The sequence below is a fragment of the Oncorhynchus mykiss genome, chromosome 1 (genome assembly GCF_013265735.2).
Source record: "Oncorhynchus mykiss isolate Arlee chromosome 1, USDA_OmykA_1.1, whole genome shotgun sequence".
Taxonomy (NCBI): Eukaryota; Metazoa; Chordata; class Actinopteri; order Salmoniformes; family Salmonidae; genus Oncorhynchus; species Oncorhynchus mykiss.
This window is the reverse complement of record NC_048565.1, coordinates 18,003,162-18,074,255: the sequence shown is the minus strand read 5'-3', so window position 1 is coordinate 18,074,255 and position 71,094 is coordinate 18,003,162. Positions and strand designations below refer to the sequence as shown.

The 71,094-nt window shown below is 43.4% G+C and overlaps 1 protein-coding gene across 3 annotated transcripts; it reads left to right on the top strand.

The window, feature by feature from the left end:
• Positions 1-15,653: 15,653 nt before the first annotated feature.
• Positions 15,654-63,752, top strand: LOC110497425 (probable cation-transporting ATPase 13A3). 3 transcript variants are annotated; one of them, XM_036958845.1, is made up of 31 exons: positions 15,654-15,862; positions 45,161-45,245; positions 46,174-46,347; positions 46,933-47,112; positions 47,303-47,373; positions 47,515-47,598; positions 48,165-48,234; positions 48,949-49,083; positions 49,699-49,771; positions 50,089-50,220; positions 50,350-50,526; positions 50,677-50,834; positions 51,026-51,214; positions 51,366-51,578; positions 51,853-51,972; positions 52,243-52,260; positions 52,361-52,514; positions 55,568-55,813; positions 56,512-56,684; positions 57,113-57,235; positions 57,328-57,407; positions 57,527-57,569; positions 57,681-57,790; positions 57,966-58,062; positions 58,206-58,278; positions 58,428-58,605; positions 58,911-59,095; positions 59,277-59,365; positions 59,534-59,614; positions 61,523-61,615; positions 62,471-63,752. In XM_036958845.1, exons 2-31 carry the CDS (start codon positions 45,195-45,197, stop codon positions 62,681-62,683), a joined length of 3,783 nt encoding a protein of 1,260 aa, XP_036814740.1. In that variant the 5' UTR covers positions 15,654-15,862; positions 45,161-45,194; the 3' UTR covers positions 62,684-63,752. The 3 variants fall into 3 exon arrangements, with proteins under 3 accessions (XP_036814740.1, XP_036814777.1, XP_036814822.1); XM_036958882.1 differs by lacking the exon at positions 61,523-61,615; XM_036958927.1 differs by lacking the exons at positions 61,523-61,615; positions 62,471-63,752 and adding an exon at positions 61,725-62,458.
• Positions 63,753-71,094: the final 7,342 nt, after the last annotated feature.

The window sequence follows — 71,094 nt, the reverse complement described above, 5'->3', positions numbered from 1 at the left end:
TATAAGTGGAGTGCCTATCTGTAGTCATGTTGTTATAGATGTAACGATGGATATTGTAAATATACATTTAGCTGTTCTACAAAGATTTTAAAAAGTTGTTCAACTTTGATGGAGATTTTATGATGGATTTGCAGTTGCTCTAAAGTTTACACATGTGTGTGTGTGTGTGTGTGTGTGTGTGTCTGCAGAATAAACCGTGAAGGAGAACAGCACTGTCCTTTGTCATCCAAGCAAATGAGAACCGTTACACTGGCTCCACAGTGTCTTAATGTAACCATGATTGCGTTCTGACCCCAGTGCAGCTCGTAGGGTCAGTATCTTCCAGCAAATGTAGGTGCAGGAGCTCCATAATATTTTTAAAACTAATATTCAATAAGAGGTGCAGGAGCTTAAGCAGAACAACATTTGAGGTGCCGGTATTCAGCTCCAGTGATTCAGCTCCCAAGTCAAGCACTGTTATGTTTAGGCTACTTATAGTTGTTTTACTTAACTTTTACTTAACTTTTATTGGAAACACTTATTCTCGGCTGGTATGTCGGCGAGATGCAGAGTGTTGGGCAGGAAGTCAGGGGAGGAGGCAGCCTGTACCCTCTGTTTCCTTGGCCATTTGTGCAGCACCGTTGGGGCCTTTCTCTCCAGTCAGCAGGCTCTTCTGGTGACAAGACAACAATCTATGATGTACACAAATATATATGCAACAATTTCAAATATTTTACTGAGTTACAGTTCATATAAGGAAATCAGTCAATTGAAATAAATTCATTAGGTCCTAATCTATAGATTTCACATGACTGGGAATATAGATCTGTTGGTCACAGATGCCTTAAAAAAAAGGCAATGGCGTGGATTAGAAAAACAGTCAGTTTCTGGTGTGACCACCGTTTGCCTCATGCAGCATGACACATCTCCTTTCGCATAGAGTTGATCAAGCTGTTGATTGTGGCCTGTGGAATGTTGTCCCACTCTTCTTCAATGGCTGTGCGAAGTTGCTGGATATGGGCGGGAACTGGAACACGCTGTCGTTCACGTCAGTCCAAAGAATCCCAAACATGCTCAATGTGTGACATATCTGGTGAGTATGCAGGCCATGGAAGAACTGGGACATTTTCAGCTTCCAGGAATTGTGTACAGATCCTTTTGACATGGGGCTGTGCATTATCATGCTGAAACATGAGGTGATGGCAACGGATGAATGGCCTCAAGATCAATAGGCCTCAAGATCTTGTCACAGTTTCTCTGTGCTTTCAAATTGCCATTGATAAGATGCAATTGTGTTCATTGACTGTAGCTTATGCCTGCCCATACCATAACCCCACCGCCACCATGGGGCACTCTTCACAACGTTGACATCAGCAAACCGCGCACCCACACTACGCCATACACGTGTTCTGCGGTTGTGAGGCCAGTTGGACATACTGCCAAATTCTCTAAAATGACTTTGGAGGCAGCTTCTGGTAGAGAAATTAACATTAAATTCTCCGGCAACAGCTCTGTTGGACATTCTTGCAGTCAGCATGCCAATTGCACACTCCCTCAAAACTTGAGACATCTGTGGCATTGTGTGACAACTTCACATTTTAGAGTGGCCTTTTATTGTCCCCAGCATAAGATGCACCTGTGAAACAATCATGCTTTTTAATCAGCTTCTTGATATGCCACACATGTCAGGTGGATGAATTATCTTGGCAAATGAGAAATGCTCACTTTCCTTCTACACATTTCTCAATTATCCCTTTTTTGGCAGAGCTGCTCACAGTTACCCTTTAGGCAGAGCATGTTCGTTGTATCCGGTCCTACAATATGTTATCAACACAAACAATACGCTTGCACTGTATGTATAGGAATAACAATAAAGTTTGATCTATAAAGCCAAGAAATGCAAAAGAAATGAGGCTGAAGAGAGGTCCTTGTGAAATACTTTTTTTCAATGTTTCAATGGAAAACATTCAGTTAGCAGAACTGCAATTCTCAACCCTCACCCCTTTACCTTCTCCAGATAATAGACTGAGGATGATGAAGAGGAGGAGGAGGAGGCAGAACCCCATGGCTGTTTCTCTGCTGTTGGTGGAGGGAGCTACCTGACATCCAGGACCAGCCCAGGGCCTGTAGACAGGCCTCTAACTGGGAGGATAATGGGAGAAGAACTTCTCACAGACCTCCTCCATTTAAGTGGGAGATTCTCTTATGAAATCACCTCCACACTAGCACCCTGTTTTCAGTGGCTAACTGACTGCTATGCTGTGTCCTTGGGCAGGACAGCACTGATGTCCTGGGTTATGTTATTGGTTTGCTCTGGACCTACAAGTTCTGTGCTTTCTCCAGAGCAGTAAGTGACATCCCATTGTAGTTCACTTCTGTTCATGTCTGAGTTGCCGTACTTGGATGTATTGTCTCAACAGTCCCTCAAAGTCAAGTGTTATGTAGTGAAAACTTGCAATACAATATGACATAATAATGCTCTTAGCACTTGAACCTCTTCATCTTTTAACGTATACTCCTCGATCATATTGCTCTACGACACTCAGTATGAGTTTGTACTGAGAGCCATGCCATGACTACTGGCATCAACGTTCTGTGCAACCCTGCATCTTGCTGTATCCTTCTCCAGCTTATGAATATGTAGCTTCGTCCCCAGCCTCGAGAGAGCTAGCTGGTGGGCGAGATTTAATGAGTATGTGAATATAACTTCTAATTGAATTGAACCCTAACCGTGTTGTCATTACTATCTTGACTCTGTGGTCAGATTGTGTTCCTGTCCTGGTGCAGGAAGAGTACCTCTCCGCAGCAGCCTGGAAGGGGTTCTCCAGACACAGTCTCTTGGGGGGTTCCTCTCCCCCACTCAGCACAACCCCAGAGGGAAGACTAAGAAAAACACACAGTAAGCCCAGAGTCCTCTCTGGGTTAAGGAGATGGACTCAATGCCTGGCAGTGTTGTTTATGTAATTTTATAGCAAGCATTGGAATGAAAGAGCAAATAAAGATCTTTAAGATAGAGAATGAAAGACTAAATGGTAGATGTTTGAGAACTCCTTTTTAAGTTGCTCTTTCATTCCTGTCCTGGCTTTGCCTCATACAGTATTTGATAATCATCTTTAAACACAGCTCTCTTTCCTCATGTGCGTTGGGCTTGGATGGCACTCCTCTCTGTGTTCCCTCCAATAACACAAATCTCAACAAGATGGCTGATATGGGATATTACATGGATGTCAACATTCAACCAGACTCTGTCCAGGGAAGCAGGTGTGTCAGAGAGATCCCCCTCAGGAGGACCGTGAGAATGGACAAACCCTGCACCTTAGAAATGTTCTCTGACTCCTCATCCCTCAACTCTGATGTGGAGATCAGATCCCAACGGATCCTTACATTCTTTTTTAACAACCTTACTATTGTGTAAAATCATCTTCTACAGCAAGATTTTGCCCAATATGGTTCAGTTATTCTGAGTTTAGTATGTGATCGTAAAAAAATGTGAACTGTTAAACCATTTTCTGCCACAAGATGGTGATAGTATGTGAAGGATGGTTGAAAACTTGTTGCTTTGGATTCATCTGCGCATCAGGGAAACCTATTATTTTCAGTCTTAACACATTGTAGGCCCTGCCTATTACCAAGTAAGGAAGGTCAAATCAAGACCTTTACCCACAAGGTCTTCTGAAGTGCTTTGCTTGCTAACTAAGTATGTCTATTTAACGTTACTTCTCTATGCTCAGGCCTTTCCATGTCGACTGATTATTATAGTGCAGTGAAAGTCCACTCAAGGGCCATTTCATATGAATTCGATCACTTTCTGACTGCACCCCTTTTGATTTCAACGAAACCTTCCATACATTTTGCCATGGTAGGAGTGGTCAGAAAAGTGACCTTTTGGACCTGAATGCCAAAACATTCAGGAGATAGAGGTGCTCAAAGTTGATGTATTTTGCATACCTACCATTAGACGTCTGTGTCTTCATCACTGAAAAATATAATTCAAATCAAATCAAACTTTATTTGTCACATGCACCAAATACAACAAGTGTAGACCTTACCGTGAAATGCTTACTTACAAGCCCTTAACAGTGCAGTTCGAGAAGAGTTAAGAAAATATTTACCAAATAAACTAAAGTAAAAAATAATAAAAAAGTAACACAGTAACATAACGATAACGAGGCTATATACAAGGGGTACCGGTACCGAGTCAGTGTGCGGGGTTACAGGTTAGAGGTAATTTGTACATGTAGGTAGGGGTGAAGTGACTATGCATGGATAATAAACAGTGAGTAGGTGCAGTGTACAAAACAAATGGGGGGGTCAATGTAATAGTTTTTAACGTTAAAGGTTAAACCAAAAAAAAGCTGATTTTTGATATATAAAACTCGTTTATCTAAACGTGTAAAGTCAGATTTGTCTCATTTTCGCATAGGTTTTAACTTAGACACGGATTTATCTGAAGTTCCAGGCATAAGCGACATAAGCAGGTAGCTTAGGGCACCCGGCCCCAAAATCAGTCGGGGTCTTGTCACGTCCTGACCATAGAGGGCCCTTATTTTCTATGGTGGAGTAGGTCAAGGCGTGACTGGGGGTTTAGTTTAGTTTATTATTTCTATGTGGGGTTCTAGTTTTGTTTTTCTATGTTGGTGATTTTGTATGATTCCCAATTAAAGGCAGCTGGTAATGGTTGTCTCTAATTGGGGATCATATTTAAGTAGCATTTTTTTCCACCTGTGTTTTGTGGGATATTGTTTATGTGTAGTTGCATGTTAGCACTCCATTGTCGTCACATTTCGTTTAGTCTTTATTGTTTGTTGTGTGGTTCACTTATTTCTAATAAAAGATGTGGAACCCAGATCACGCTGCACGTTGGTCCGAGTATGCTTCCAATGATCGTGACAGAATATCCCACCACAACAGGACCAAGCAGCATTCCCAGGAGGAGAGTGTAACATGGACTTGGGAGAAGATTCTGGATGGGAAGGGATCCTGGACTTGGGAGGAAACCCTGGCAGGACAGGATCGCCTTCCTTGGCGGAAGACGCAAGGAGAGAAGGGAGGACAGTGACGACGCCGGGGTTCGTGGCCACAGAGAAAGCCCAAAAGGCAGCCCGGGGGAAAAAATGGGGAGGGGGCATATGGGGTGGTCGGCGGAACCGGGGAGTGAGCCAGAGCCTGTGTGGGAGTCGATAGAAGAAGGTAATGAGAGATACCGGAGAGAGGTTGTGGAAAGGAGTATGCTGCAGCGCATTGAAAAGCTCCTTCTCAGCCCGGCACCATCTGTGCCAGCTATACGCACCAGGTCTCCAGTGCGCCTTCACAGCCCAGTACGTCCTGTGCCAGCTCCTCGCACTTACCGTGCGAAGTGTGTTAAAGTTCCGGTACAATTGATGCCAGCTATACGCACTAGGTCTCCAGTGCGCCTTCACAGCCCAGTACGTCCTGTGCCAGCCCAGTTCGTCCTGTGCCAGGTGTGTCATCGAACCGGTACCATTGATGCCGGCTATACGCACCAGGTCTCCAGTACACCTCCACAGCCCAGTACATCCTGTGCCAGCTCCACGCACCAGGCCTCCAGTGCGCCTCCCCTGTCCGGCACGTCCTGTTCCTGCTCCACGCACTCGCCCTGAAGTGCGTGTCACCAGTCCGGTACCACCTGTGCCGGCTCCATGCACAGGCCTCCAGTGCGCCTCCCCAGTCCGGTACGTCCTGTGCCGGCTCCACGCACTCGCCCTGAAGTGTGTGTCACCAGTCCAGTACCACCTGTGCTGGCTCCACGCATCAGGCCTCCAGTGCGCCTCCCCAGTTCGGTACATCCTGTGCCAGCTCCACGCACTAGGCCTCCAGTGCACCTCCCCAGTCCAGAGCTTCCGGCAACGGTCCCCAGTCCAGAGCTTCCTGCGATGGTCCCCAGTCCAGAGCTTCCGGCGACGGTCCCCAGTCCAGAGCTTCCGGCGACGGTTCACAGCCCAGAGCTTCCGGCGACGTGTCACATTCCGGAACCTCCAACGACGGTCCACAGTCCGGAACCTCCTGAGACAGTCCACAGTCCAGAACCTTCAGCTCCAGGGCAGGAGCCTTCCTCTGCGCCGATGTCTAGTCCAATCACGGCGTCCAGTCCAGCTCCAGGGCAGGAGCCTTCCTCAGCGCCGATGTCTAGTCCAATCACGGCGTCCAGTCCAGCTCCAGGGCAGAAGATGTTCTGTGTTGGTTGTTGCTCAGACAGTTTTTGTAAATTATTTTGTAGCCGGTCCTGCGGAGGTATGTTTACATCAAAAGGACTGTTTTGATTATTGAAATTGTTTGTATTATTCTGTTTTTGTTCCCAGGGGGGGGGAAGGCATCTTGGGAGTGCTTAGGCCTGCAGGCATACATATACCCGTAGTATGTACTCTGTCTATGCACACTTAAGTAAGACCTGGGCGGACCATCCCCTGCATTTTGGTTAGTGCGGCAGGTGGTGCTAGTTAGGTAAGTTGTGGGTAGGTAGGAGAGGGGGCTCTTTAACTTTAACTTTCTTTGCCTTTGTCTGTCCAGACCCTTTTTCTCAAAATGATCGTGTGAAGGAATAAATTCCCTGTTAATGGTAAGATTCTCTGTCTCAGTCATCCTTACCCGCACCTACAGTCACATTACTCTTTCACTCCACGGGAGTTGAGTGTAGCAGGGTGTTGTGTTCCCTCCTCCAAGAGGTGTGCGTAACAGGTGTCATAACTGACTTCAGTGTGCAAATGATGGCCATTGGTACGCTGGGGAAGTGTGCTCTTCACGGCTGAATCCCGGTTTCAAATGTACCAGGCAGTCGTTGTGTATGGCATTGTGTGGACGAGCAGTTTGCTGATGTCAATGATGTTAACAGATTGCCCCATGTTGGCAGTGGGCTTATGGTATGGGCAGGCATAAGCAATGGACAATGAACACAATTGCATTTTATCTATGGCAATTTGAATGCACAGAGATACCATGATAATGCACGGCCCCATGTTGCAAGGATCTGTACACAATTGCTGGGAGCTGAAAATGTCCCAGTTCTTCCATGGCCTGCATACTCACCAGACATGTCACCCATTGAGCATGTTTCGGATCCTCTGGATTGACGTGTACGACAACATGTTCCAGTTCCTGCCAATATCTAGCAACTTCGCACAGCCATTGAAGAGGAGTGGGACAACATTCCACAGGCCCAAATCAACAGCCTGATCAACTCTATGCATGAGGCAAATGCTGGTCACACCAGATGCTGACTTGGTTTCTGATCCACTCCCCTACCTTTTTTTAAGTATCTATGACCAACCGATGCATATCTGTATTCCCAGTCGTGAAATCCATAGATTAAGGCCTAATTAATTTAATTTGTTTTCTTCAAGGACAACCTTGAGGGCTTGATTCATGCATCCTTCACAAAGACAAATCAACTCAGGATTGGTTTTTCCAGCAGGACAATGCTCCATGCCACACAGCCAGGTCAATCAAGGTGTGGATGGAGGACCACCAGATCAAGATTCTGTCATGGCCAGCCCAATCCCCAGACCTGAACCCCATTGAAAACCTCTGGAATGTGATCAAGAGGAAGATGGATGGTCACAAGCCATCAAACAAAGCGGAGCTGCTTGAATGTCTGTGCCAAGAGTGGCATAAAGTCACCCAACATCAATGTGAAAGACTGGTGGAGATCATGCCAAGACACATGAAATCTGCGATTGAAAATCAGGGTTATTCCACCAAATATTGATTTGTGAACTCTTCCTAAGTTAATTAAAACATTAGTATTGTGTTGTTTAAAAATGAATATGAACTTATTTTCTTTGCATTATTTGAGGTCTGACAACACTGCAGCTTTTTTGTTATTTTGACCAGTTGTCATTTTCTCCAAATAAATGCTCTAAATTACTATTTTTATTTGGAATTTAGGAGAAATGTTGTCAGTAGTTCATAGAATAAAACAAAAATGTTAATTTAACCCAAGCACATACCTATAAATAGTAAAACCAGAGAAACTGACAATTTTGCAGTGGTCTCTTAATTTTTTCCAGAGCTGTTTATATATATTTTAAATGTCAAGAGGGGGGCCCTTAAATGTTTTTCCACGAGGTGGGAGGGTCCCACAACCATATCTCGTTTGGAACCACAAAATGCTGGAGCCGGCCCTGGGACTTTGTGTTGTGCCAGACACAGCATACTTTTCAATACAGGGTGTCATTTCAATTATAGAAACATAATTCATAGAATGGACTTATCACTTGAGACAACTGCAATTTAGCTGGTACAACATTGACATTTAAAAAAATAATAATTCACATTTTACTTCCAATTACAACCAAAAATATGGCTGCTGGTCCACCCACAGTCGAATGTCAACTTTAATGGGAATGTCTATTCTAGTGTCTATATTTCTATGATTTCAATAGGTTTCCTGTTAAACATTTTCTGATGTGTGAATCTTCAACCATCTTTATGGTACCATTTGAAAGCTGAAGTTGAATTGTACTCACATTTTAGTACATTTATCAGCCAAAACATGACGTCCACCCTGTATTCAAGAGCACGCTTAGTGTCAACCGATGGTGGGCACAACAAACACCTCTGATGTAAAATAGGTCCTAAGTTCTAAGCTATGAACATGAGAAAAAGTGTATGCGTTTTTAGATATTGACATTAAAGGTAAAAATCTGTTTAAAAAAAAAAATGGAAATAGTTTAATCAACCCTAGTTTGACAAAGATTTCAAATTATACCAAACTCAACCGTTTCTGTTTTTCAGCGATGAAGACGGATGTCTAATGGTATGGTATGCAAAGTGGATCAATTTTGAGCACCTCGATCATGTGAATGTCTTGTCATTCATTCAGGTCAAAAAAGTCACTTTCTGATCACTTCTACCACGGGCAAACGTATGAAAGGGGTGCTGTCAGAAAGGGATTGAAATCATGTGGAACGACTCATAAGCAACCTGTCAACCTCATAATTAGTAAAATAGTTTAGAATTGTTAGGGTGGTGATTGTGTGATGTCTTTAGTGCCTTGTGGAAAATACATTTTCTATTGGCACCCTTTTGTCCCTCACATCTTTAGAATAATGGAGCTCTCTGAAAGTAAAGTCATGGAGGACGTCATTTAATCTGAAACAATTGCAAATGGTGTGAGCGAAAACAATTGGAACTTTATACTATTCACCAAACAGGAAAAAGCTAATGATGTGAACCTCCCCTGGTTAAGTGTGTCAAAGAGCAGTAGGGCCCAAACAGGGGTTCAGAATATATTGTAGTTAACATGGCTTTGAATTGAGTCGTTGTCATTTTGTCAGCAGTGGCATGCAAGTATTTGAGGTCTTTTTCATCCAATTACTTAACATTTCAAATGTTATTCTTTCCCTCTTGTTAGAATTTACCAAGGTCTGACAAAGGTCAGATGTCCAATTACTTAGTAATATGGCGGGGGAACGACTCCCGCTCAGTTCCGTCTACACATATTGCATAATCTTCAATCACTAACACTGACAAATCATCTATAAATGGGGAAGTGCTATTCTTATTGCAGTGCCAGCTACACCACCGTTCAACAGTTTAGGGTCACTTAGAAGTGTCCTTGTTTTCCATGAAAATATACATGAAATTAAGTTGTAAAATTAAGAGGAAATATAGTCAAGAAGTTGACAAGGTTATAAATAATGATTTTTTATTTAAATAATAATTAACTTTTCTTTCATCAAATAATCTTCAATTTGCAGCAATTACAGCCTTGCAGACCTTTGGCATTCTAGTTGTCAATTTGTTGAGGTAATCTGAAGAGATTTCACCCCATGCTTCCTGAAGCACCTCCCACAAGTTGGATTGGCTTGATGGGCACTTCTTACGCACCATACGGTCAAGCTGCTCCCACAACAGCTCAATAGGGTTGAGATCCGGTGACTGTGCTGGCCACTTCATTATAGACAGAATACCAGTTGACTGCTTCTTCCCTAAATAGTTCTTGCATAGTTTGGAGCTGTGCTGTGGGTAATTGTCCTGTTGTAGGAAGAATGTCTCCAATTAAACGCCATTCACAGGGTATGGCATGGTGTTGCAAAATGGAGTGATAGGCTTCCTTCTTCATTATCCCTTTTAACCTGTATAAATCTCCCACTTAACCAACACCAAAGCACCCCCAGACCATCACATTGTCTCCACAATGCTTGACAGATGGCGTCAAGCACTCCTCCAGCATCTTTTCATTTTTTCTGCGTCTCACGAATGACGTTCATTGCGATCCGAACACCTCAAATTTAGATTAGTCTGTCCATAACACTTTTCCCCAATCTTCCTCTGTCCAGTGTCTGTGTTCTTTTGCCCATCTTAATCTTTTATTTTTATTGACTAGTCTGAGATAGGGCTTTTTCTATGCAACTCTGCCTAGAAGGCCAGCATCTCGGAGTCGCCTCTTCACTGTTGACATTGATACTGATGTTTTGCGGGTACTATTTAATGAAGTTGCCAGTGTAACGGATGTGAAACGGCTAGCTTAGTTAGCGTTGCGCGCTAAATAGCGTTTCAATCGGTGACGTCACTTGCTCTGAGACCTTGAAGTAGTGGTTCCTCTTGCTCTGCATGGGCCACGGCTTTTGTGGAGCGATGGGTAACGATGCTTCGTGGGTGACTGTTGTTGATGTATGCAGAGGATCCCTGGTTCGCGCCCGGGTATGGGCGAGGGGACGGTCTTATTTCTTTCTGGCCATTTTGAGCCTGTAATCGAACTCACAAATGCTGATGCTCCAGATACTCAACTAGTCTAAATAAGGCCAGTTTTATTGCTTCTTTAATCAGAACAACAGTTTTCAGCTGTGCTAACATAATTGCAAAAGGGTTTTCTAATGATCAATTAGCCTTTTAAAATGATGAATCTAGATTAGCTAACACAATGTGCCATTGGAATACAGGAGTGATGTTTCCTGATAATGGGCATCTGTTCGCCTATGTTGATATTCCATAAAAAAATCTGCCGTTTAGGAGCTGGAAAGGGGGGTAAAAAATAAACAATGTCTACACTGTATTTCTGATAAATTTGATGTTATTTTAATGGAGCTTTTCTTTCAAAAACAAGAAAATGTACAGTTTCATTTACAGATGTCGGAAGTTTACATACAACTTAGCCAAATACATTTAAACTCAGTTTTTCACAATTCCTGTAATTTAACACGAGTAAAAATTCCCTGTCTTAGGTCAGTTAGGATCACCACTTCATTTTAATAATGAGTAATGTCAGAATAATAGTAGAGTGAATTAAATGTTTCAGCTTTTACTTCTTTCATCACATTCCCAGTAGGTCAGAAATGTACATACACTCAATTAATATTTGGTAGCATTGCCTTTAAATTGTTTAACTTGGGTCAAACGTTTTGGGTAGCCTTCCACAAGCTTCCCACAATAAGTTGGGTGACTTGTGTCACTGAGTCAGGTTGTAGGCCTCCTTGCTCGCACACACTTTTTCAGTTCTGCCAAACAATTTTCTATAGGATTGAGGTCAGGGCTTTGTTGCCCTTAAGCCATTTTGCCACAACTTTGGAAGTATGCTTGGGGTCATTGTCCATTTGGAAGACCCATTTGCGACCAAGCTTTAACTTCCTGACTGATGTCTTGAGATGTTGCTACAATATAGCCACATAATTTTCTCCTCATGATGTTATCTATTTTGTGAAGTGCACCAGTCCCTCCTGCAGCAAAGCACCCCCACAACATGATGCTGCCACACATGATGCTGCCACCCCCGTGCTTCATGGTTGGGAGGGTGTTCTTCGGCTTGCAAGCTTCCCCTTTTTCTCCAAATATAACGATGGTCATTATGGCCAAACAGTTCTATTTTGGTTTCATCAGACTAGAGGACAAAAAGTATGATCTTTGTCCCCATGTGCAGTTGCAAACCGTAGTCTGTCTTTTTATGGTGGTTTTGGAGCATTGGCTTCTTCCTTGCTGAGCGGCCTTTCAGGTTATGTCGATATAGGACTTGTTTTACTGTGGATATAGATACTTTTGTACCTGTTTCCTCCAGCATCTTCACAAGGTCCTTTGCTGTTGTTCTGGGATTGATTTTCACTTTTCGCACCAAAGTACGTTCATCTCTAGGAGACAAAGCGCGTGTCCTTCCTGAGCGGTATGACGGATGCATTGTCCCATGGTGTTTATACTTGCGTGCTATTGTTTGTACAGATGAACGTGGTACCTTCAGGCCTTTGGAAAATGCTCCCAAGAATGAACCATACTTTTGGAGGTCTACCATTTATTTTCTGAGGTCTTGGCTGTTTTCTTTTGATTTTCCCATGATGTCAAGCAAAGAGGCACAGAGTTTGAAGGTTGGCCTTGAAATACATCCACAGGTACAACTCCAATTGACTCAAATTATGTCAATTAGTCTATCAAAAGCTTCCAAAGCCATGACATCATTTTCTGGAATTTTCCTAGCAGTACAGTCAACTTAGTGTATGTAAACTTCTGACCCACTGGAATTGTAATACAGTGAATATAAATTAAATAATCTGCCTCTGATTGGGAACCACACTCGGCAAAAAACAAAGAAATAGAAAACATAGAAATAAAGAAACTAGAATGCCCACACTAGTCACACCCTGGCCTAACCAAAATAGAGAATAAAAGCCTCTCTATGTCCAGGACGTGACAGTCGTGCACAAAGTAGATGTCTTAACTGACTTGCCAAACTGTAGTTTGTTAACAAGAAATGTGTGGAGAGGTTGAAAAACGAGTTTTAATTTGTCAAACCTAAGTGTATGTAAACTTCCGACTTCAACTGTAAGTGACCCCGAACTTTGGAACGGTAGTGTACCTTTATATTTTATAAAACTAAACTCTAGGCTTAGGCCATAGAGCTGTAAAGTTGTTTGATCTTATTTGGAGAACAAATGGGCTAAGGATTTAAAGTATTTTGTTTTACAACTGAATGATATTAAAATAATTTGCATAAATCATGAGGTTAACTGAAATAATTTAGGTTGTTTTGCATTTCACTAATTGCTTTTGCATTGAAATCCCATGAGGAAATAAGGCCTTTTGCAATTTGCCAGCTGCATAATCTCACCACAGGACTCTGTTTCTTCATACTCTAAAAACAACCCCAGCCACAAGAAAGCTGTTTCGGAATTTTCTTTGTATTGTGTTTCTAACTCATTTCTGCTGAGTGCTCGTTCTAGCGGGGTAGGGGTGAGGCGGAGGGGTTGAATTGTTCAAGATTTGCATTGTGTTCTGCTGTTAAAGATCTTTGATTAAAGACTGAGGCAGGGCCAGTCTGCCTCGGAAGCAAGCAAAATGGTTGCCTAGTCTATAGGGGATTCGTCACTTGGCTCTGATATTTTGGGAGCTGTTTACAGTCTCCTGTGTGATGCCTGCTGGTCAGGGGCTTGGCTCAACATTTTGTAAACTGCTCTCCAAGGACTGAGGAGTTGATTGGTTGAACATGTGACATCATTGAGTATCACAGTTTGCAGGTTGGAGTGAAAAAATTAACATTGTTGTGTTTTATTGCAGTGTAGAATATTTCCATAGAGAACAAGAACACAATCATGTGATTAAGCTGTAGACATAAACAACATGTCATTCATAGTGAATATGCATAATAGATAAACAGTATCTCTACCTTATAACAAAACAACGGTGGGATTTTGAAAAAGCAACTGCACAGTGGAAAAAACTGCCAAAAGAGCAGTTTCCCCTGCAAGAATGACCAAAGAACCGAAGCCCAAAACCCACTGTCTGAATCTGTGGCATCATTGGACAGACTATAAAGAGCATATCAAGCAGAGTGGTGACTGGAGTGGCATGATCATTTCAAACACTGGTGAATGACCTGGTAATAGTTCCTCATTATATCACATTGTGTCAGATCTGTGTTTTGTATTGTGACTATATAAGGTAATAAAAGTGCAAATAATGTATCTGTCATCAAACTTTGTGTTTTTATTGTCATGTCTCATGCTTTCATTGGGTGTCATATATGTTATTGGTTTGCCATCATAAGTGTCCTGTGGAGTTTACATAACAATTTGGACCATGATCCAGCAGTTTGTTGTTTCATTAAATATTGAATGACTGGGTTAAATGGCTCATATACACATTATATGGCCGAGTATCTGTCTTGTTATTCTCTTTCTCAGTGTGTCGACTACAAATGCCGTTATCACTCCTCAGATGCTCAGGTGGCCTTGCAGACAGCTTGCCTGTTATGGGTTTGCACCGCTCATTAAACGGATGACACCCAAACTACTTATCAGCCTGGCTTTTGCATGGGCTGCACTAACTAACAAGACCCATTAGGGATGTGTCACCGTAGACCTCCCCTTATAAAACAGTGTCACTCCCTGGTCGCCTCGCAAGGTCAAGGGTTCACTTCCTGTATTTTACTAGTAAGGCCGGGTTATCAGGGCTGAACTGGAAAAGGCCCAGCAAACCTGATAAGGGCCAGACTAGACGGAATGGGCTTCTCCGTCCTTCCCAGTAGCTCCCACTCCCCTGCCTGTCTGGCCCGTTTCTCGAACTGCGGGCTGGGTAGTACAGTGCCAGAGTCACAGACTTGTTTTAACTGATGGGCATTCAAGTGACTTCCCTGGGTTCTGATAATAGGACAATACATAGATTAGAGCAAAGTTGTGAAGCACATTCTTCTCCACCCCATTACATTTCCTTTGGTGAAATGTCTGCTGAAGACATTGGTCTGTGATAAGAACGAGGGTTAGCCAAGCAATTGCTGATAAACAGTAGAAATTTGCCATTAATTTAAAACCTCTTGACTACATCAACATGAATTCTTGTGACAATGAATGCCAGTGTCCTCATTACATTTTATTTTATATTGCACATCTATAAAGGCTTATTACCATATTTGTCTCAAGCTCCTTTGACATGCTGAAAACAGAGACAGCATAGCACACATACAGAGTACATGCAGGTCCTGAAGCCCAGTCACTGCCAGTGCCTTGTGTTCTGATGTAGTCTGAATGCTGAGCTGGCATTGCCCAGCCTCTGGGCTGTGAGGTGCCAGGGCCTGAGGTTGATTATTTTCCCTTCCGAGACTGGGGAAAATTAAAACAAACTGTCCTTCCATATAAATAGTTGGAATTCTGTTTGCACAACTGACTGGGAGCAAAGATTAGAACATCTGAGGCACCAGTCCTGAATGGGCTTTCTTGTTTTTCTTTAGGATTGGTGAGTACGTCATTGGTCGCTCGCTCTGAGGGAAGAGAGACGTGGGATGTATTATAGCCGGTCTAAACTGTATGAGCTTTTGCTCGTCATATGCTATGACAGACTGTTCTCGGTAGTTTCAATAGATCTCATAATGTTCTGCCATCCAGAGTAAAATACAAGAAATTGCCGTGTTAAAGCAATTAAGCTATATTGTCTGGTCTTGAATGAATCCATGTTATTTATACAATAATATTTCATGCAAGAAGAACACACCTAGCCAGATGGAATCATGAATGGAAAACACCCTTCCATGCTGTGGGTATGCATGCCGGCGTACAAGTATGTATGACATGTAGATTGTAATGTTTAAATACAACAAATGTGACCCCAGCGAGGTGAATGAAGATATTGTGATGATAATATAAGGCAGAAATATGCGCGCTATTTGACCACGGAGTTTATAACCGCGTATGTTCTTTCGTGATCTCATATCCTGTGCCTCACGCCTTCACTTCCTCTTAGTAAGTGAGGAAGTTTCAGGCAGTTAATCCGACGCCTCATTCGTTCTTTCACTGAGCTGTCAACATTTAATTGTGAGGCGACTACATTCGATATAAAATATATATATAGCCAGCTATACTTCTCTGCAACAACGTTTTTCTTTTTGAAAACAGCTGCTCTCGTCTTACTATGACTCTCAGGTGATCGTCAAAGAGTCCAGGTGGTTCTGGTAAGTGTCTTTATTTAATTTGAGCTCTCCACATCACCCCATGTGTTGGAGATTGCTTGCTTGCTTGCTAGCGAGCTAAAAAAAACAGGCAGGCAGTCACTTCTGATATTTTGTCCACTGATTGTTCTTTTGACCAATCACATTCACATCAGCTCTTTTTCAGAACAGATCTTTTTAGTCTAAAGAGAAATTAGAGAGAAAAAAATCTGAATTGGGCTGCCTGTCTAAACGCAGCCTAAGAAAGCTAACGTTAGCAACTAGCCACAGTTCAGTCATGCTCAGCCATACCATAGTAGTGTAGCCAGCCAGTTCTTGTGTATCACGAAATGGGGATTCCTCCAGTCCGTTTGCTGTCTCTCATGTGTTTCACATTGACAGCTAAACTAGAACGAGTGTCTTAAACTAGCTATTTATCCAGCTAATTTAATTTCTATGAGCGAGCTAGCTTTCTTGCTCTGTCATATTGGTCCCCCTCTCCCTATTATCTGAGAACATTAGCTAGTTAAGGTTACTTGGTTAGCTAGCGAGAATGTTTTAGCTGCTATTGTATGCAGTTGATCACTGCGTTGTCTGTCTAAAGTCACTAAGATGACTAACATTAAATAACACAAGCATTTGCTTTTGTTACTAACTAGGTAGGTAGTGCATGGGTGCCTAACTTTGTCTGAAAGTGGGGGTGCAAAAGCTTGGGAGTGTGTGTGTGTGTCCCCCAGAAAATTTGAGTGTAAACATTTCAACACAGTTTCTTAACAGGGGGAATCCATATTTATGAACAGAACACAACTATTTTTCTTAGGTTTAGCCACAAATTATATTGGAAAATAGGCTTTGGTAAACCGTGTATATACTGTATACCGAGATATTTGGAAAAAGCCACAGGATGGTTTTTCAATACCATTGAAACTATTTACTATTTATTTTATACATTTGAATACTGGTATTTACCTTAAGTAAATACCTGCAGTCAACTTGCACAATACGTTAGGAGATAAAGAACATTACGTTCTAAATTTCACTTGTCACAATATTATGAAGCTTACGGTAGTCCCCAGTCACATGTCACGTGGTGTTTGTCCGGAGCCTTGTGAGTAACTCACTGTTGTGCAGCATGCTCCAGGTGATCTAATTACAGTAAGGAATTCACAGCTACATTTTTGCCAGCTAGATATCTTATAACTATTAAGTTACTGTCTAAAATGTGCTAAATGCTCTGCAGTTGTGCATTTTGGTGTGCTAATTTAGTAGCTAGTTAGCTATCTAGTTAAGTGGTTAGCTATGTCCTAAATCAATTATTTGCTTGGTAACAGCATAGAATCCCCTCATAGATGAAGAGCCTTGCTGCCTATTATTTGTTTTGGCGTGCAGCAAACTGTGAGTAGCATTTGAGTAATTTATTCTAATTTTTAAAATTTACATTTGGGCAAAACAGTTAAGAACATTCTTATTTACATATAGTTGTATAGTTTAGATCCGAAGCTCTACAAAATGTTCGCAATGCACTCATCAGCATTTAGTTAGCATTCTCTATGGAATTTTACATGTACACTGAACAAAAATATATAGGCAACATGGAAATGGTTGGTCTCATGAGCTGAAATAAAAGATTGCAGAAATGTTCCATACGAACAATGCTTATTTCTCTCAAATTTGGTGACTAAATGTGTTTCCATACCTGTTAATAAGCATTACTCCTTTGCTAAGATAATCCACCTACCTGACAGGTGTGGCATATCAAGGAGCTGATTATTACACAGGTGCACCTAAAAGGCCACTCTAAAATGTGCAGTTTTGTCACACAACACAATGCCATAGGTGTCTCCTGTTTTGAGGGAGTGTGAAATTGGCATGCTGACTCATGGAATGTCCAACAGAGCTGTTGCCAGAGAATTCAATGTTTATTTCTCTACCATAAGCTGCCTGAAATGTTGTTTTAGAGAATTTGTCAGTACATCCAACTTGCCCCACAACCGCAGACCATGTGTATGGCGTTTTGTGGGCGAGAGGTTTGCTGATGTCAATGTTGTGAACAGAGTGCCCCATGGTGGCTGTGAGGTTATGGTATGGGCAGGCATGAGCTTTGGACCACGAACAAAATTGCATTTTATCGGTGGCAATTTGAATGCACAAAAATACTGTGACGTGATCCCGAGGCCCATTTTGAAGACCATTTTGATCAGATCTGTATTCCCAATCATGTGAAATCTGTAGATTAGGGCCTAATGAATTTATTTCAATTGACTGATTTTCTCAGGAACTGTAACCCAGTAAAATCTTTGAAATTGTTTCATGTTGTTTGTTTTTGTTCAGTATACTTGTTAGCATTGCTAACCTTCGGATTACAGAATATTAGTGGGGTTTGATAACAGCGCCCCTTGTGTTCAGTGCCAGTATTACCAAATATCCCAGTATGACAGTCTCGTTACCGCCCAAGCCTATTCGGGGAAAAAGTGTTTAAATGACTAGATTACTAACCTATTCCCTTCCCCCGAAAATCCCACCCCCAATAATTAAATAACAGGTCTGAAATCCTAACAACCCTGGGACTCTCAAACATCCCTTCCCTGAAAATCCCACCGATAGTGATCGATTGATAGGTCTGAAATAGAGGTCGAGCGATTTAATCGGAATGGAAGATTTAATTAGGGCCGATTTTGAGTTTTCATAACAATCGGTGATCTGCATTTTCGGACACCGATTGTGGCCGATTTACATTGCACTCCACGAGAAGACTGCGTGGCAGGCTGGACGACCTGTTTCGCGAGAGCCGCAAGAAGCCAAGGTAAGTTGCTAGCTAGCATTAAACTTTCCTGCATTTGCCAGCAGCTCTTTGCTGTGCTTCAAGCATTAGGCTTGAAGTCATAAACAGCTCATCAACTCCTGAGATTAGGCCGGTGTAACCGATGTGAAATGGTTAGCGGGTTGCGCTAATAGCTTTTCAATCGGTGACGTCACTCGCTCTGAGACCTTGAAGTAGTTGTTCCCCTTGCTCCGCGGCTTTTGTGGAGTGATGGGTAATGATGCTTCGAGGGTGGCTGTTGTCGATGTGTCCCTGGTTCAAGCCCAAGTAGGGGCAAGGAGAGGGACGGAAGCTATACTGTTACACTGGCAATACTATAGTGCCTATAAGAACATCCAATAGTCAAAGGTATATGAAATACCAAATGGTATAGAGAGAAATAGTCCTATAATTCCTATAATAACTGCAACTTCTAACTTCTTACCTGGGAATATTGAAGACTCATGTTGAAAGGAACCACCAGCTTTCATATGTTCTCATGTTCTGAGCAAGGAACTTAAATGTTAGCTTTTTTACATGGCACTTATTGCACTTTTACTTTCTTCTCCAACACTTTGTTTTTGCATTATTTAATCCAAATTGAATATGTTTCATTATTTGAGGCAAAATGTATTTTATTGATGTATTATATTAAGTTAAAATAGGTGTTCATTCAGTATTGTTGTAATAGTCATTATTAAAAATAAATAACTAAAAATATTAAATCGGCCGATTAAATCGGTATCTGCTTCTTTTTTTTTGAGTCTCCAATAATTGGTATCGGCGTTTAAAAATCATAATCGGTCGACCTCTAGTCTGAAACCCTACCAACTCTGTGACTGTCTCAAATACCCTGCTCCACCCTGACAATCCCACCCACAGGGATGGATTGACAGGCCAACCTGCTAACCTCTCTGGGGTAGGGGGCAGTATTTTGACATCCGGATGAAAAGCGTGCCCAAAGTAAACTGCCTGTTGCTCAGGCACAGAAGCTAGGATATGCATATAATTGGTTTAGATTTAGATAGAAAACACACTAAAGTTTCTAAAACTGTTAAAATTATGTCTGTGAGGACAACAGAACTGATATGGCAGGCGAAACCCAGAGGACAACCCCCCCACACTATTTTCAATGGCTAGTACTATAATTTATAAGCCCAAGTCCTCCCAAATTGCAGTTCCAAGGGCTTCCCCTAGATGTCAACAGTCTTTAGAAAGAGTTTCAGGCTGGTTTTTGGAAAAATTACCTGGAAATTGTAGTTTTTCTAGGTGGCTCCCATTTTGGCTGTAGTGTTTCCAAGCGCGTGGAGGAAATCTGACACGACGGCTGGATTAACAAGAAGTTGAGCTTTATTTTGATGTATAACACATTTTCAAGAATGTTAAATATTTGAATTTAGTATTTTTGAATTTCGCGCTCTGCAATTTCACTGGATATTGGCCAGGTGGGACGTTACCGTCCCACGTACCCTAGTGAGGTTAAGAATGTGCCCAGGATAAATAGATAAAAATGTTATTGGTCGCATACACAAACTCAGCAAAAAAAGAAACGTCCTCTGTCAACTGCGTTTATTTTCAGCAAACTTAACATGTGTAAATATTTATATGAACATAAGACTCAACAACAGACATAAACTGAACAAGTTCCACAGATGTGACTAACAAATGGAATTATCTGTCCCTGAACAAAGGGAGGGGGGGGGGGGGGGGGGGGGGTGTGAAGAGCACTTTTTGCCAGTCCTATCTGGTCCAGCAACGGTGGGTTTGTGCCCATAGGCGACGTTGTTGTCTGTGATGTCTGGTGAGGACCTGGCTTACAACAGGCCTACAAGCCCTCAGTCCAGCCTCTCTCAGCCTATTGCGGACAGTCTGAGCACTGATGGAGGGATTTTGCATTCCTGATGTAACTCGGGCAGTTGTTGCCATCATGTACCTGTCCCGCAGGTGTGATGTTCGGATGTACCGATCCTGTACAGGTGTTACACGTCGTCTGCCACTGTGAGGACGATCAGCTGTCCGTCCTGTCTCCCTGTAGCTCTGTCTTAGTTGTCTCATAGTACGAACATTGCAATTTATTGCCCTGGCCACATCTGCATGCCTCCTTGCAGCATGCCTAAGGCATGTTCACGCAGGTGAGCAGGGACACTGGGCATCTTTCTTTTGGTGTTTTTCAGAGTCAGCCGAAAGGCGCCTAGTGTCCTAAGCTTTCATTACTGTGACCTTAATTGCCTACCGTCTGTAAGCCGTTAGTGTCTTAACGACTGTTCCACAGGTGCATGTTTATGGTTCACTGAACAAGTATGGGAAACAGTGTTTTAAACCCTTTACAATGAAGATCTGTGAAGTTCTTTGGATTTTTATGAATTGTCTTTGAAAAACAGGGTCCTGAAAAAGGGACATTTTTCTTTTTTTGCTGAGTTTATTTGGCAGATTTTATTGCGGGTGTTTCTAGCTGCAACAGTGCAGTAATATCAAACAATACACACATCTAAAAGTAAAATAATGGAATTAAGAAATGTATAAATATTAGGACGAGCAGTGTGTGTGTGGATATATACAGTGCATTCGGAAAGTGTTCAGACCCCTTTTTCCTGTCAATCTACACACTATCCCATAATGACAAAGGAACAAAAAGGTTTAAAAAATTATAATTAAATTTTACATTGACATAAGTATTTAGAGCCTTTTGTCATGAGACTTGAAATTGAGCTCGGGTGTATGTTTCCATTGATCATTCTTGATGTTTCTACAACTTGATTGGAGTCCACCTGTGGTAATTTCAATTGATTGGACATGATCTGGAAAGGCACACACCTGTCTATATAAGGTCCGACAGTTGACAGTGTATGTCAAGAATGAAAACCAAGCCACGAGGTTGAAAGAATTGTCCGTAGAGCTCCGCGACAGAATTATGTTGAGGAACAGTTCTGGGGAAGGGTACCAAAACATTTCAGCAGCATTGAAGGGCTCTAAGAACACAGTGGCCTCCATCATTCTTAAATGGAAGAAGTTTGGAACCACCAAGATTCTTCCTTAAGGTGGCCGGCCGCCAGGCCAAACTGAGCAATCGGGAGAAGGACCTTGGTCAGGGAGGTGACCAAGATCCAGAGTTCCTCTGTGGAGATGGGAGAACCTTCCAGAAGGAAGGACAATCATCTCTGCAGCACTCCACCAATCAGGCCTTTTATTGTAGAGTGCCAGACAAAGCCACTCAGTAAAAGCTACATGACCGCCAGCTTGGAATTTGCCAAAAGGCACCTAAAGGACTCTCAGACAATGAGAAACAAGACTCTCTGATCTGATGAAACCAAGTTTCTCGCTTGGCATTCACTCTTTGGCCTGAATGCCAAGCGTCACATCTGGAAGAAACCAGGAACCGCTCATCTGGCCAATACCTTCCCTACGGTGAAGCGTGGTGGCAGAATCATGCTGTGGGGATGTTTATCTGCGGCAGGGACTGGGAGACTGGTCAGGATTGAGGGAAAGATGAACGGAGCAAAGTACAGAGAGAGCCTTGATGACAACCTGCTCCAGAGCGCTCAGGGCCTCAGACTAGGGCGACGGTTCACCTTCCAACAGGATAACGACCCTAAATTCACAGCCAAGACAATGCAGGAGTGGCTTCGGGACAAGTCTCTGAAGTGGCCCAACCAGAGCCCGGACTTGAACCTGATCGAACATCTCTGGAGAGACCTGAAAATAGCTGTGCAACAACGCTCCCCATCCAACCTTACAGAGCTTGAGGATCTCAAAATCAAATGTTATTTGTCACACGCGCCGAATTCAACAGGTGTAGATCTTACAGTGAAATGCTACTTACAAGCCCTTAACCAACAATGCAGTTGTTAGAAATATAAGCAATAAAAGTAAGAAATACTTAGAGCAGCGGTAAAATAACACTAGCGAGGCTATATACAAGGGGTACCGGTATAGAGTCAATGTGTGGGGAAACCGGTTAGTCAAGGTAATTGCGGTAATATGTAGATGTAGGTAGAGTTATTAAAGTGACTATGCATAGATAATATCAGTAACAGTAGCGTTAAAGGGGGGCAAAGCAAATCGTCTGGAAGCCCTTTGGACCTAGACTTGGCGCTCCGGTACCGCTTGCCATGCGGTAGCAGAGAACAGTCTGTGACTAGGGTGGCTGGAGTCTGACAATTATTAGGTCCTTCCTCTGGCACCCCCTGGTATAGAGGTCCTGGATGGCAGGAAGCTTGGCCCCAGTGATGTACTGGGCCATACGCACTACCCTCTGCAGTGTCTTGCGGTCGGAGGCCGAGCAGTTGCCATACCAGGCACTCATGCAACCCGTCAGGATGCTCTCGATGGTACGGCTGTAGAACCTTTTGTTCTGCAGAGAAGAATGGGATAAACTCCCCAAATACTGGTGTGCCAAGCTTGTAGCGTCATACGCAAAAATAATCGAGGCTGTAATTGCTTCCAAAGGTGCTTCAACAAATTACTGATTTAACGGTTCTGTGTACTTATATAAATGTGATTTCATTTTTAAAATATTTTTTATATACATTTGCAAAATTTTCTAAAAACCTGTTTTTGCCTTGTCATTATGGGGCATTGTGTGTAGATTGAGGGGGAGAAACTATTTAATCCATTTTAGAATAAGGCTGTAACGTGACAAAATGTAAGGAGTCTGAATACTTTCCAAATGCACCGTATCGTCGCTGTCTGGTCCACTGGCCGGTCTACATGTGCATTCCATCATCGCAGAATGATTAGGATTTGCCATAAGATGGGTCATACACAGTCAGCAACATCACACGGCCCAGGATGTGAATAAGTGATTTTAAATAATGATTATAAGTAATTATTGAAATTAAGAACGTGTTCTTAACAGACTTGCCTAGTTAAATAAAGGTGTAAAAAAAAAAAAAAAAGATTGTTATGAACTTGAAATCGGCCCTAATTAATCGGTTGATCTCTACACTGAAGCACAATGTTCATTATAATATTTTGTTTTTGATTGGATTATAGTCAAAGTGCCAGTTAGTCATATCAATGTTCCCTTCTGTAGTGTATGCTATGTTTTCTAAATTTTTGTTACAGCGATAGTTACTCCGTACTACACACTGGTTTGATGCAGGTTAGACATCATTGGTAAATAATTTCTTCCCATGATTTTAAGCTTGATGGTTGAATTGTATTTAGATTTTTAAGACTGCTACAGCTTGGTTTGGAAATTATCTGCATTTTTCTGTCAAATACATTACTCTCTTTAAAAATTAGTTCACATTTTGTGGGACATTCTTTCATTGTTGAATCTGGATTCTTATTCAAATTGAATGATAATGAAAAATCAATTAAAGCCAACAGTTGTTTCTAGTTAAGTGGGCTAGCTTATTGTTCCTGTTGGCTAAACCACATTCTACTTCTGTGGAAGTAACTTAGTTGTCATGTTTTGTGACATAGCATATTTTCTTTTGTCCACTGAAATGCTTTTCAGGGCTTGAGAATAAACATTATCCATGAGTGTATAGAAATGTGTGGGTTTTTCTAGTGGATATGATCCATGTAAAAACAATGAATGAAGGTTGAATAGAAAGACCAAGAAGGAAGTGGAGAACTATATGGAACTCTGCACAAATATAATATGCGCAACTTTCTTTCCGGTTCCTTAATTTTTTTTTGCTCTTTGTATTAGTAGGCATACAGTATCAATATCATTTGATACTGTATGCCTACATTGCATAACCTTATTTTGGAACCAGGCTTTCTCCCGGGCGTGAGCCAGGTGGCCTGTCTTAGCCGAGTGTGATGTCTACTCAAAACAAAAGCATGCAGAGTAATGAGTAGGATTCTGTTTTCAAATTCAAAAGTGATTGCTTTTGATAGTTTTTATTGGGAAGGCAGATAAAGACTAATTTGACATTTCAAAACATTTTTTATCGAAAAGAGATGTTCTATGTTTCTGAAAATGTATCCTGCTCCGTTGTTGACAACACGACTGAGCAGCGCAGATTTAATGTTAGCTTTAAGAAGGGCGCTCCTCCTGCACTGCTTTTGCCTGTTTCCTAGTTTGTCATTTTAGAAATATGGTAACTTCTAGCCTAACTAAGGCAGATAGTGTTAATGGTATTTCTCCTCTAACAATCCAGAGGTGCTGTCATGCCAATGATTAACCCATTGTTTGTGTGGCTTTAAGTATGAGTCTGACCTTTCCTGTAGTGGTTCACCGGTCAATGCCAAGACTTGCCAAACTAAATATGATGCTGTAGGTTCTGTTGACCCATAGCGGGTTTTTACTGCTGACTGATTCACTATTCCCTTTCAGGGATATGATCATATCATTGTCACAATCACCCTTCAATTGGGAAGGATGAGTCACTCTTTGAAATTACAAATCATCATGAGACCTCTCTCTCCCCGGAGTGTTTACTCCTCGAGTCATTTCTGGCCTTCACTTGGTGTGCCAACTAGGCCCTTAAGGAAATTAGGGCTTACCCCAAATCAAGGAACTTGAGTGAACCTTGGGATAAAAGTGAACAGGAAATACGTTTATTTGAAAAAATAACTAAACTGCTTGGGAGGAATAAAATGACTTCTACTAGCCTATTTTTATTTTCAGGAGCATCTTGGAGGTAGGCTAAATCTTTGATAATAGGAGATTAGCCTGGCTGTATCAGCTTTAGTTTAAGTTAAGACTTGACAGTCTCTCCTCTTGGCCTCAAGTTTTCACCTTAGTTTCCTCATGAATGCTCCAACTGCAGAGAAAATCTTGATGCAAGGCTCTTGAGCATTATTTTTCGCCTTGATTTGTATCCCATTGATAATGTCTATTTCATTCTCAGGATGTAGACCAGTACCTGGTTGCTTTTTCTGCGTCTGGCTGCAGGGTTCAGGATCACGGTTAGAAATGCCTCTTATTGACCTTGCCCAGTTGACCCCTGAACTTCCTGCTTTCTGGAAAGTTCAAATGCATACAGGATGTCCTGGCCAAACTGGAGATTTGGAGGTGGTTAGTGAAGGCTTGGGAAGCGCGGCGCCAATCTCCCCTAGGCCTTTGAGCCGAGGCCTGTGTACTTTTCACAGGTGAGCTGAAATACAGCAGCCTATGACAGAAGGTCTGCCAATGTTGGTCTGGAGTTGGGGTGAGAAATATTCTGACATGATGCAAGTCCCTTCAGCAGCCCGGCACTGTTTGCACTCCGAGCCCCCTGGCCGCGTTGCAGATAAGCAGGCCTTTCTAGTCCCGGCCCTGCGGTTTACCTCCAACAAGCCCAAGACAAACCAGCAAACCCCATCACTGGAAGCGTGATTTAAGAGCTTTTGAGTTAAAATAGAAACAACCTTGAAATTTTGCACAGCGGCGTGAACCAGAGACAAGTTTTTCGGCCAAAACGAGGAGTCCAAACTTGTGCCCTCAAGGACTGAACATTGAAGTGAGATGTTATGTCACGCTGAAACTATATCCCAAGGGTTGAGTCCTCACATGTATACTCACTAAGCTCAGTGGGTTTTATAGCCTCACTGTTGCATGTGGACATAGACTTGTGATATGTGGACCTCCCTCCACTTTGAAGTGCTTATCAAGCATGTCTCTCCTTGAAAGGCACTTTGCTAGAGATCTAGCTAGTTAGTTCTGGATCAGAGGGAAGTCATTACCTCGTGTTTTTTGTATTACAAAAGTCATTCATAAAGAGTTCCTAGGTTTGTTCTGAGGACCTACACTTGCCATGCCAAGAAGCATGTGTCTCTTATGTAAATAATATTGCTTAATCTCTCTGAGGGTGTTATCAGCAGTTTTTCCCAGGCTGTAGAGCCATGCCACGGCTAATCCAGGAGCATGTGGCCTGATTTAGGGCTCCACGGCCGTTTTGATGTCTACATTTTGTTTTTGTCTTCTCCTCTGAGTTCCTCTCTCCTGGCCTACACACACCTCCTGGCCTACACACACCTCTAACCAGGGTGTAGATTTTTCTGTGTTTTATATATTTCCACACTTCCACACTGCCCTGTTTTGAGGACTGCCTAAAATTTCTGCCTGGTGGGATGGAGTTTTGACCTGCCTGGTGACACCAGGCGATAAATTAGTTAATAGACCAATAAGAAAGAGTTCCAAACCTCTACCAATAACATCTAGTTTTCATTTTCTCATCTCTACTCATACCACTCCCAGAAATTCTTGCTTGAGAAATTTCTCTTAGCTAAGAAGCTATTTTTGTTTTATTTTTGACCATTTTAATTGGAAACAGAGTAAGGTGCTTGTTACCCAGAAACTATTTGATATTGAGATAACAGGTGCATTAGACCTTTTCTAACCTCACTCCCCGATCTCATCTCTTGATTTAAATAAATTTATTTTACATGTTTTTTCCCGTCCTGGTTGGTGTATGAATGCCATCTCTAACATTAGCTCCATGGTCTTGTCTGTTCTGAGATATAGAGTTTGAGCGGTCTCCACCTAGGATTACTTGAGTCCCTCATCTTGACACTAATAAGATTGAGTGAGACCTGACTACTACTTTTGGCTATGGCTTAGAGTTAGGGACTCCTTCTGCATCTTAAGGTGAGTTTGACTAGGTGAGTCATGTTGTTTTGACAGGTTGGGATTGAGTTCAGCATTGCATATACATTTGCAAAAGGCCGGTGCTCTTTATTTTCTGTTAAAACGTCAAGGTTTAAAAATAAATAAAAAATGTTGATCTAAATACTCCTGCCATTTGCATTGGTTGTAAAACATGTTTCTACTTTACCTCTACAATCAATCCAGTTCAATTCAACTTTAATTGCACCCGTTTAACAGAAATTATTGCTCTTTGAATTAATCTCATACCACAAAATGTACAGTCGAGAGAGGGACACATGAATTGCAACCATGGATTTCACAGTACCTTGTCTGGTACTTGGCTCAGTAGAGGCTCTAACAGGAGGGGGGTTCACACTAGAACAAAAGCCAAGGCAGCACTGACCTGCGAGTCGAGGCAGGGGGTCCAGGGTCCTGGCCAGAGCTGATCTGAGAGCAGGTGACCAAGGCCACTGGCGGGGGGGTGATATACCACTGAATGTTAGCACGGCCGGGAACAAAGCCCTGTGATTAGGAGGGGAAGTGATAAAGAAAGCGTATTGAGTTGAGAGCATGACTGCAACAAAACATTTTTCCTCCAAATGCTTCCATGAATTATGACCTCCGTCATTGGGTCAGGGCTCATTGTTAGCTATTCTCTCCGTGTCCAAGAACAGGAGAGGGAAAACAAGAGAAGGACTGGCGTCTGTCTCTTCTGAGCCATCCAAATTGCTGAGTTACTGGTTTTTGAAGGCTTGGTTTCCCTGAAGTCAAGCCTTTCATTCAGGTTGTTTTGAAATGTATGCAGCCGGTGTGGGTGGCTGAATTGTTGCTGCTGGCTAAGAAAAGAAAAGCCTCCTCGATGACAGAGAGTGCTCAACCATAGAGTGGCGTGTACAAATCTGCCCGGCTGCCATCACAACTGTTTTCATCCTGAGAACAAACTCGTGACATTTAGGACAAAAATGTTAAAGAATAAAAAACAAACCTGCTGGGTAAAGACTGAAGAGTCCTTTGATTATTTCTCCTTTTATTTAGAACCTTTGTGCAAATTTTCAATTAAGCATGTAACAAAATATATTGATGTATAAAATCTAAAAAGGTAAATAGAAAACACTTCAAAATAAATATAGGCCTAAAAAATATGTTTGGGGACTTGCCTGTTTTGCATGTTATTTTGTTACATATCAATTTGCATTTGGTATCTTGGATCGAGTGTTGGCACCAACTCAGGAAACCCCCGTTTCTCGACCGTGTAAATTTGGGGCCATGTTTTTGCAGATGTAAGTGGTAACGGCAGCTGTTATCTCCTTCCATCTTCGTGATTCTTTGCCATATGTTGTGCCGCAGGCAAAAACCCCCTTGCAACATCTGAGTCGGGCGTTTGTTTTGAGCTCTCAGCTCTACCTTTTTGCGTCTCATCCGTAGACTCTCCGTACTGTTTCACGTGATTTTTGCATAGTTGTTTGAGCCTGTTGTCGGGACCGCCCTGCGGCATATTTTGCAGAGGACGGATTTCTGGTCCGTGTCAGACTTTTCATACCCAAATCACGTCCATGCGACCGAAGTAGCCCCTCTTTTAGATATGAGCTCTGTCATGTTCACTCTCCATGTTTTTTTTGTGTTGCAAATTTCCTTCCACACGGCACTTGTGTAAGAGCGCAAAGCATCGTCCAATTGACAAAATATTGCCGTAAAGTGTGATTTGCAACACAACTAAATAAACGATGAGCATAATATGAAACAATAGAAAAACATCTATCATCACACGATATACACTGCTCAAAAAAATAAAGGGAACACTAAAATAACACATCCTAGATCTGAATGAATGAAATATTCTTATTAAATACTTTTTTCTTTACATAGTTGAATGTGCTGACAACAAAATCACACACAAATGATCAATGGAAATCAAATTTATCAACCCATGGAGGTCTGGATTTGGAGTCACACTTAAAATTAGTGGAAAACCACACTACAGGCTGAGCCAACTTTGATGAAATGTCCTTAAAACAAGTCAAAATGAGGCTCAGTAGTGTGTGTGTGTGGGGCCTCCACGTGCCTGTATGACCTCCCTACAACGTCTGGGCATGCTCCTGATGAGGTGGCGGATGGTCTCCTGAGGGATCTCCTCCCAGACCTGGACTAAAGCATCCGCCAACTCCTGGACAGTCTGTGGTGCAACGTTGGTGGATGGAGCGAGACATGATGTCCCAGATATGCTCAATTGGATTCGGGTCTGAGGAACGGGCGGGCCAGTCCATAGCATCAATGCCTTCCTCTTGCAGGAACTGCTGACACACTCCAGTCACATGAGGTCTAGCATTGTCTTGCATTAGGAGGAACCCAGGGCCAACCACACCAGCATATGGTCTCACAAAGGTTCTGAGGATCTCATCTCGGTACCTAATGGCAGTCAGGCTACATCTGGCGAGCACATGGAGGGCTGTGCGGCCCCCCCAAAGAACGTTCTCCACGGCGTCTCCAGACTCTGTCACGTCTGTCACATGTGCTCAGTGTGAACCTGCTTTCATCTGTGAAGAGCACAGGGCGCCAGTGGCGAATTTGCCAATCTTGGTGTTCTCTGGCAAATACCAAACGTCCTGCACGGTGTTGGGCTGTAAGCACAACCCCCATCTGTGGACGTCGGGCTCTCATACCACCCTCATGGAGTCTGTTTATGACCATTTGAGCAGACACATGCACATTTGTGGCCTGCTGGAGGTCATTTTGCAGGGTTCTGGCAGTGCTCCTCCTGCTCCTCCTTGCACAAAGGCGGAGGTAGCGGTCCTGCTGCTGGGTTGTTGCCCTCCTATGGCCTCCTCCACGTCTCCTGATGTACTGGCTTGTCTCCTGGTAGTGCCTCCATGCTCTGTACACTACGCTGACAGACACAGCAAACCTTCTTGCCACAGCTCGCATTGATGTGCCATCCTGGATGAGGTGCACTACCTGAGCCACTTGTGTGGGTTGTAGACTCCGTCTCATGCTCCCGCTAGAGTGAAAGCACCGCCAGCATTCAAAAGTGACCAAAACATCAGCCAGGAAGCATAGGAACTGAGAAGTGGTCTGTGGTCACCACCTGCAGAACCACTCCTTTATTGGGGGTGTCTTGCTAATTGCCTATAATTTCCACCTGTTGTCTATTCCATTTGCAAACAGCATGTTTGATTTCACAGAAGTGTGTTTGACTTGGAGTTACATTGTGTTTAAGTGTTCCCTTTTTTTTTAGCAGTGTATATCGTCATATCGCCCAGCCCTATTTGAAAGTATTGAACTGATTTCACTCAGAACGTTGTTAGAAAACCAAGCTTTGTTTGAGTCACTCGTAGAAAAGGCAACATGAAGTACGACTACAAACTGCCTGTGGAATTGTGTCTGTTAGCCTGTTGTAAAATATGGACGGTGGTGCAGGTTTGTCCGTGATGTGCGGAAGTCCCTTTTAGGGTTGCAAAGGATCGGAAACTTTCCCGGTAAATTTCTGGAAGTTTTCCACGGGAATTTTGCTTAAATTCATCAAAGGTTAGCTTATAACAGTGAACTTTTTTTGTGGGATACACAAGACAATTCTAGGTCTTGTTGGATATTGTTTTGTGAAACTATCCCCAATTCAATGGAATTGCAACCTTCTGCATGCACAGTGCATTCTTCCATCACATGCACAGCTGATTCTCAAGATCTTGCACACTAGTAAGATGCTAAATGAGCCTACACTACTACACTGTCTGAGCCAAGGACTACATGCTTTCTGGTAAGTTTTGATTACAATACTGGGTGGGGTGAATATATTTTCTGTGACACATTCTTTTTTGTTAACTAGTAAATAGTAGCCTACAGGAAAGTGTGTTTAAATAATTTCGAATCTTTTAACAATTTCTGCTGGTTAGTTTTTGCTACCATGTGGGTTTTAGCTTGCTTGAGCCTGCTAACTGAGTGTTAATTCACCTGTTTCCATACATGTTTCATTTAAAAACATTTATCTTACAAAGGAGTTTAATCTAACTGCTTAACTATTTATCTGTACATGGAATTGTATTTATTCATTTTCTTAATAATTTGTTTTCTAATCTTTACAGGAAAATCCCACAGGCACTATCTGATGTGTGGAGACATTTCATTGCAGCTAATGTAGAAGGAAAAGCTGTGTACATTTTGCAAAAACTGTGCAAAATCATATGTGAAGAATGCAACAAAGATGTAGAATCATCTGGCCAAGTCCACAACGTTCCCTTAGCGCTCACAACAAGCAACCTCTGACAAAAGCTGTGTATTGCAACTGGTTCACCTCTGATGCTCACAGGCAAGGTGTATTGGAAGAGATTTTTCTGAATGTTCTTCACCCAGCATACACCCCTCCAACCAGACATGCTTTATCTACTTATTTGATGGATACAGAATTCAAGTGAAGGTCAAGCAAATCAGAGATGGCAGACTGTATTGCAATCATCTCTGATGGGTGGTTGAATGTTCGTGGGCAAGGACTAATTAACTACACCATCTCCACCGCTCAACCAGCATTCCACAAGAGCACAGACACAAGGGACAACAGACACACCGGTCTCTACATTGAAGATGAGCTGAAGGCAGTCATCAATGACCTTGAACCACAGAAGGTATTTGCACAGGTGACAGACAATGCTGTGAAAATAAAGGCTGCTTGGTCTAAAGTGGAGGAGTTCTAGCCTCACATCGCACCCATTGGCTGTGCTGCTCATGCATTGAATCTGCTCCTCAAGGACGACATGGCACTGAAAACAATGGATACACTCTACAAGAGAGCCAAGGAAATGGTTAGGTATTTGAAGCTTCATCAAGTTATAGCAGCAATCTACCTCACCAAGCAAAGTGAGAAGAATAAGAGCACCACATTGAAGCTGCCCAGCGACACCCGTTGGGGTGGAGTTATCATCATGTTTGACAGTCTCCTGGAGGGGAAGGAGTCTCTCCAAGAAATGGCTATATCACAGTCTGCCGACATGAACAGCCCCATCAATAGGATCCTGAATAGCAGCCTGAAACTCCTGAAACCTATAGCAGTAGCTATTGCACAGATTGAGGGAGACAATGCCATCCTGATGTTCAGACTCTGCTTGCAGATGTAGGAGAAGAAATCCGTACTGCCCTGCCCACTTCACTGTTGCTCCAAGCAGAGGAAACTGCAGTTCTGAAATACATCAAAAAGCGTGAAGACTTCTGACTGAAGCCCATACACACCACTACGTACATGTTGTACCCCAAGTATCCTGTCTGGCGCAGAGATCAACAAGGCCTATGGTGTCATCACTACCGTGAGGGCAAGGTTCTTGGCAGCCTGGCGAAGTACACTTCCAAACAAGGGCTTTGGAATGGAGATGCAATATGGCAGTCGTGCCAACATATCTCATCAGCCACCTGGTGGATGGGACTTTGTGGATCTGAGGCTCTTTCCCTTGTTGCCTCCATCATCCTCCAAATCCCACCAACATCAGCCGCCTCAGAGCGCAACTGGTCCTTATTTGGGAACACACACACACACACACCAAAGCTCGCAAAAGGCTGCCCAATACAAGGGTTGAAAAATTGGTGGCCATCCGGGCAAATTTGAGTTTTTTTGAGCCTGACAACGAGCCATCCTCAACAAGGTTGGAAAGTGACAGTGAAGATGAGGCGTCAAGAGTCTGCTGTTCAAGGTGGACATTGAGGAGGTCCAGGGAGAAGACGTGGAAGCCTGAGAGGAAGACAACCAAATCTTTAGTTTCTAGACTATACATTTACAGATGCATGTTAAAAATGTTTTTGGGAGATGCAATGGATCATTGGTGATCATTCAATATTCCTTTTCTTTTGTTGTTCAGTGAAATCATCCCATGTGAAGAGTCAACTCATTTAATTAAAGTTCAATTCGTAACAAAATATATATTTTTATTTCTATTGGAAGGATTTAATAATTTCCTATTTTGTCTACTTATGATAAACCTTTTACCTTTTATGTTTCTGTCTCTGGTAAATATGTCCAATGCAAAAAACAAACATTTTATATGGTATTAATATTAATTTACATATATTCCTGTTAAATCCCACGGAAAGTGTCCATCTCTGAATATTCCCCAAAATGTGCAACCCTACTTGCAGTCAAAGTATCTATATAACATCGTTCAAAATAACATTGGGATATGCAACTATCGATCCCCCCCATCACAAGCAAACACACTGTCCTACTCGAGTTTGCCAAATTAAGTAAAATCAAATCAAATTTTATTGGTCACATGCGTGTGTTTAGCAGATGTTGTTGCAGGTGAAGCAAAATGCTTGTGTTTCTAGCTCCGACATTCTATGTATCCCTACTGTATGACCGTGGGCTTGCGTATGACTGGGCTTGCCTATGCGGGGTCCTACAGGCATAGACAGTCGGTTGACCTGAGAGCACCTGAGTGGCGAAGCTGTGACACCCAGTATGAACACTCCCACAGACAATGACAAGCTCCTTTCCAAACAGCTGGCCTGCCCTGTAGGACAGCTGAGAGGGAGAGAGAAGAGGGGGGACATTGAGTAACACACATCTGATGACTCAGGAGTCTCTGTGCGTGTGTTCTGCAATGATCTTGAAGGCTCCCGCCACCTGTATGAGTTGAACCTGACCTAGGCCTCTGTACCAGAGAGGACGGTGTTGAAGGGGAATGTCAGGGTCAACGTGCAGTTGGAATAAATCAGTACAGCCAACGATAAAAGGAGAATCAAAGATGCACCAAGAGACGCTACAGAACGTGCAGCTGGCTAAATAAACATCTATTCAATCAACTATATATATGTGTGTAGTGTCTGCAGCAACAGTCTGTTTCAAAACAATTAGCTAACCTCCCATGGGCCTGATTGCTCCACTCTAAAACTTCCCCAGTGTTTTGGTCATGAAGTGACTGCATTCCCTTACATCGTCTTCTTTCAATCAACGCGTCCAACATTAGCAACACATCAGCCCTAGACTGAAATCCAACCGAATAACCCATGGAATGTTTTATCACATATCCTGACATGATGCCCAAAGCGATGCCCAAAGCAAGGGACCAGGAAGTCACTACAGAAGGCTTCCCAATGGATGACCGCGTTAGACTTCATGATGCCCACCAGAGTATGGCGGCAGAAGGTTGAAATTCCCCACATTAAAAAAACATTGTGCCAGGTGCACTGGGTAGCAATGAAAATTGAATAGTGTTTTTTATTTATATTATCTTTTTTTACAATAGCAAGCCTGGTTGACCCAGAGGGAGGTCCATCCTCTCCTTGCACCTGTGCCGGTAGTGTGGTGCTGGAAGGCCAGATTATTTATCTGGGCTAATTGCTGAGAGGGGGGCTAAAAACCGGCTAGCCCGTGCATGCATGTCTGTGATTAGCTGCAGCAAGGGAGATGCACGTTTAAACACACACAGGATTAAGCTTGCCAGTTAACATTGGAAACCGACAAGCTTTTTGCTGCCAGTGGTTATTATAATCATCAAAGCCTCAACTTTTATTAGGTGTCCACTAAAAACACATCAAACAGATTCCGTAGTTGTGCAACAACATATAGGTCGAGCCCCATTGAAGCATTGCACACAGCAGGTGCCTCCTGCTTCTGCATACACAGTGTAGGTCACTCTATGGTACAGACTACAGAGACTATTCCTACCCCAACAAGGCCTCTGAGCAGACACTTTGCCTGTGCTCTCAAGGGACTGTCTTTTCTCAAGGCCCAAAGGTGAAGAAAAAAAGACGACTGAGGGAGGCCGGTCGGCAGCGTTTTAAAAGACTTTTGGCAGAACATGCCATCGTATAAACAATGGAGCGACGCAAGGAAAAAGAGATGGGGAGAGAGGGCGCAAAGAAGGGGGGCCCAGCAGAGGGACTGACCCTGGCTTACTGTCGGGGCTGGAGCAGTGGGTTGGGCGTTGGGCCGTCCCTTTGCAACGTGCCCCTGCCCTGTGCCACTGGCCCCCGGCCCTGATCTTATCTGCCCCCAGCTCTCTGGCCCTTTCTTCCCCTCGCACACAGCGGGATATCTTTCTTGGGACCAAGCCCTTCCTACTATTTAACAGCAGGTCAGGATCCCGGGCAGGCGGCTGGGAGCTGGGCATGTCACCCTCTAGTGTGTGGAAATGACATGGGCGGTGTATTAATGACAAGTAGACATTTCATAACAGTTTATACCAGGGGTGTCAAACATATGGCCCGAGTGCCGGATCCAGCCCGAGAGAGGGTCCAAGCCGGCCCGCTGGTACTTTGGGGGAAGGGGACAAACTCAAGATACTTTAAAATGACTTTAGTTTCTTGACTGTGTCCTGCTCGCTAATACTCATCTAAATGAAAGCTAAACTGTTAGTGAGCATCGGAAATTCCAAAAACGATGAATAGAGCACAATTTTTTTGCTAATTTTGACCGCAAGGAAATATAACCAATTTGCAGTGCGGCCTTCTGGACCTCATTGAAGACCAAATGCAGCCCCCAGGGCAAAGTTAGTTGGACACCCCAAGTGTCGACAGTATACCAGTATGGGACTTTTGAGGCCACTCATTGTTAAACATTGCTGGATGGTTTGCACTGAAGTCAATGCACAAAGCAGACCACTGAGGTAATTTGAGGCAGCATCATCCACTGGATTTGTCACCTGTGTGTGTGTGTGTGTGTGTGTGTGTGTGTGTGTGTATATATACACAGTGGGGAGAACAAGTATTTGATACACTGCCGATTTTGCAGGTTTTCCTACTTCCAAAGCATGTAGAGGGCTGTAATTTTTATCATAGGTACACTTCAACTGTGAGAGACGGAATCTAAAACAAAAATCCAGAACCACATTGTATGATTTTTAAGCAATTAATTTGCATTTTATTGCATGACATAAGTATTTGTTTACCTACCAACCAGTAAGAATTCTGGCTTTCACAGACCTGTTAGTTTTAACTGCACCTGTTTGAACTCGTTACCTGTATAAAAGACACCTGTCCACACACTCAATCAAACAGACTCCAACCTCTCCACAATGACCAAGACCAGAGAGCTGTGTAAGGACATCAGGGATAAAATTGTAGACCTGCACAAGGCTGGGATGGGCTACAGGACAATAGGCAAGCAGCTTGGTGAGAAGGCAACAACTGTTGGTGCAATTATTAGAAAATGGAAGAAGATGACGGTCAATCACCCTCGGTCTGGGGCTCCATGCAAGATCTCACCTCATGGGGCATCAATGATCATGAGGAAGGTGAGGGATCAGCCCAGAACTACACGGCAGGACCTGGTCAATGACCTGAAGAGAGCTGGGACCACAGTCTCAAAGAATTAGTAACACACTACGCCGTCATGGATTAAAATCCTGCAGCGCACGCAAGGTCCCCCTGCTCAAGCCAGCACATGTCCAGGCCCGTCTGAAGCTTGCCAATGACCATCTGGATGATCCAGAAGGTCATGTGGTCTGATGAGACAAAAATAGAGCTTTTCGGTCTAAAATCCACTCGCCGTGTTTGGAGGAAGAAGAAGGATGAGGGAGCTGAAAGTCCGTATTGCCCAGCGACAGCCCCGAAACCTGAAGGATCTGGAGAAGGTCTGTATGGAGGAGTGGGCCAAAATCCCTGCTGCAGAGTGTGCAAACCTGGTCAAGAACTACAGGAAACGTATGATATCTGTAATTGCAAACAAAGGTTTCTGTACCAAATATTAAGTTCTGCTTTTCTGATGTATCAAATACTTATGTCATGCAATAAAATGCAAATTCATTACTTAAAAATCATACAATGTGATTTTCTGGATTTTTGTTTTAGATTCCGTCTCTCACAGTTGAAGTGTACCTATGATACAAATTACAGACCTCTACATGCTTTGTAAGTAGGAAACACTGCCGATTTTGCAGGTTATCAAATACTTGTTCTCCCCACTGTATCTGGAGAGACCTGAAAATAGCTTTGCAGCGACGCTCCCCATCCAACCTGACAGATCTTGAGAGGATCTGCAGAGAATAACGGGAGAAACGCCCCGAATACAGGTGTGACAAGCTTGGAATGTCATACCCAAGAAGACTCGAGGCTGTAATCGCTGCCAAAGGTGCATCAGCACAGTACCAAGGGTCTGAATACTTAAGTAAATGTAATATTTGTTTATTTTCAATACATTTCTCGAGAAGGCACCTGCAAGTTCCCGGACATTTCTGGGGGGAATGGCCCTAGCCCTCACCCTCTGATCCAACAGGTCCCAGACATGCTCAATGGGATTGAGATCTGGACTCTTGGCAGAACACTGACATTCCTGTCTTGCAGGAAATCACGCACAAAACGAGCAGTATGGCTGGTAGCATTGTCATGCTGGAGGGTCATGTCAGGATGAGCCTGCAGGAAGGGTACCACATGAGGGAGAAGGACGTCTTCGCTGTAACGCACAGTGTTGTGAGAATGCCTGCAATGACAACAAGCTCAGTCCGATGATGCTATGTCACACCGCCCCAGACCATGACGAACCCTCCACCTCCAAATCGATCCCGCTCTAGAGTACAAGCCTCGGCGTAATGCTCATTCCTTCGACGATAAATGCGAATCCGACCATCACCCCTGGTGAGACAAAACCGCGACTCGTCAGTGAAGAGCACTTTTTGCCAGTCCTATCTGGTCCAGCAATGGTGGGTTTGTGCCCATAGGTGACGTTGTTGCCGGTGATGTTTGGTGAGGACCTGCCTTACAATAGGCCTTACAAGCCCTCATTCCAGCCTCTCAGCCTATTGCGGACAGTCTGAGCACTGATGGAGGGATTGTGCGTTCCTGGTGTAACTTGAGCAGTTGTTGCTATCCTGTACCTGTCCCGCAGGTGTGATTTTCTGATGTACCGATCCTGTGCAGGTGTTACATGTGGTCTGCCACTGTGAGGATGATCAGCTGTCCATCCTGTCTCCCTGTAGTGCTGTCTTAGGCATCTCACAGTACGGACATTGCAATTTATTGCCCTGGCCACATCTGCAATCCTCATGTCTCCTTATAGCATGCCTAAGGCACGTTCACGCAGGTGAGAAGGGACCCTGGACTTCTTTCTTTTGGGGTTTTTCAGAGTCAGTAGAAAGTTTTCATAAATGTGACCTTAATTGCCTACTGTCTGAAAGCTGTTAGTATCTTAACAACCGTTCCACAGGTGCACGTTCATTAGTTGTTTATGGTTCATTGAACAAGCATGGGAAACAGCGTTTAAACCCTTTACAATGAAGATCTGTGAAGTTATTTGGATTTTTACAAATTATCTTTGAAAGACAGGGACTGAAAAGGGACATTTCTTTTTTTGCTGAGTTTAGTTTGGAAAGAAGAATAAGAGTGTTCCTGTGCAACACTGCTTCATTTTAGAATGTGATACTAGGGCTGAGCGGTGTACCATATTTTACGATATACAGGTACTGATGCTCGGACCGGTTTGGGTTTTTACTTTATAGCGGTATTTTAATGTTTGTTTTGTTAAATGTTATACGCTGTGTGTAACGTCCGTTTTTATAGATTACGTCGCTACTTCAAAATCAAATGTTATTGGTCACATACACATGGTTAGGAGATGTTAATGAGAGTGTAGCAAAATGCTTGTGCTTCTAATTCCGACAGTGCAGTAATATCTAACAAGTAATCTAACATTTCCCCAACAACTACCTAATACACACAAATTTAAATGGGTGAATGTGTCACGACTTCCACCGAAGTGACTTCTCTCCTTGTTCGGGCGGCGTTCGGCGTCACCGGCCTTCTAGCCATCTCCGCTACATTTTTCATTTTTTCCATTTGTTTTGTCTTCTTCCCCGCACACCTGGTTTACATTCCCTAATCACATTGTGTGTGTGTAATATATATATATATATTCCTCTGTTCCCCCCCCATGTCCTTGTGTGGAATTGTTTTTGTTACATGTTCAGTGTGCCGCGCCAGGCTGGTTATTTCCCCCCTGCGTATTCGTTTGTAACCCATAGGAGGTTGGATTATTTCGTTTGTTTTGTGACGCTATTTTGCGCATTTCTCTTTTATTTATGCCTGGAGGTTTGACGCTGTTGCGTCCATTTGTTGTGCTTTTGCCCAAATAAAGAGTGCGCCTGATCACAATGATCTACTCTCCTGCACCTGACTTCAACACCAATAGCGCATACTCTGACAGAATGAGAGTATGTATATGGATGAGAGATGGCTGAGTGGCGTAGGCAAGGTGCAGTAGATTGTATAAAATACAGTATATACATTTGATGAGTAATGTAAGATATGTAAACTTTATTGAAGTGGCATTATTTAAAGTGGTGTAGTTTAAAGTGTCCAGTGATCCATTTATTAAAGTGTCCAGTGATTGGGTCTCAATATAGGCAGCAGCCTCTTGGAGTTAGTGATTGCTCTTTAGCATTCTAATGGCCTTGAGTTTGAAAAACAGCTTCTCTCGGTCCCAGCTTTGATGCACCTGTACTGACCACGCCTTCTGGATAATAGTTGTGTGAACAGGCATTTCTCTTGAAACATGCCCAAATCCGTACATTTTTTTACACTGCAATGGCTTGGGAACGAAAGCTCTTACAGCTAGTCTTGAGTAACCAAGCTTCACATGTGTAAGTAAATCTGTTAAAACAGAGTCTCCTGAGGTTGAAGAGGTGCTGCTGCGCCTTCACCACACTCTATATGGGTGGACCATTTCAGTTTGTCTGAAATGTACGCCCAGGAACATGAAACTTTCCACCTTCTCCACTGCTGTACCTTGATTCATCTCTCTCTGCTCTCCCTCTCTCCATGCTGCTTTTCACACAGACTTGGACCCACCCTGTCACTCAAGGAACGCATTTTGTTCCTCTACCACGAGATACTTGCGTTCAGTGTCTGCATGGTCAATGCAGCACACGCAACAATGTTGATGACAACGATGCTGTTTTCACTTTGCTTATTAATAAAAATCCACTAGTGTTCTGTAATTACACTACTAGTTTCTGTTTCTTACATTTGCAAACAGCTAATTTGTCTTTTCTTAGCGAGTTGGGCCTGAATCTTGTTAGCCACTAATCGCTAGCTAGCTAAAAAATGTCAGATCAAAAGTAACTAGCTATACAGCCTGATAATACCAGTGATGGTGTAGGCCGACAGTACCAGTCAAGTTTGGACACACCTACTCATTCAAGCGTTTTTCTTTATTTTTACTATTTTCTACATTGTAGAATAATAGTGAAGAAATCTATGAAATAACACATGGAATCATGTAGTAACCAAAAAAGTGTTCAACAAATCAAAATATATTTAAGATTATTCTAAGTAGCCACCCTTTGCCTTGACAGCTTTGCACTCGCTCAACCAGCTTCATGACCTGGAATGCATTTCAATTAACAGGTGTGCTTTGTTAAGTTAATTTATGGAATTTATTTCCTTCTTAATGTGTTTGAGCCAATCAGTTGTGTTGGGACTAGGTAAGGGTGGTATACAAAGACCAAGTCCATATTATGGCAAGAACAACTCAAATATGCAAAGAGAAATGACAGTCCATCATTACTTTAAGACATGAAGGTCAGACAATATGGAAAATGTCAAAGTTTCTTCAAGTGCATTCACAAAAACCATCAAGCGTTATGATGAAACTGGCTCTTATGAAGACCGCCACAGGAAAGGAAGATCCAGAGTTACATCTCCTGTAGATGATACGTTCATTAGATTTACCAGCCTCAGAAATTGCAGCCCAAATAAATGCTTCAGAGTTCAAGTAACAGACACATCAACTGTTCAGAGGAGACTGCGTGAATCAGGCCTTCATGGTCGAATTTCTGCAAAGAAACGACTACTAAATGAGACCAATAAGAAGAAGAGACTTGCTTGGGCCAAGAAATATGAGCAATGGACATTAGACTGGTGGAAATTTGTAATTTGGTCTGATGAGTCCAAATTTGAGGTTTATGGTTCCAACCGCCATGTCTTTGTGAGACGCAGAGTAGGTGAACGGATGATCTCGGCATGTGTGGTTCCCACAGTGAAGCATGGAGGAGGTGGTGTGGGGGTGCTTTGTTGGTGATCTGTCTGTGATCTATTTAGAATTCAAGGCACACTTAAGCAGCATAGCTACCACAGCATTTTGCAGTGATACGCCATATCATCTGGTTTGTGCTTAGTGGGACGATCATTTGTTTTTCAACAGAACAAGGACCCAACACACCTCCAGGTTGGAGTGCTGCTTCAGATGACCTGGCCTCTACAAATTCCCCTGATCTTAACCAAATTGAGATGGTTTGGGATGAGTTGGACCGCAGAGTGAAGGAAATGCTGTCAAAAAGTGTTCAGTATATGTGGGAACTCCTTCAACACTGTTGGAAAAGCATTCCAGGTGAAGCTTGTTGAGAGAATGCCAAGAGGGCAAAGCTGTCATCAAGGCAAAGGGTAGCTACTTTGAAGAATCTCAAATATATTTAGAATTTTTTAAAAACGTTTTGGTTACTACATGATTCCATGCGTGTTATTTCATAGTTTTGATGTCTTCACTATTGTACAGTGTAGAAAATAGTCAAAATAAAGAAAAACCCTTGAATGAGTAGGTGTGTCAACTTTTGACTGGTACTGTACATCTGAATGTTTTTTGAGCAACAGTATCTTCTAAATCAAAGAGGCATAAGTGAAGCAAGAATGTTAGCTACATGAAGTAGCTAAGAGAAAATATCCAATGTAGCCAAAGATTATAGGGTCCCCCTAGGAAACACTGGCTTTTTTTTATGGTGGTTTTGGAGCAGTGGCTTCTTCCTTGCTGAGCGACCTTTCAGGTTATGTCGATTGTAGGACTCGTTTTACTGTGGATATAGATACTTTTGTATCCGTTTCCTTCAGCATCTTCACAAGGTCCTTTGCTGTTGTTCTGGGATTGATTTGCACTTTTTGCATCAAAGTACTTTAATCTCTAGCAGACAGAGCACGTCTCCTTCCTGAGCGGTGTGACGGCTACTTGCGTACTATTGTTTGTACAGATGAACGTGGTACCTTCAGGCGTTTGGAAATTGCTCCCAAGGATGAACCAGACTTGTGGAGGTCTACAATTTATTTTCTGAGGTTTTCTTTTGATTTTCCCATGATGTCAAGCAAAGAGGCACAGAGTTTGAAGGTAGGCCTTGAAATACATCCACAGGTACACCTCCAATTGACTCAAATTATGTCAATTAGCCTATCAGAAGCTTCTAAAGCCATGACCTCATTTTCTGGCAGTTTCCAAGCTGTTTAAAGGCACAGTGAACTTAGTGTATGTAAACTTCTGACCCACTGGAATGATACAGTGAATTATAAGTGAAATAATCTGTCTGTTAACAATTGTTGGAAAAATGTCTTGTGTCATGCACAAAGTAGATGTCATAACCGACTTGTCAAAACTATAGTTTGTCAACAAGAAATTTGTGGAGTGGTTGAAAATGTAGTTTTAATGACTTCAACCTATGTGTATGTAAACTTCTGACTTCAACTGTATGCGTTGCCACCCTAGGGTCATGCACTACTCATAAAAGCAAATTCTGAACTTGTATTATTCAAAAACATAAAATACATTTAAATACTGCCATAACTTCTATAAAAAAAAGGTTTACTGTGATAACATATTTTGGTCATATTGCCCAGCCTTACGTGCGACTAGTAGGTAGCCAGGGTTAGGGACAAGGGAAGGGACTAGGGAATATTCAGACGTGGAACCTTTCTGTGGGAATTAACGGGAATATATGCGAATTAATATTAATGCCATTTAAATGTAGATGTTTTTTTTGCATTGATATATTTTCCATATCATATGGAGACCGAAACGTAAACCTTTTACCTTATCATAAGTAGACATAATGGCAAATTATTAAATCCTTCCAATTGTTTTATTTCAAACTTTTTAGTTACGAATAGAACTTTAATTAAATGAGTTGACTCTTCACATGGGATGATTTCACTGAACAACAAAAGAAAGGGAATATTGAATGATCCCCAATGATCCATTGCATCTCCCAAAAACGTTTTCAACATACATCTGTAAAATTATAGTCTAGAAACTTAAGCTTTGGTTGTCTTCCTCTCAGGCTTCCATGTCTTCTTCCTGGACCTCCTCAATGTCCACCTCTTGAACATCAGACTCTGAGGTCTCATCTTCACTGTCACTTTCCAACCTTGTTGAGGATGGCTTGTTGTCAGGCTCAAAAAGCCTCAAATTTGCCCGGATGGCCACCAATTTTTCAACCCTTGTATTGGTCAGCCTGTTGCGTGCTTTGGTGCGCGCGCGCGTGTGTGTGTTCCCAAACAAGGACCAGTTGCGCCCTGAGGCGGCTGATGTTGGTGGGATTTGGAGGATGATTGAGGCAACGGGGGAAAGAGCCTCAGATCCACAAAGTCCCTTCCAACAGCTGGCTGATGAGATATGTTGGCACGACTGCCATATTGTATCTCCATCCCAAAGCCCTTGCTTGGAAGTGTACTTTGCCAGACTGTCAAGAACCTTGCCCTCATCCAGGCCAAGGTGGTGGGACACGGTAGTGATGACACCATAGGCCTTGTTGATCTCTGCGCCAGACAGGATACTTGGGGTACAACATGTACGTAGTGGTGTGTATGGGCTTCAGGCAGAAGTCTTCACGCTTTTTGATGTATTTCAGAACTGCAGTTTCCTCTGCTTGGAGCAACAGTGAAGTGGGCAGGGCAGTACGGATTTCTTCTCATACATCTGCAAGCAGAGTCTGAACATCAGGATGGCATTGTCTCCCTCAATCTGTGCAATGGCTACTGCTATAGGTTTCAGGAGTTTCAGGCTGCTTACCACTCTCTCCCAAAATACATCATCCAGGAGGATCCTCTTGATGGGGCTGTTCATATCGGCAGACTGTGATATGGACATTTCTTGGAGAGACTCCTTCCCCTCCAGGAGACTGTCAAACATGATGACAACACCACCCCAACAGGTGTTGCTGGGCAGCTTCAATGTGGTGCTCTTATTCTTCTCACTTTGCTTGGTGAGGTAGATTGCTGCTATAACTTGATGAAGCTTCAAATACCTAACCATTTCCTTGGCTCTCTTGTAGAGTGTATCCATTGTTTTCAGTGCCATGATGTCCTTGAGGAGCAGATTCAATGCATGAGCAGCACAGTCAATGGGTGTGATGTGAGGGTAGGACTCCTCCACTTTAGACCAATACACTTATACACTTGGCCAGATGATTCCGCATCTTTGTTGCATTCTTCACATATGATTTGGCACAGTATTTGCAAAATGTACACAGCTTTTCCTTCTACATTAGCTGCAGTGAAATGTCTCCACACATCAGATAGTGCCTGTGGCATTTTCCTGTAAAGATTAGAAGAAAAAAAATGTTTCCCCAAATACAATTCCATCTATAGATATATGTTGAAAACGTTTTTGGGAGATGCAATGAATCATTGGGGATCATTCAATATTCCCTTTTTTTGTTCAGTGAAATCATCCCATGTGAAGAGTCAGCTCATTTAATTAAAGTTCAGTTAGTAACTGTTTTTCTTTTTTTTTTCTATTGGAACGATTTAATCATTTGCAATTATGTCTACTTATGATAAGGTAAAATGTTTGTCTCCATATGGTAAATATATCCAATGCAAATAAACGTCTACATTTTAAATGGTATTAATATATTCCCGTTAATTCCCACATAGTTTCCACCTCCTGAATATTCCCCAAAATGTGCAACCCTAATAGTGAGTAATATGTTTGGAACATCAAATCATAATAATATTTCAGTATCAAATACATATTGTATTGGCACCTAAGAATCATGATTATATCGTATCGTGAGGTCCCTGGCAATTTCCAACCCTAATGTTTGCTCCCAAATATTCAAGCCCTGTCCGGTCTATTCTAGTTCATCATTCATTCATTCAGATGTCTGTGTGTATATGGTTCTGGTTTCAGTCACTACACTAGTGGTGTGGTTGATTCATGTTCTGGTATGCACTGGGTTGGACACATACTCTGGGATATACTTTTCCTCTCGTACTGGGGAAGACTCACATTCTCATGTAGTGGTGTCATTGTGTTCTTGTTTCAATGAAGCTGTGCTCTGTGGCCTTGGTGACTTATCTGCAGAATGGAGAAGGAAGAACTGAAGATCGTGAATAAGGATGAGGAGGATGAGATGGTGTGTTTTCTTATTTTACCTCAAGTTTTTTCCCTCTCGCTCTTCTTTTCCCTCTCGCTCTTCTTTTCCCTCCCGCTCTTCTTTTCCCTCCCGCTCTTCCTACCCCTCCCGCTCTTCTTTTCCCTCCCGCTCTTCTTTTCCCTCCCGCTCTTCTTTTCCCTCCCGCTCTTCCTACCCCTCCCGCTCTTCTTTTCCCTCCCGCTCTTCCTACCCCTCCCGCTCTTCCTACCCCTCCCGCTCTTCCTACCCCTCCCGCTCTTCCTACCCCTCCCGCTCTTCCTACCCCTCCCGCTCTTCCTACCCCTCCCGCTCTTCCTACCCCTCCCGCTCTTCCTACCCCTCCCGCTCTTCCTACCCCTCCCGCTCTTCTTTTCCCTCCCGCTCTTCCTACCCCTCCCGCTCTTCCTACCCCTCCCGCTCTTCCTACCCCTCCCGCTCTTCCTACCCCTCCCGCTCTTCTTTTCCCTCCCGCTCTTCTTTTCGCTCCCGCCCTTCTTTTCGCTCCCGCTCTTCTTTTCGCTCCCGCTCTTCTTTTCGCTCCCGCTCTTCTTTTCCCTCCCGCTCTTCTTTTCCCTCCCGCTCTTCTTTTCGCTCCCGCTCTTCTTTTCGCTCCCGCTCTTCTTTTCGCTCCCGCTCTTCTTTTCGCTCCCGCTCTTCTTTTCGCTCCCGCTCTTCTTTTCGCTCCCGCTCTTCTTTTCCCTCCCGCTCTTCTTTTCCCTCCCGCTCTTCTTTTCCCTCCCGCTCTTCTTTTCCCTCCCGCTCTCTCGCAATTTCTTTCCCGCTCTCTCGCTCTGAATTACACATATGCCAACGCCTAATATTTTATTCAAATCAAATGGGATACGAACTCATGTTAAAACTTGACTCAAACTCCCCTGAGGACCCCATATGAACTGCCATTTTAACCGTCCCCTCTGGCCCCCGTTAGGAGCTCCAGGGGTACCGTGTGTGTCGGTGGCGTGTGGCAGTGGTGAGCCTGGGGGTGCTGTGTACAGGGGGTTTCCTCCTGCTGCTGCTCTACTGGATGCCAGAATGGTGTGTGAAGGCCACCTGCACCCGGACCACCGTCAGAGAGGCCGAAGTGGTGCTGCTCCAATCAACCGTAAGCCATTCTGAATATTTTCATAAGACTTCATTTTAAAGTAGACATATCAGCCACCAATTTGTAGTTCGTTAGTGTATTTTTAAGTATCTTATTAGCCATTTATTAGTCCTTAATTAAGTGTTGTCTTATTCAAACATAAGTCATGTGTTATTGGACAATCCTTAATAACCGCACATCTCCACACCCATGAGCAAAAGTTTATAAGGATTTCCTGACACTGGATTTGTGTAGGTTCATGAAATACAGCCAACATTCAACAAAAAATGTGACGTAAACAATTAGCATCGAAACTTCCATGGTAATCACAATGGCCACTTTCAGGACACACGTCACCATTCAGTACTTATTGGGAATCTTATCAATCATATTCATGTTCCTTCCTACTGTAGGATATGAGAGAAGTTGACTTAAGGTGTCAATCTGACTTTTTGCACCACCTGTACAAACACGTATAATGCATCAAAATCTGAATGTCCTTCACTGAATCGTAGGCTCCTCACATACGAAGGAAATTTAGCTTCACTGTCCAAATACGTGAATACCAGAGAACCTGTCACCGCTGATGGTATGTGTGTGTCTCAGGATGACTTTAAGCGCTGGTTCCTGGCCAAGGTGCGTGTGATGCTGGCCCCTGGAAGAAACCCCTTTGACAGCCTGGAGACCCAGACCACTCCCCCCATGACCAATGGACACTCCCCCCACCCCTCGGACGGCTTCACCCAGGAGTTAATCAGGAAGTACGCAGAGTACCAACCCACTCAGGTAATACCATGCGATGGCACACACAATAACACACGTCTTTTTGCTTTTTTTACTGGTTTCTTTCTCACATAAGCTCACGCTCAAAAGTATACATCTTTATGGTCAATGAAATGGGGAGGGAAAAGCACAAATCAAAAAAGTTTCTGCCTTAGTTATTTTTGCTAACATTCTTATTTCTTTCTCCCTTCAGATTCGCTATTTTACACTCCATAGCACAAAGTACTACTGGAACGACGAGGTCCACAATTTTGAAGTATTAACGTAAGCAATTTAACAGACCATTATTATAGCCAGTGACCTGGATACTTTCCAAATGGTTTGTGTAATGCATGTCCAAGCAAATGTTCTAATGGAGGCCTCGTTTCCCTTCTTTCACTCACTCACACACACACACACTCACAGGGGCCTGGAGGACCGGGAGGTGACCTGTTCCACCGTCCACTCAGAGCACAGCACGGGGCTCACCAGCAACCAGCAGGAGTACAGGTAACTTATACCAAACACCTTGTACAGAGTGGAAGGCCATGATGGTTTGAGCAATGTGATGTGTTGAGGTTAAATTCACCCCATAGGAATGCTTGGTTTTGGTGCATTAGCTAAGTCACTCAAAGGTGGTACTGGTACCTGCAAAATGTATATTGTTACTCTTACACTTAACCCTGCCCTTCCTACGGTAGATTCGTTACCCCCATCCCCCACTGCCAGACTTCACGGTTGAAAGCAGATACTGCAGGCCACAGCAGCCTCTCTGTCACCTTAGACGCCCAGACTTCCAAAGCCCTGACAACACCTTCTAATAGCCCTGTTGGGTGTCAGTCTGCTCAGAGCTGGCCTTCTGTTCCCCATGTGTCACTCACCCAGCATCTAGAGGGAGGGAGAGAGTGTGTTCATGTGTGTGACTCTGACCTACTTAATGTAGCACTGTCAGTGTCACACCTTATCAATGGTTTTATTAGACACATTGTGTCTGTGAGACGAACATTTGTTATAAAGTTGAGTTGTTAGTTTGAACTGTAAATGTTAAACCTTTGTTCTCTCGTGCTTTCCCACAGGAGACTGTTTTTCGGAGTGAATGAAATTGCAGTGAAAGTGCCTTCAGTTTTTAAGCTTCTAATCAAAGAGGTATGAGAGGTTTTGGGTGTAAGAGTGAATAAAGTGTTCATACCCACTACTTAAAGGATGCTTGATTTTCTTACCAGAGCTCATTGATAACATAAGTCTATATGAATTATTTACATCCAAAGGTGCCTATCAAAATCAATAGCTAATTTAGCTGAGATAATGATCAAGATAATGAGCTCCTGTGCCTGGCATTTTAATGGGAAAGTTCTGTTGAATGGAAGCCAACTTGGCTTTAAGCTTTTTTTTTCTGACCAGACAGATTTAGATTCTGAGTTGTTGCAGGGAGGTTGTCTTTAGTCTAATGAGTGAACACTGTGAACAGGGCCAACAATGTCAGTAAAAACAGCATTTTCCACCTCCGCAGTTCCTCTCAGCTCCTTATTGTCTTTCTATTTCTCTGACGTCTCTCTCGCTCTCTTTGACCCCGCGGTCTCTGCGACAGTCTCCATGTCTCTGTGCTCTGTCTGTCTCCCTCACTCTGTCTGCTGCACTCTCTGTATAAAGAAACAAATTGAACCATATGTGTGGAGGTATTTCACACCCTTTTCCCACTATTGAGCCAAACATGACATATTATGGTTAGCCTGCTATAGGGCTTAATCAGGCATTATTCGAGTGAATGTCAAAGTGGATGTCTTGTTGCAGCTTGTTGTTTTCAAGAAGTTGTTTGACTTGCCTCTTTCTTTCTTTCCCTCCTTTCCTTCCCTCCTGCAGGTCCTCAACCCTTTCTACATCTTCCAGCTCTTCAGTGTGATCCTGTGGAGCGCTGATGAGTACTACTACTATGCCGCAGCCATCGTCTTTATGTCGGTCATTTCCATAGCTACCTCGCTGTACACCATCAAAAAGGTATGTCTGTCCCCGCCCCTTGGTCTCCTCTTATTTCTTTACTTACCTACACACACACACACTTTTTTTTCCTCCGCACTATTGGTTAGAGCCTGTAAGTAAGCATTTCACTGTAAGGTCTATTCGGCACACGTGTTAAATAACCTTTGATTTTGATCTATCCCTTTTTGTCTGTCCTCTCTTTCTCAACCCCTCTCATCCCCAATCTTATTATTCCTTCCACAATCTGGAAAAATGTATTCAATAATCAAAAGGTGAGTCTGGGGCCTTTCTGAACTGGCTGGAACCAGGCTGAATTAGGCTCATCTGGACTAAAACAGACTTTAGCCCCCTCCCCACTCTAGGGCCCTGGGTTCACCCCCTTACAATCACACTGCATAAGTAGAGATGGAAGGGGTGGAGGCTTCACCTGGGCCCCTAGGTTTACACAAAGAAGGAGATCGCCCCCTTAGAATCACACAGCATATGGAAGAGGGCGATAAAGAGAGAGTTGGATGGATGGGGAGGGGGCAGCAAAGTCTTCTCTGGGAATTTCAAGGGACATTGAGAATCTATTAACTGTTTTTGTAGCACCTGATGTGTGGTTATGCTTATTAGCTGTTCTCTCCTTTTCAGCAATACGTCACGCTTCATGACATGGTGTCAGCACACAGTATTGTCCGAGTTTCAGTCTGCAGAGCCAGCAACGGTTTGTCTAATATAACTCACTAAGATTTCATGCACTTTGACTAGTGTTCAATTCACCAGTAGAACGGCACACTTATCCGTGTGTGTGTGTGCGCTCCCACAGCGGGCTCAGGCTGTGCATGTGATGCCTCAGCATTTTCCCCCTGCTGCCCAGATGGGTGTGAGTAATGAGAGATGTTCCGAACAAGACTGGGGCTCTGACGCACAGAATACCTCTTTTATCCTCCTCCCTTCCTTCCACTCCTCTCTCCCTCTGTACTTTCCCTGCATTCCCCTCCTCTCTCCACACCTGCTCTCCCCTCTGTTGAATCCTAATAGACATCGAGGAGGCCCTGTCCACTGACCTGGTGCCCGGCGACGTCATGGTCATCCCTAGCAATGGGACCATTATGCCCTGCGACGCGGTGCTGATCAGCGGCACCTGCATCGTCAACGAGAGCATGCTGACAGGTGAGACTTGGAGATTCTGCCTTCTCGCTCTCTCACTGCTGGTCACTTGCCAAATACACAATTCTAAAATATATTTATTTGACACAACACTACACTCTGTAAATACCTGGCTCTTCCCCTTCCCCCAAGGCGAGAGTGTGCCAGTCACCAAGACCAACCTCCCCAACCCAGGCGAAGGGGACAAGGAGGGTGACGCAGCTTACAGCATGGAGGAGCACAAGAGACACACCCTCTTCTGTGGCACGCACGTCATACAGACCCGCTTCTACTCAGGGGAGCTGGTCAAGGCAGTGGTGGTCCGCACAGGTTAGCCGTCTGTGTGTCCGTTCGTGTCCTCAGTCACAACACACACAGTATGCCTTTTCAAATTGTTGTACGATCATGATCTGATTTTGGATAATAAAATAAGGAGTGTTTACCATATTCTGAATGTAGCTCCTCCTCCATCCCCCCCAGGTTTCAGCACAGCTAAGGGCCAGCTGGTGCGCTCCATCCTGTACCCCAAACCCACCGACTTCAAGCTGTACCGCGACGCCTACCTCTTCCTTCTGTGCCTGGTGGCTATAGCTGGCATCGGCTTTGTCTACTCCATCGTCCTCAGCATCATGAACAATGTACTGGGCCACACAGTACACTATACTCTGGCTGGGCTGGGAGTGGGAGGGACAGTGACTAGTCCTATAGAGGCTGTAGAAGGTTTCTAGGTCACAGTGGACTATTATGGCTAGTTAGCTTCACGACCAATTCGATCCCTACAGTAACCCCTGCTGTATTGTCATTTTTTCCCTTGTCTACTGTACCCCAGGTGCCAGCCAAGACCATCATCATTGAGTCCCTGGACATCATCACCATCACTGTGCCCCCCGCGCTGCCCGCTGCCATGACGGCGGGCATTGTGTACGCCCAGCGCCGCCTCAAACGCATCGGCATCTTCTGCATCAGCCCCCAGAGGATCAACATCTGTGGCCAGCTCAACCTGGTCTGCTTCGACAAGGTGGACACACACACACACACACACACACATTGGTAGAGGAGAGGCTGTGCTGGGGAAACTAGTTGTGGTGTGGTGATCCGGTATGGTAATCGCCCTCCTCAACAGTTAGTGCTATATATCTCCCCTATTCACTTTGTGCCTCTGTCTTCAGACAGGTACACTCACAGAGGATGGATTAGACCTGTGGGGAGTCCAGAGAGTGGAGAAGGGGACTTTCCACATGTCAGAGGAGAATGCCTACAAGGACACTCTGGTTAAGTCCCAGTTTGTAGCCTGCATGGCCACCTGCCACTCTCTTACCAATATCGATGGCAAGCTGTCCGGAGACCCTCTGGATCTGAAGATGTTCGAGGCCACAGGCTGGGTGAGTGACTGAAACTTTACCCTTAATCTCTAACCTGTGTGTCCTTCACTCTTTCTTTACCCAAACAATGTGTTTCATGCTCAGAAATGTTGACTCAAAATATGTTGCTTTGAGAGATTTTCCGGCTTCTATTTTCAGACAGATATTTGCTTCTCCCTGACTTTCAATGTTGTTCCGATCACACTTATGGTATCCATTTTGAGATGCTGGTCAGCTGAAATCTTGACTTTCGATGCTGCTTAGATTTTCTAATGTTGACTCCTCTCCGTGTCAGATCCTGGAGGAGGCCACTGAGGAGGAGACATCCCTCCACAACCGTATCATGCCCACCGTGGTGCGGCCCCCCAAGCAACTGATGCCCCCCGAGCCCGTCATGTCACCTGAACAGGACATGGTGCGAACAGGTTACCCTTCCTGAGAGCAAGGCTCAGTGCTGCCCCCAATGTACACACACCTTCAGCATTGATCATGTCTCCCTCATCACATGTTGATTTGGTCTGTTGCTGTTAGCTCTTGGTCATGTGTAAACGTTCAAGTTCATGTTAATCATAGTTCTGAATGGTATCTGGGTTTTCTATGTTCACATTCTATGTTCCTCTCGCATTCTTTGAAATGCACTGTTTGACTGTACGTTCACTCTATGTTCTTGTCTTTCACATTGTAGGAGCTGTATGACTTGTCGGTAAGTAGTGCAATCTCAAGTTTTGAATATTTATTGTACCTTTACGAAGAGGTGAAAGATCTGGAGGTTAAAGGTCATTCTCTGTTGTGTCCTCATGCAGTCGGCCTATGAGATTGGTATCGTGCGTCAGTTCCCCTTCTCCTCGGCGCTGCAGAGGATGTGTGTGGTGGCCCGTCTGCTGGGGGAGAAGCGCATGGATGCCTACCTCAAGGGGGCGCCAGAGGTGGTGGCCAGCCTCTGCAAGAAAGACACTGGTTGGTCTCTTAACTGTTTACTCTGAATTTGCCTATACACTTTGCAGACGCTCCTATTGAGAAGAAGTTACGGTCAGTATAGTAATGAACGCATGCTCTGCTACTGAATTGTTAGTCCCTTGGTCTAACCAAGTGAGATAATTGACTGCTTTGATGTCAACAGTGTAGTGGCATGATCAAAGACCAGCAGTTTCAAAAGTTTACTGCCTGGAATCTTGTCTTTTCCTTCATTTCCAAGAAGTTTCTAAACCCATCTCTCACTCTCTCTCACACACACAAACAATGTCTATTTAAGGGCTATATTGGCAAACCAATGTTTACTTTGCCAAAGCAAGTGAAATGGATAATAAACTATAAAACATTTACTGGGAACATTACACAAGTTCCAAAAGAATAGTAATTTCAATGTCATATGTCTAAACTCAGCAAAAAAAGAAATGTCCCCTGTCAACTGCGTTTATTTTCAGCAAACTTAACATGTGTAAATATTTGTTTGAACATAACAAGATTCAACAACTGATACAAACTGAACAAGTTCCACAGACATGTGACTAACAGAAATGTAATAATGTGTCCCTGAACAAAGGGGGGGTCAAAATCAATAGTAACAGTCAGTATCTGGTGTGGCCACCAGCTGCATTAAGTACTGCAGTGCAGCTCCTCCTCATGGACTGTACCAGATTTGCCAGTTCTTGCTGTGAGATGTTACCCCACTCTTCCACCAAGGCACCTGCAAGTTCCCAGACATTGCTGGGGGGAATGGCCCTAGCCCTCACCCTCCGATCCAACAGGTCCCAGACGTGCTCAAAGAGATCCGGGCTCTTCACTGGCCATGGCAGAACACAAACATTCCTCTCTTGCAGGAAATCACGCACAGAACGAGCAGTATGACTGGTGGCATTGTCATGCTGGAGGGTCATGTCAGGATGAGCCTGCAGGAAGGGTACCACATGAGGGAGAAGGACGTCTTCCCTGTAACGCACAGTGTTGAGATTGCCTGCAATGACAACAAGCTCAGTCCGATGATGCTGTGACACACCGCTCCAGACCATGACGGACCCTCCACCTCCAAATCGATCCCGCTCCAGAGTACAGGCCTCAGTGTTACGCTCATTCCTTCAACGATAAACGCGAATCCGACCATTACCTTAGGTGAGACAAAACCGCAACTCGTCAGTGAAGAGCACTTTTTGCCAGCCTTGTCTGGTCCAGCAACGGTGGGTTTGTGCCCATAGGCAACGTTGTTGCAGGTGATGTCTGGTGAGGACTTGCCTTACAACAGGCCTACAAGCCCTCAGTCCAGCCTCTCAGCCTATTGCGGACAGTCTGAGCACTGATTGAGGGATTGTGCGTTCCTGGTATAACTCGGGCAGTTGTTGCCATCCTGTACCTTTCCGCAGGTGTGATGTTCGGATGTACTGATCCTGTGCTGGTGTTACATGTGGTCTGCCACTGCGAGGACGATCAGCTGTCCGTATTGTCTCTCTTAGGCATCTCACAGTACGAACATTGCAATTTATTGCCCTGGCCACATCTGCAGTGCTCATGCCTCCTAGCAGCATGCCTAAGGCACGTTCTCGCAGATGAGCAGGGACCCTGGGCATCTTTCTTTTGGTGTTTTCCTCCGTAGAAAGGCCTCTTTCGTGTCCTAAGTTTTCATAAATGTGACCTTGAATGCCTACTGTCTGTAAGCTGTTAGTGTCTTAACGAGGGGTCCACAGGTGCATGTTCATAATTGTTTATGGTTCTCTGAACAAGCATGGGAAACAGTGTTTAAACCCTTTACAATGAAGATCTGGATTTTTACTAATTATCTTTGAAAGACAGGGTCCTGAAAAAGGGACATTTCTTTTTTTTTTGCTGAGTTTATACAGTGTTGTAATGATGTGCAAATACATAACATGAATAAACATAAAAATAGGTTGTGTCTACAATGGTTTTTGTTCTTCACTGGTTGCCCTTTTTCTTGTGGCAGCAGGTCACAAATCTGCTGTGATGGCACACTGGTATTTCACCCAATAGATATGGGAGTTTATCAAAATTGGATTTGTTCTTTAATTCTTTGTGGGTCTGTGTAATCTGAGGGAAATATGTGTCTCTAATATTGTCATACATTGGCAGGAGGTTAGGAAGTGTAGCTCAGTTTCCACCTCATTTTGTGGGCAGTGTGCACATAGACCGGGCTTTCAAGAGAAGACAGTCTGCCTTCGGCGGCCTTTCTCAATAGCAAGGCTATGCTCACTGACTCTGTACATAGTCAAAGCTTTCCTTAACTTTGGGTCAGTCACAGTGGTCAGGTATTCTGCCGCTGTGTACTCTCTGTTTAGGGCCAAATAGCATTCTAGTTTGCTCTGTTTTTCCAATGTGTCAAGTAATTATCTTTTTGTTTTCTCATGATTTGGTTGGGTCTAATTCTCCTGTCTGTGTCCGTCTGTGTCCGTCTGTGTGTGTCTCTCCGTCTGTGTGTGTCTCTCCGTCTGTGTGTGTCTCTCCGTCTGTGTGTGTCTCTCCGTCTGTGTGTGTCTCTCTCCGTCTGTGTGTCTCTCTCCGTCTGTGTGTGTCTCTCTCCGTCTGTGTGTCTCTCTCTCCCCGTCTGTGTGTGTCTCTCTCTCTCCGTCTGTGTGTCTCTCTCTCCGTCTGTGTGTGTCTCTCTCTCCGTCTGTGTGTGTCTCTCTCTCCGTCTGTGTGTGTCTCTCTCTCCGTCTGTGTGTGTCTCTCTCTCCGTCTGTGTGTCTCTCTCTCCGTCTGTGTGTGTCTCTCTCTCCGTCTGTGTGTGTCTCTCTCTCCGTCTGTGTGTCTCTCTCTCCGTCTGTGTGTCTCTCTCTCCGTCTGTGTGTCTCTCTCTCCGTCTGTGTGTGTCTCTCTCTCCGTCTGTGTGTGTCTCTCTCTCCGTCTGTGTGTGTCTCTCTCTCCGTCTGTGTGTGTCTCTCTCTCCGTCTGTGTGTGTCTCTCTCTTTGTCTGTGTGTCTCTCTCTTTGTCTGTGTGTGTCTCTCTCTTTGTCTGTGTGTCTCTCTGTCGCTCTCTTTGTCTCTCTGTGTGTGTGTGTGTGTAGTTCCAGAAGACTTTGCAGAGGTTCTGGAGGACTACACCAAGCAGGGCTTCCGGGTCATCGCCCTGGCCCATCGCCGCCTCGAGTCCAAACTCACCTGGCACAAAGTACAGAACGTCAACAGGGATCAGATGGAGGCCAACATGGAGTTCCTGGGGCTGATCATCATGCAGAACAAGCTAAAGGCTGAGACCTCCGGGGTACTGCAGGACCTCCGCAGGGCACACATCCGCACCGTCATGGTCACTGGTGAGAAAGCTGGCACACCAACATGTTTAACATATAAACAGACATTCAGTAACACACTAAATCTATCCTTCCTCCCTGCAGTAGACTTTACTTTTTGTTGTCGTTTTCAAAGTTTGATGGAGGTATTCCTGGAATCCTAACGAATATAGTTCTGGGTCTTGCAGCTTAACGGGCAGAAAGCTCCAAAGTCCAGCCTGTCCCTCTTTCTTTTTTTTTTCTCTCTCTCTTTCTCTCGCTCGCTCGCGCTCTCTCTCTGTCGCTTTCAGCAGTGTAAATGTAATCAAACTATCAGGTAGAATTTCAGCGCCCGCAAAGTCCTTTCATGCAGGTTGCTGGTCCAGAGCCAGTACCCGCAGGCCACCCGATCCCACTCACAACCCCTACCCAGGTTTGGAGTGTCACAATGGGGAGAGCGCCAGGACAATACCCCCGTCTCACACTCGAGAATAGAATGAAGTCCCCTCTTAGGAAGTTATTTGTTTGGAGTTCCCCCTCATGGTTTTGAATAGGTTTGTGCTTAAGGGCAACATACACAGAGTATACCCAACATTAGGAACACCTTCATAATATTGAGTTGCACCCATTCCCAATGACATCAATAAGGGATCATAGTTTTCACCTGAATTAATCTGGTCAGTCTGTCATGGAAAGTGTGTTTTAATGTTTTGTATACTCAGTGTAAAACATCTCTCCTCCAGGTGACAACATGTTAACGGCCATCTCGGTGGCTAGGGACTGTGGCATGATTCCCCCTCAGGACCAGGTCATCATCGCCGACGCGCTGCCCCCTAAAGATGGCCAGGCGGCCAAGATCACTTGGCGCTATGCAGACAACCCCAGCAAACATGTGGGCAAAGCACCACGCCTGGAGGTGAGGGACCCCTGGTGGTGGGTGTGGCTCATTACAGCTCAGACAGACACACACACACACACAAATGTACACACACACTGATCCCCCTTAGATCCATGCAGGAAAACATCAGAACTCAGAAATTACCCAGTGAGCACACGCAGCAAGAATGGATGAAAGAATGTGTGTGTTCTGTGTTCCAGACACTGGCACACACAGAGGTCACACCGCCAGCCAGTCAGATTGTGTCTAGATGCTATCAGGGATATGTATATTTAGTGGCATACCTCGAGGTCTCCACGTCAGTTTATATGGAAACTGAAGTTGTTTGTCTCTAGAACGATTGATAATCTACAAAGGCCATGTTGTACCATTCAATCATTTACAAGATGTCATTCTTCCCTTGCTCACCTGCACCTGCTTTTCCCTGCCCCTTCCTGTCCCAACAGGATGTACAGATCAATCTAGAGGATGTGCATCACACTCACAAGCCTCAGGAGCAGTACCACTTTGCTATGAGTGGCAAGTCCTTTGCTGTCATCACCGAGCACTTTCAGGACCTGCTGCAAAAGGTACACCACCCCTCCATTCCCCTATAAACGCATAGCTACTGCTGTGGGATTTGGTTGTGTCTAATGCATTGTTGTTGACCTATCTGGTGTAGTTGGTGCTGCATGGCACCGTGTTTGCCAGAATGGCCCCCGACCAGAAGACCGAGCTCATTGAGGCACTGCAGAGTGTGGAGTGAGTAGAAACCCTGTTGACTCAGTTCACCCTCTTCATAGATCTTTTCAAATATTTAAAAAACATTTCATTAATTACATTTACAACAGTCAAATGATCTTCTCCTTCCCCATCTGCAGTTATTTTGTGGGCATGTGTGGAGACGGCGCAAACGATTGTGGTGTAAGTACAGACTCTTTGAAAGCATGCAAATAGAAGTAAAGACACTGTCATTCCTTTAAATGTTCTTGTTTCTGACAACGTTCTACCGTCTCCTCCACCCTCGCTCTCCAGGCTTTGAAGAGGGCTCACGGTGGGATCTCTCTCTCTGAGCTGGAGGCCTCTGTAGCCTCTCCCTTCACTTCCAGGACACCCAACATCTCCTGTGTGCCTAGCCTCATCAGGTAGGCCTGCCCTGGGCCTCGAGCTCCACAATACTACCCTACACCATCAGCTGAACATGGCTAACAAACTAACACCATCCTACTACCAAGCTTCCAGGCTAATCAGTCAGCCTTATGAACTTGCATGCTGACTCACTCGTTTGCGCCGCAATAAAAAACGACTCTTTCTCCACAGAGAAGGGCGAGCGGCTCTCATCACCTCCTTCTGTGTGTTCAAGTTCATGGCCCTCTACAGCATCATCCAGTACATCAGTGTCACCCTGCTCTACTCTGTGAGTACAGTACCCCTCCTTTAGTCTCTGCACTCCTATCAGGAGAATACCTCAGAGATCCTATTAAATATGTCATTCTATGGATATTACTCTCTGGTGTATACAGTAGCTGACCTCTGACCTTCTCTCTCTAACCCTGTCAGATCCTCAGTAACCTGGGAGACTTCCAGTTCCTCTTCATCGACATCGCAATCATCCTCCTCGTAGTCTTCACCAGTAAGTAAACAACACCAGTTAGATGGAGCGTTATGTTATTGCAAAATTCCCTTTTTTGATGCTGCAGACCATTACTTGTTTGATCTAGTACCAACTTTCTATCTTCTGGTTCCTTACTTCTCTTTTTCTCTCCCACCTTCTCTGTCCAGTGTCTCTGAACCCAGCGTGGAAGGAGCTGGTGTCGAGGCGTCCCCCCTCAGGTCTGATCTCAGGCCCTCTGCTGTTTTCCGTGCTGACTCAGATCCTCATCTGTCTGGGCTTCCAGACCATTGCCTTCCTCTGGGTCCGACACCAGGCCTGGTACCACATCTGGACGCCACAGTCCGAGTGAGTCCAAGTTCAACCCCCACAATAACTACTGGACCTATCAAAACACACTATTTGGAGGATAGCTGTATCAGTCTAAAATCACCAATAAGACACCTGTAACAAAACACCAATGGACCAATGAGACAACTGTACCAGACCCAAAACAAACCAATAACCAACTGTAAACACAGTAACATTAGCCGTGATTGTCTTCCTGTGTGTCATTACCTCAAAGAGTAGGGACGTCGCCAGTAAGCTTTTGACTTGTAAAGCTGCTTCCTGCTAAACATCTGTGTGTGTGCCCTGTGTGTCTCCTCTCCCAGTGCCTGCAACTCGTCCCTCCGTGCCAACTTGGGGCCAGAACACAACTCCTCAGAGGAGAGGGACGACCACAACATCAAGAACTACGAGAACACCTCCCTGTTCTACGTCTCCTCCTTCCAGTACCTCATCGTGGCCATCGTCTTCTCCAAGGGGAAGCCCTTCAGACAGCCCAGCTACAAAAACTGTGAGGATCACTACTTACACCAATGTTCCCACATACCTACCTGAAAATCAGATAAAGGTTTAAGTTTTGGTTCTAAAATCAGTTGACGGTTTGAGATTTGTTGAAAGTGCAACATTGGGGGGAGTGTCTTTTGCTGTGTGACTGACATGTTGGTTTTATCGTCTCTCTTCCGTCTCTGCAGGGCCTTTTGTGGTGTCATGTATTGGCCTGTACATATTTATGTTCTTCATCATGTTTTACCCTGTGTCTGCTATCGATGAATTCCTAGAGGTGAGTGGACGTCAACCATGAGAGACAAGCTTTATACAGATATTAGCCTCAAGCTTTGGTTGAATTGAGTCCTACAATAGTGACATTGTGAATTAACATGGCACTGCTCCACTGTCTGTTAAATGTTCTCTTGTGAATCTGTTTCTCTTTTTTATATTTTTTATATAGATTGTGTGTGTTCCGTTTGAATGGAGAATCACTCTGTTCTTCATCATCATAGTCAATGCAGCCGTGTCTGTATTGGTGGAGGTAAGACACACACTAACGCATGAACATCAAAGTGAGATGTGTGCTGTCCATTTTGCATTATTCTGAGCTCTCTTTACACCATGTTACATAGGTAATTTTCTCATGTACAATTTTTGTTTTGTCATGCAATGTTTTCATTAGTGGCACTTAGGTTCAGTCAGGTGGTGCTGGATTGTGTGTTGACTGTGGCCTACTGACTGACTGGAGAGTGACTGTGGCCTACTGACTGACTGGAGAGTGACTGTGGCCTACTGACCGACTGGAGAGTGACTGTGGCCTACTGACCGACTGGAGAGTGACTGTGGCCTACTGACCGACTGGAGAGTGACTGTGGCCTACTGACTGACTGGAGAGTGACTGTGGCCTACTGACTGACTGGAGAGTGACTGTGGCCTACTGACTGACTGGAGAGTGACTGTGGCCTACTGACTGACTGGAGAGTGACTGTGGCCTACTGACTGACTGGAGAGTGACTGTGGCAGAATATTAACAGATGAAGCTGAGGGCTGAGCCAATGTCTGTCTGACATACCATTTGACTACCTTTTCATTATGAAAAAGCCAGACATTCTTCATTGTCTTTCATTGATGTAACCCAATGAACCTTTTAGCGGACACATACACACAATTCCTCCCAAAAAACATTCCTTACCCCAGGACTTCAACGGGTGACTATCCAGGAACATAAGGAACACTCCATTTCTGCCTAGATTTGACATTCATTGACGGGATATACAAAAACAGGCGTAACGTTTTGGCTTAATCGCCTTCATCGCATAATTCCTACCTGTAAATACAACCTGCAATCACCACAGTGACTGCCATACTGTAGTCCACTCATTCAACCTAATGGGTGGTTGGTTACACACCTAGTTCCTTTTCTCTCTCAATCTCCAGGTGTCAGAAAATGATGACCTAAAGATTTGTGGCCCAATGATAATAGCTCACCAGTGATTTACTATTAGAAAATGTCCCTGGCTTACCCTGCACAGTAGAGCAGGAGCACTACAGTGCCTTCAGGAAGTATTCACGCCCCTTGACCTTTTCCACGTTGTTACAGTCTGAATTTAAAATGGAGAAGAAAACATTTCACTGGCCTACACACAATAGCCCATAACGTCAAAGTGGCATTATGTTTATTTTGACTAATTAATACAAAATGAAAAGCTGAAATGTCTTGAGTCAATAAGTATTCAACCTCTTTGTTATGGCACGCCTAAATAAGTTCAGGGATAAAAAATGTGCTTAATAAGTGCATGGACTCACTGTGTGTAGTACTTGTGTTAATATGATTTGTTAATGACTACCCCACACATACAGTTTATCTGTAAGGTCCCTCAGTCAATTTCAAACACTGATTCAACCACAGTTTTCCAATGTCTCGCTAAGAAGGGCACCTAATAGTTGATGGGTAAAAATACAAAATGCAAAAAAATGTGGAATAAGTCCAGGGGTATGAATACTTTCAGAAGACACTATTACTGTGCTGCTCTTATCCCCCCTCTTGAGCCTCACAAGCCCAAGAACAGCTTAGCAGTGACAAGATGGTGCTCTCCCCAAAGCGTCCAACCTCTCACTCCCCAACCAATGACACTCAATGGATAATCACCAGCAACGGATCTGTCACAAAACAAAATCATCACAACAAATTCCAAAAAGCACCGTTCTTCTGTTGTAGATGAAGTTAACACTCTCTCGCTTTATTTGTTTTCATTTATTTTGAGAGTAACTCCTTTTGCCTATCATCACGACTAAGGCACAGCCCTGAAATCACCCTAAATGTCCTTTCAATAGTTTGACTATTCAAAAAAAACTAACGTACAAAATCTTCTTGAGAGACGCTGTGTGATCAAGTAGCCACTCTACTCTTTGTAATTCTTTCCTGCCCACTGCACCTATTATTCCATAGACCCTCGTCCTTGACGTCGTCTTATGGAAGCTTGTCTTCAGCCGAGACAAGCAGGGCGGCTATGGCACCACCCATGCCGCTCCAACAACACAGGTTGGGAAATCTGACGCTCCTCCTCTCTTCCACCGTCGCTTTTTACCTCCCCCTGTGCCCCCCCCCCCTCTTCTTTCTTTCTTTCCTTCTTTCTATATACCCTCCCCAGACCTTGCATGTGCAGACCTGATTGTGCTCTGGCCCCTCTTCTGCCCCCTGGTGGGTCTCCTGTGTTATTACTCTCCTCTGGGAACAAGATTGCCCCAGTCTTCCCTCCTATCTAAAGCTCCAGCAGTAGTACAGATATTGCTCCAGTAAGCTCCCCCTGTTGCATGTACCTCACAGCTTTCCTGTAAGCCGCTATAAGAGTGGAAATAGCATGGCCTAGATCAGGTATGTATACACTGCAGGTTAGCTGGTATGTCCCACACATGGTCACTCTTAGCCTCCTTCATATGTAGCAGGTAAAATGGGCTCCCATTTCCAATTGCAAATAGTCACAATGACCTTTTTTTCTGAACCGCAGCATCTTAGCTTGTCTGCTTGTTTTGAGGTAATTCTCTGGCAGAAAAACTTCAAACCCCAAAACGTAATGCAAAGCTGGACGTTCATTTGAATGACCTAAGAACATTTTCTGTTGAGGGGAAAGTTCCCCAGGAAATTATTTAATTGTCTCAATTATTAACCATTATAAAACAATGTGCATTCTGCAATAAAGTGAACCGATCTGAATCCCATCGCTACCTTCTTTTGGTTATATAGTGCATGTGATGTCATTCTACTGTCTAAAGGCATGAAAAGAAAAATCTATAATTTAAAGGGATCAATTGGAAAGAGAATGAGTGGGGAATATTCATTGTTTTCTTTGCTGTTTCCTTTGCCCTTTTCTCATTGTTGTTATCGTGCTGTTTCCAGGGGGGCATCGACCTCTGGGGAGCCAAGTGTCTGTCGTGGCTGTGCTGCCGCCGGAGGAAGGTACCCAAGGCGCGCTACATGCACCTGGCCCAGGAACTTAGCGTGGACCCCGACTGGCCCCCCAAACCCACCACCACCACCGAGGCCAAGCACCCACTGCCCGGCAACCCCACTGAAAATGGCTCCTCCTACCAGATAATGGCCGACTCCTAGCACCCCCCCGCCCCACTCTTGGCTAAAGCAAAAACACACACTCCCGACAAAAGGACAAAAAGAAACAGTGGTCTATGGACAGAACAAGGCGAAAGATGGGGCGAAATAGTAGAAAAGGATTTTGGGGTGAAGAAATGGTAGTGTGGATCTCTCCATGCTCTTTGCTGCTCAGATCCAGCACACTGTTCAGACCCTGGCTGGTCTACATAACCCTCACCAACCAAACCCCTCAACCTGCCACCACCCCCTGGTATACAATGGTTTGTCTACTACATAAATACACCCCCAGTATGGTCTACTCTATATCCACCCCGCCTTCAGCTGGTCTACCTGCAGTCCAAGAGTCCACGTTGTCCACAGGCTGGGTCCTGTGGCAGAGTCAGACCCCTGTGTCATTATTATGAGTTTAATCATTGCCTCACTGCTTTTTAACCCTTGCAGAACTATGCAGCGAACTGACGAAACTCCAATCGTAGTCTTAAAACGGTAATGATTTTTACAATTGTAATTGGTGTTGCCGTGATTCCTCCATGAGCTCCAGACCTTCTCGCATTTTTGCTTTTGTTTGTAAGCAGCCACCAGCCATCTCCACTAACATGGTTATCATACAGGGGACTTGAAGCATGGATGTGCATGAACCCAGCTCCGTTTAGCCATTGTTATATGGTGGTTGGAACACTACTGCTTACCTAACAGTACTGTAGTATTAATATTGCTGAACAGGGACCAGAACCTTTTTGTATTATGAAACTAGGCATAACAAGAGGCAGTATGCAAACGGCTTGGAATCACAGGTAGCAGCAACCCACCCCCCCTGCATGTAGAAACCATCCAAAGGCAAAATAGACTTGCAAAATCATGTCAAACTGGCCTCACATGGGCTAGTGTTGCTCCACATGGAGAAGGTCTGTCTTTAAAAAAAGAAAAAAAATGATATGATAATGGTGAAAGGCGAGGCATTGTGAAATTCATTACCTAGCCGTTTGCGTGCGCTCTCTCCATACAACCATGCAACTGGCAAGATACTGTACTACCAATGTATACTCCACTAAAGCCATGGTAGCATGAATGTATTGTATTAGCATTGCTCACTGCACAGTCAAAAGAGAAATCAAAGGGCTTAAAACTCATTGTCCATCAGAGGAGGCTGCTGTGTAGAGATATAGGATGACGTGCTCATTGTAATGGCTGGAATGGAGGAATTAATTTCATTCCAACCATTACAAGTCCGTCCTCCTATATCTCCGCCCACTAGCCACCATTGTTATCCAAATATTCAAAGATTCAATACACACTCTGTCACTGTATATATTTTCACAACCGTTTATTTCATAACAGAAAATGTACATTGTGCATTGCTGTCCAGCCTCATGATGTGTTGTACATGTCATATTTTCTGCCAGTCAGTCATAAGCCAGTCTTTCTCCTCATAGTAGCAGGTCGTCACATATCGTCAGAGATCCTAGTTTGTGTTCATCTGATGTAAATATTTTATTTGATGACATTCCAAATGTGTGTCAGAATTGCCGGAAACACAATACTGAGAGGTATCGCTAAGAATGCAAGTTCAAATCTTTAAATATGATGTATTTACTTGGTGTTAAAGGTCCAATGCAGCTGTTTTTATCTCAATATCAAATCATTTCTGGGTAACAATTAAGTACCTGACTAACCAGGTTTACATCCAACCTTTTTTATGCGAGTAAAGTACATGTCGGATAAAAAATGTCATGACAGGCCTGATGGAAACCATTTTTTCCGGTAAACTTTCCAAATGTCGACAAAACAAAATCCACTAGACAAGGTGGGATCTTTTTGTCAGTAAAAATAATTATGCGGGGGAAAAAGTAATGCTTTTATGATATAGTAACCATCGTATCGAAGTGAACTTGGAGTCACGCGATGACGTGTAGTCCTCCCACTAATACTCATCAGGAAAGCATACACTTTATGTTACAGATCTAAATAATTGATGATGAACTTCAAAGTGTGGTGAAAGTGCAAGTAGATGCGCTTAATTCTTTCCAGTAAATATCGAGGGTCTTATTTTGGTGACACAATAATTCATCCCTGGCTGCAGTTTGACAAATAAAAATAGTCTTGCTCTTTTGTCCATAATAATAGTCTCATGTAGGCTATATGTGAGCTCTAAGCAAAAATGGCTTCTTAGCAAATAGCAATTTTGCTGGGAGTGGTCCGAGTGGAGCAGGGAAAACTGAGAATGAGCTATTATTGGCAGAGGTTTTGACCTCTTTCTTATTGGTCTATTAACTAATTTACCACCTGGTGGAGTCACCAGGCAGGCCAATACTCCACTCCAACAGCTCTTACGCTAAGTGGTTATCATTTTCACAAGTTCACAGTATTATTCCAACCTCAGTGTGAAAATATAAAACACAGAAAAATCACGTTTTTGACTTCACTGGGCCATTTTATTTCTGCATAAATCACTTGTTTTATTTTTCAGATTCACATTTCAATTTCAGGAATGACAACAACAGATGTCCTAGTTATGCATTATTTGCATGATCAAACCTTCCAGATCTCTACTAGACATACACTACCGTTCAAAGGTGTGGGGTCACTTAGAAATGTCCTTGTTTTTGAAAGTAAAACGTTTTTTTTTGTCCATTAAAATAACATACAATTGATCAGAAATACAGTGTAGACATAGTTAATGTTGTAAATGACTATTGTTGATGCAAACAGCGGATTCTTTTCAAATAGAATATCTACAGAGGCCCATTTTCAGCAACCATCACTCCTGTGTTCCAATGTCACATTTTTAGCTAATTAAAGTTATCATTTTAGAAGGATATTTGATCATTAAACCCTTTTGCAATTATGTTAGCACAGTTGAAGACTTGTGCTGATTTTAAAGAAGCTTTTAAACTGGCCTTCTTTAGACTAGTTGAGTATCTGGAGCATCAGCATTTGTGGGTTCGATTACAGGCTCAAAATGGACAGAAACAAATAAGTTTCTTCTAAAACTCGTCAGTCTATTCCATGCGAGAAATTGCCAAGAAGATCCCGCACAACGCTGTGTACTACTCCCTTCACAGAACAGCGCAAACTGTCTCTAACCAGAATAGAAAGAGGCGTGGGAGGCCCCGGTACACAACTGAGCAAGTGGACAAGTACATTAGTGTCTAGTTTGAGAAACAGACGCCTCACAAGTCCTCAACTGGCAGCTTCATTAAATAGTACCCGCAAAACACCAGTCTCAACGTCAACAGTGAAGAGGCGACTCCGGGATGCTGGCCTTCTAGGCAGAGTTCTTCTGTGTTCTTTTGCCTATCTTAATATTTTATTTTTATTGGCCAGTCTGAAGTGGATTTTTCTTTACAGCTCTTTACAGACTCCAGCATCCCGGAGTCGCCACTTCGCTGTTGACGTTGAGGCTGGTGTTTTGCGGATACTATTGAAGCTACTAGTTGACGACTTGTGAGGCATCTTTCGCAAACTAGATACTCTAATGTACTTGTCCTCTTTCTCAGTTGTGGCCTCCCACTCCTCTTTCTATTCTGGTTAGACAGTTTGTGCTGTTCTGTGAAGAGTAGTACACAGCGTTGTATGGTATCTTCCGTTTCTTGTTAATTTCTCGCATGGAATAGCCTTCATTTCTCAGAACAAGAATAGACTGACGGGTTTCAGAAGAAAGTTTTGTTTCTAGTCATTTTGAACATGTAATTGAACCCACAAATGCTGATGCTCCAGATACTCAACTAGTCTAAAGAAGGACAGTTTTATTGCTTCTTTAATCAGGACAACAGTTTTCAGCTGTGCTAACATAATTGCAAAAGGGTTTTCTAATGATCAATTAGCTTATTAAAATGATAAACTTGGATTAGCTAACACAACGTGCCATTGGAACACAGGACTGATGGTTGCTGATAATGGGGCTTCTGTACGCCTATGTAGATATTCCATTTAAAAAATCTGCTGTTACCAGCTCCAATATTAATTTACAACATTATCAATGTCCACAATGTATTTCTGATCAATTTTGTTATATTAATGGACAAAAAATGTGCTTTTCTTTCAAAACAAGGACATTTCTAAGTGACTCAACTTGAACGGTAGTGTATATTGTTCCTGATATTTGGAGTGTTGGTAATATGACACAGGTGTATAAAGAATGCACAGTAGAGAGTACATTCTCCAGGAATATCCAGCAATTTTGGTCATTGACAATATATGACCAGGAACAAGAGTACATCCTCCTGTGACAATTAACCTGTTTCTGCAAACCAACTCTAGATTGAATTCATGACAGTTCTGCTTTTAGTAAAGGTATATTTACTCAATGTTTCTGAAGAATGATTTACATTGGTGTTGGTATTTAATTATGTTGAGGGGATCTTTCCTAAATATCTGTACAAGATGCAAATGTTTATTTTCAGAACAAAATGTTCAATTTTACATTTAGTTATTCAAATTAAAAATGTAATTTTTGTTGAATGATTATAGAGTAAAAAACATTTAAAATGTTTAAGTGGTTGTAAACAAGTCATGTTTCCAGAAAGAAGCCCACCTCCAAATCAGACTGGAACATTATGGACTTTTTAATGTTAATAATACAAAGACAATTGGACTAGCTTTATTTTTAAAAATGTACATTTACAGTATGTGTTTTTAATGTACCTTCAAAAACATTGTTTAGAGATGTGCTTGAAATATGGATCATGCGCTTATATCGAAGGGCTGTAGTGGTGCTTTCTACTCTTGGTACTGTTTTGTCACAATCAGTTGTTTGTACACTTTTTTGTTGTTGTAATGTTTGGATTTCTTTCCAGTGATGTCACTATCAATGTAATGGAACAAGCGATGCTATGTGTTTATCTTCCTGAATCAGACATGAGTCCATTGGGCATTTCTATAATTATTTAAGTCAATGATGTTGAGGTGCAATTGTCTGATACTACTAGGGCCCTCAAACTAAACTTTGGACCTCGAAGCCAGTTAGCCTTTTTCTTCTTCTTTCTCTCCATTGTTCCCCTCTAATCAGGGACTGATTTTAGGTGTGTGCAATTAATTATCAGGTAGAACAGAACCGGTAGGCGCCGGACCTCGTAGGGAAGGGGTGTCAAACTCCGTCTGTGGAGGGCCTAGTGTCTGCAGGTTTCAGTTTTTTTCCATTCAATTAAGGCCTAGACAACCGGTGATGGGGAGTTTTATTAGTTAGTGACCTTAATTCATAAATCGAGTACAAGGGAGGAGCGCAAACCTGCAGACAATGGTCTCTCTGAAATGAGTTGGACACGTGTCGTAGGGTGAAAGTTAAATACCCCTGCTATAGGGCTTGTGACCTAACCAGGGAAAAACTGGGGCCTAGTTATATCTCTAAAGCAGGGGTGTCAAACTCATTCCATGTAGGGCCGAGGGTCTAATGGTTTTTGTTTTTTCCTTTCAATTTGTGTCCAATTAAGACCTAGTTCCCAACTAATCAATAACCTTAATTTAGCAATCAAGTACAAGGAAGGAGTGAAAACATGCAGACACTCAGCCATCCATGAAATTAGTTTTGACGCCTGTGCTCTACGACCAATATCTAGTCGTGACAAATATCTTCTCACTGTAAACGGTTACCATGAATCTAATGATTGAAATAAGGGATTCTATTAATATATTGGCACCTCAGCTCGACAAACACTGTTTCTGGGCAGAAATATTCTGACCTTTTAGCTCAATGTTCGTTTTCACTAGCACCTGTCACATTAAACGTGTAAACCATGCTTTGAGTTTTATATACGCTGTCTGTCTTTTGTCAAATCTCAATGTTACAGGCTGAAGAATGTGCATTGCTGTGGATATTGCAACCGGTATTCTCTCTCTTGTCTAGAAGGGATAATTTTGCTGCTAGGGGAATGATTCAGACTAACCTTAATGCTTCAACTTTCAATCAATGATGATTACCCTAAAACTTGCAAATAGTTAGTATGCTTCCTCATTTTCCCCTTCACTTACAAAGAATCTGCTAAATCAAAGCGATTTAAGTGTATGTTGAAATTATTATTTTTTTAAGGTACATTATACCACCTGTTGACATCTCTAATCACCTGCTTTTTATTTAAGTGTTTGAAACAAACCATTAAGAGGCATTTAGAACATATCAGACACTGAGTCTGAACTTCCAGTGGAATTGTTTCCTCAGGGAAATGTGTATTTGTAACAAATCAAGAAATACAATGAAGTTAATTACCTAACTGAATTAAAAACAATCCTGTTGGTAAACATTTTATTACAGTTCTATTGTGTGTAGATTGGATTTGGTAGCACATCAAGCAATCTCCCAAACTCTAAGAGGCTTCTCTGAAAAATAAAAAAAAACTTTTGTAAACGTAAATTACTTAGCAAATTTTTGTACTTGTAATTTATTTGTATTTATTTGTATTTCTTTACTTAGTATTGTATTTCTAATTTTCTTTCGTTTTCTTTTCAATAAATGTGGTTGTCAAATAAACATCTATTTTTTTGACTACTTTTTCAGGTTAAAGTATACTGAACAAAAATATAAAGCAAAGTGTTGGTTTCATGAGCTTAAATAAACGATCCCATACATTTTTGCAAACACACAAAAAGCTTATTTCTCTCAAATTGTGTTAACAAATTTGTTTACATCCCTGTTAGTGAGCATTTCTCCTAAACCAAGATAATCCATCCACCTGACAGGTGTGGCATATCAAGAAGCTGATTAAACAGCATTACACAGATGCACCTTGTGCTGGGGGCAGTAAAAGGCCACACTAAAATGTGCAGTTTTGTCACACAACACAGTACCACAGATGTCACAAGTTTTTAGGGTGCATGCAATTGGCATGCTGACTGCAGGAATGTCCACCAGAGCTGTTACAACAGAATTGAATGTACATTTCTCTGTCGTTTTAGAGAATTTGGCAGTATGTCCCACCGGCCTCACAACCACACATCATGTGTAACCACGCCAGCCCAGGACCTCCACATCCGGCTTCATCACCTGCGGGATCATCTGAGACACGTCACCCAGACAGCTGATGAAATTGTGGGTTTGCACAACCGAATAATTTCTGCACTAACTGTCAGAAACCGTCTCAGGGAAGCTCGTCATCCTCACCAGGGTCTTGACCCGGCTGCAGTTTGGCTTCATAACCAACTTCAGTGGACAAATGGCCACTGGCATGCCGGAGAAGTGTGCTCTTCATGGATAAATCCCGGTTTCAACAGACAGCGTGTATGGCATCCTATGGACGAGCGGTTTGCTGATGTCAACGTTGTGAACAGAGTGTCCTGTGGTGTTATGGTATGAGCAGGTATAAGCTACGAACACAATTGCATTTTATCGATGGCAATTTGAATGCACAGAGATACTGTGATGAGATCCTGAGGCCCATTATCGTGCCGTTCATCCGCCACCATCACCTCATGGTTCAACATGATAATGCATGGCCCCGTGTCGCACGGACCCGTACATAATTCCTGGAAGCTGAAAATGTCTCAGTTCTTCCATGGCCTGCATACTCACCAGACATATCACCCATTGAGCATGTTTGGGATGCACTGGATCAACATGTGTGTTCCAGTTCCCGCCAATATCCAGCAGCTTCGCACAGCCATTAAAGAGGAGTGGGACAGAATTCCATTGAAGAGGTCACAATCAACGGCCTGATGAACTTTTTGTGTTGGTCACACCAGACTGACTGGTTTTCTGAAGTTGTGACTAACAGATGAATATCTGTATTCCCAGTCGTGAAATCCATAGATTAGGGCCTAATGAATTTATTTCCTTAACTGTGTAACCGCTGTGAAATGGCTAGCTAGTTAGCGGGTCAATCGGTGATGTCACTCGCACCTGAAGTAGTTGTTTCCCTTGCTCTGCAAGGGCTGAGGATTTTGTGGAGCGATAGGTAACGATGCTTGGTGGGAGGCAGTCGTTTATGTGTTTAGAGGGACCCTGGCTCAAGCCCAGGTTGGGGCGAGGAGAGGGACGGAAGCAACACTGTTACATCAGAAAAATCTTTGAAATTGTTGCATTTATATTTTTGTTCAGTCTAAAGCACCTTTCTCTATAGTACTATTTGATGAACTTGTTGAGGTGCCTGTTCAAGCCATTGTCCCAAAGTTGGGAACCTCTTCAGCATAGCATGTTGCACACTATAATGTTTGCACCCAGAACCATATCTCGCATGGATTTATCATTGATAAAACAAGCGGAATTATGGTATTAATACACATTTCCATAAATTCCCTGGTGCAATATTGTCTGATTTAGTAATAAAAAGTGAACAATTTAACACATCAGGAGCTAAAAATATTTAAATGTTATCAATATTATTCATTTTAGCCTAGTTGCTGAGAACAGTAGGCTACATTATGTAGTCAAAATCCTGGAAAATAGCACATCCCATACAAACAGAGCAGAAATGTAGGGCTCT

Bases quoted from the DNA above. Each gene is read 5' to 3' on its own strand.
- LOC110497425 (XM_036958845.1), top strand. From the start codon at position 45,195: ATGGAGAAGGAAGAACTGAAGATCGTGAATAAGGATGAGGAGGATGAG. The intron at 45,246-46,173 runs GTGTGTTTTCTT...GGCCCCCGTTAG, and splicing joins AGGATGAGGAGGATGAGATG to GAGCTCCAGGGGTACCGTGT. The intron at 57,236-57,327 runs GTACACCACCCC...TATCTGGTGTAG, and splicing joins TTCAGGACCTGCTGCAAAAG to TTGGTGCTGCATGGCACCGT.